This window comes from Eschscholzia californica, unplaced genomic scaffold, assembly GCF_041429995.1.
Source record: "Eschscholzia californica isolate CP2 unplaced genomic scaffold, dmEscCali1.0.p SCAF_5, whole genome shotgun sequence".
NCBI lineage: Eukaryota > Viridiplantae > Streptophyta > Magnoliopsida > Ranunculales > Papaveraceae > Eschscholzia > Eschscholzia californica.
The window spans coordinates 11,305,443-11,374,850 of record NW_028238472.1 but is presented as its reverse complement, the minus strand read 5'-3'; the positions used below and the strand labels follow the sequence as shown (position 1 = coordinate 11,374,850).

The following is a 69,408-nucleotide window of genomic DNA, read 5'->3' as shown; positions in this document are numbered from 1 at the left end:
GCCGGCTCCTCCTTCCTCTTGCTCTCTTTTTCCCTCTTTCTTCAAGCTCTTCTTTTAGTGATGAAGAACCCTAGCCCCTTGCCTCTTTTTCTCTCTCTCTTTCTTGGTTGTTCCATGATCAAGATCCATGAAGAAGAAGATGAATAGTGTCTTGGCCCTCTCTTTTGACTCAAACCCTAGCTTAGTCAACCTTGACTTTGACTCAAACTTGAGTCCATTGGGTGCCTCCAAAATCTCTTCCTTCTTTCATCTTCTTTGGGCTTGGGTTTTAGACTTCACTTGGAATCAAGAGGGTGCCTTCTAGAATTATAACCAAAGGAGGGTGCCTTCATAGAATCCTTGTTTTAAGACCGAACCTCGACTTCTTTCTTTCACAACTTCCCCGTCTGAACTCGGAATTGACTTCCGTTTTCACCGTTGGGCTCGTCTTTGACTCCTCTTCTCATATGATTTGCTTGAAGTCTTTTTCTCTCATTTTCGGCACATGAAATGATAGTGATAATTCGCCCCCTTTATTCCGAATTCCATGTTTAGCTCCAAATATGGTACCTAAACAAGAAAAACACATAAAATATTATTGATAACACTCGAAAATGACTAATTAGTCTAAGTTAGGCTCTCCAAATGTGACATTTTCGTGTCACATCACCAAGATTAGGAAACCCTAAGTCTATATAATGAGGGCTTAGAAGTTGTTTCAGTCATTCATTCAATCAATAAAATTCAGTATTTTAGTATTCTTGTCATCAATTTCGGTTCAATAGTCTTTAGACGGAGTTCTAAGGCTTTTATCAGTTTTTCCGCTGCGTCACTTATTGTGGTTTAATTCAACATGTACTTCTCACTCTGTATGTGTATTAATTCAGAGACGTTAGAATAAATCTACTGCATCTTACAAACAATGAAAACCTAATTTATTAAGTAGAGCGGACGAGCAGGCATGGAAGAGAGACAGATGAAAATGGGGCTGATTTAATTTTGTTGGAGTCTAGGTTAATGGAATTCAAACGTATTTGTACCTACCAACCTACCACCTTACAACTACACATCATTGAATTACTTTATTTTTGTTTTTTTGTGTATTTTGATTAATTAGCTAATTTTAAAGAAAAAGTTTCAAAATTTATTTATTTAGTCAATTAAATTAATCTTCTAATTATTTGGATTAAACCAAATCTTTAAGGTGTCGGTGGCGATCTACCATCATAGATTATATTTAATGTAAACAACAACACATCAAATTACGAACAAATAAAACAAGTATTATAAAATAAATAACTAAGAAAGTTTTTTTTTTTTTGTTGAAAATAACTAAGAAAGTTGGATAGCAAAATAAAATATGAAAGAGAATCAAAGGTCATTAACTTGGCTTATCTTTAATGGAAGTATGGACCACTACATTTCAAGTTTAAAATATGTGGATATGTTGTGAAATAATAATTTGGAAAAATATGGTCGTTCTATATCATTGTTCAACCGCTTATATGCGTCTTTTTCGAATCTAACTAACCAGCTAAAGAATTTTTTTACATAGATTTCAAGAGTTATTACATTCATACATCTTGAATTCTACGTCTAACATGAATCGATAAAACTATCATCTTCAAAGACACCTTGGGCTTTAAAAGAATATAAAGAGTCTTGAGGGCATCGTATGGAGACTAGAGCCAATTTATTCCTATTTATTATGTACAGTCATAAATATAATATAATATCTAGAGACATCATGAAATAAGTCTTATTTTTTTTTTGATGAAGAATGAAATAAGTCTTATAACTGTTATCTTCAAAGACATTTTGGACCAAAAAGACACGTAGAGAGAGACCTTTAAGGGCATCATATAGGGCTTAAACCCTTTATTCATGTGTTAAATTATTTTATCCTTCTTAACTCAAGTTCAATAATTCGTGAATTTCTAGTTCTATTAAAAATCGAATCTGAGACTTTTGAATTTCGTAGTGGATGCCCACCCTCAACACCTAGAAGTGGTGGAATATATTCTTACTTCCAATATTTATTTTTGCTCACCTTGTGCAGTGTATGGTAGAACTCCAACAAGTCTTTTTTTTTTTGTTGCAGAGAACTCCTACAAGTTAGTGCAATATAGTACACAAAATTGATTAGTTAGGAAGAAGATGGATTATTGGTTTGAACAAGCCTACTAATTGGATGTCTTTCATTTCAACAAAAAAAAAATTGGATGTCTTTCACTACTCATAAGAGAAATCGAGGTTAAAATCTTATTATTTCAAAAAAGAAATTCTCTTTATCCATTATATTTTTAATGTGTTCTTACGATTCTCTCATTTTCTTGGCTAATTGATTAATAATAATATTGATAGTAAGTACAGTAAGGGAAAAAGGGGAGAAATTTGGAGAAATGGGTCGAAGAGTGATCAATTCTACATTAAAAAGTTTGTTTAAGAGGTGAATTTTTCCATCACGTGTGTGAATTGATCATCTGCCCCTTTCGACACTAATGTGGGATGTGAGAATAGTCCCACATGGGTGCTATCTAGCCACCAAGAATATAATGTCTAGGTCCCCTCTACTCATTGTCAATTGGTTTTGAGTTGGATGACGAGAACTTAACATAGTATCAAAGCTAGGGTCACACGTGATAGGCTTAAAAACCCCACACGCTCCACGTCACCAGGAAAAAAACATGTTAGGCTAACCACGCCACACGTGAGTGAGCGTGTGAGAATAGCTACGCGTGGGAGAAGGGCTATCTAGCAACCAAGAATATAATGTCTATGTCCTCTCCACTGTCAATTGGTTTTGAGTTGGATGACTAGAAACTTAACATAGTATCAGAGCTAGGGTCACACGTGATAGTCTTAAAAGCCACACGTGTTCCCTGTCACCCGAAAAAAAAAAACACGTGTTAGGCTAACCACGCCACACGTGAGGGGACGTGTGAGAATAATCTCACATAGGAGAAAGGCTATCTAGCAACCAAGAATATAATGTCTAGGTCTTTTTCGCTCATTGCCAATTGATTTTGAGTTGGATGACCACAGACTTAACATGGGTTACCGTAGATTTATTAATTTACAAAAACTCACCTTTGACATTTCAACCCAAAGTGGGATATACATGATCAATAGCAATTAGAAACATCTAATCAACAATGGAATCTAAAAGATCGAGAAAAACTTGATTAGAGTAAATTAATAAAATTTAGGGAGAGAAAACGCTAATGAAGTACATTGTGTTTGTTCTTGGAAAACAGAGCATCCCAAATCTCTGTAAAAACTTCAATAATAACTCTATGATGATAAGATAAATTCAAAGATAGAAAACACTTCAAAAGATTTTCAAGATCTTTGGCTTCAAATATTTCTTTCTCTATTATCATTTCCACCATTGACACCCTAAAATCATTATAAGGATCATTTGATTTTTTCACTACTGCTAAACTCTCACCAATACCCATTTCAGTACTTTTTCTTAATGATCTTCTCCGGCGAGATTCAACTCTTTTACGGAAAGAATTTTTATTTTTCCGGCGAGATTCAGAGGAATCAGAAGAGAAGCTTTTAGATGAGAAAAATGTCTCTGTTTCATCTTCTATTTCATCTTCTTCATCACTAGTAAACCACCCATTGTTATCAGATGAAGAACTAAAACTCAATTTCTTCTTGTTCTTCTTGTTTGATCGGTTAATAACTTTCTGGGTTTTTTTCTGTCTCTCTCCAGATTCAAAATCTTCAAAGTTAGAGAATATTAAGGGCCATGCACACCATGCACGTTGGACCATGAAGGGCCATGCACGACGGACCCATGAAGACCCGAGACAGCACACAGCCGAGACCCACATCTCCTCCATTCCACTTTCCCGCCAAGAAGATCATGAAGATCTTTATTTGAATTTAACCAATTTGTTAGGATTGTATATATCTCTTTCTCCATGTATATCTCTTTAGTTGTTTGTTGATAAACCCTAATATGTAACCTATATATACCCCATTACACTTAATGGAAAATACAACAACAGAGAACAAGTTCTCTCATATAGTCTCTTAGCTTTTATTTACATTCATAGTTTTAGTTTCATTAGCTAAGTTATCTAGGTCTCAATATCAGTAAGAGTTCATACTCTTCACATGGTATAAGAGCCTTGTTTATCATTTAGTTCTTTGTTTTTCAAATTTTTTTTCGATTAAGCATCCTTCTCGGTTTTCTCTTTTCTGTTTTGGTTAATATCTCTCTCGGTTTTACTACATGGCCGAACCAATTGAAGCTTCATCCGAGTACACCCCATCTTCTCCACCACTCAACTCTCCATTATTCGATGTCCATCATTCGGACTCACCCACGACCGTCCTCATCACTCCTCTTTTATCGGGGGACAACTACTCTTCTTGGTCGAGAGCCATGAAAATGGCCCTCCGAGCCAAGAACAAGCTCGGTTTTGTTGATGGTTCGATCTCGAAACCAACCAACCCGGCTGATCTTCATTCGTGGGAGAGGTGCAATGACCTCGTTGGCAGTTGGATCCTTAACTCGGTTGCACCCGATATCCGACCTTCGATCCTATATGATGACAATGCGGCTGACATTTGGCGTAACCTACACGATAGGTACTTCCAAACGAATGCTCCTAAGGTCTATCAATTGAAAAGAGCTATATCAACTCTCAAGCAAGATGGTTTAGATGTGTCTTCTTATTTCACCAATCTTAAGTCTCTCCAAGACGAGCTTCAATCGCTCATGGCCGTTGATCCTTGCATTTGTGGACACGGAAAATTGCTTCTTGATCGCACCAATCAGGAACGTGCTATGGAGTTCCTTCAAGGTCTCCATGATCGCTTCTCGGCAATCCGAAGTCAAATCCTTTTAATGGATCCGTTTCCTTCGATTTTGCGCATTCACTCTCTTGTTAAACAAGAAGAGGTGCAACAAAGCATCATGGCTACTACAAATGTTGGAACCGAGGCTGCCGCTCTAGCTGTTCGACAATCTGACCATTCTCGGTCAGACTACTATCGGCCAGACCACTCTCGGTCAGACATGGCTGACCGTCCACGTCCAAAAAGGCAGCGCCCTTATTGTGATCATTGTAAGGTCCTTGGTCACGTAAAGGCCACTTGCTATCAGTTACATGGGTACCCACCAAATCATGGCTCTCAAGCCCGTTCACGTCCAAGAACAGCCCCCCTTGCCGCTTCTCTATCGGCACCCACAGAGGATGTGGGGGTGCCTCCAGCAGCCACATCGCTGACCCAGCAGCAATACCAGGGCCTTATCAACCTCCTGGACCAACAAGAAAAGAATTCTGCAGGCACCTCTGTCCCAATAGCTAACACCATGGATCCCTCGTCTCATTTAACAGGTATACGGTCAAACTCACCACCATGGGTCATTGATTCGGGAGCGGCAAAACACATATGCTGCTCCCTCTCTCGTTTTTCAACATTTACCGTCGCTCCGCCAAATTATTTCGTTAAATTACCCGATGGATCTCGTATTCGGGTTCGACATATTGGTTCCGTATTCTTTAACACTAATTTTTCACTTCATGATGTATTACATATTCCTGATTTTAGGATTAACTTAATATCAATTTCCGTCATTACTAAATCTCTTGCTTGTTTAGTAACTTTTAGTTCTCATTCTTGTGTCTTTCAGGACCCCATCACGAACAAGACGATTGGACTTGGTGATCTTCACGATGGCCTCTACTTCTATCGCACGGACCCGAGCATTTGTTTTTCTGTTTCTTCTAGTCTTAGGTCGAATAAAGATGTATTTAGTTTATGGCATTGGCGCTTAGGCCATCCGTCCATCTCTCGTTTTAAATATTTTACATCTATTGTTCCTTGTTTAAAGTTTATTTCAATTAATAAAACACCGTGCGATGTGTGTCCTTTATCCAAACAAACGAGATTACCGTTTTCATCTAGTTCTTCTGTTTCATCTAAACCCTTTCAACTTATCCACGCCGACCTGTGGGGACCCTTTTCCATACCATCTCACTCCGGATGTCGCTACTTTCTCACTTTAGTAGACGACTACTCACGTTGTACATGGATATTCTTACTATCTAACAAATCAGATACCAAAACTTTTATAATGAATTTTTCTAAATTTGTAACCACTCAATTTCACACACAAATTTCTCAAATAAACTCCGGAGATGGTACTATTCCGGTACCACAAATTCAAACTTTTCGTTCCGATAATGGAACGGAATTTTTAAATCATGAACTTCAACTTTGGTTTCAATCCCAAGGCATCGTTCACCAAACAAGTTGCCCATACACTCCTCAACAAAACGGAATTGTTGAGAGGAAACATCGGCACATACTAGAAGTGGCTCGTTCTCTTCGGATTCAAGCACGTTTACCCATTTCTTTTTGGGGAGAATGTGTCCTCACTGCAGTTTATTTAATTAATAAACTGCCAACACCTCTTTTACGTGGTCTTTCTCCCCACCAAAAATTATTAGGTTCACAACCGGACCTCTCCCATTTACGGGTGTTCGGTTGCATTTGTTACGTCCGTCGACCACCATCACACATCAAGACTAAACTTGATTCACGAGCCTCGATGGGAATTTTTGTTGGTTACCCTCCCAATCAAAAGGGTTATCGTATTTATGACATTTCTTCTCGAAAGATCATCGTCTCTCGTGATGTTTCTTTTCATGAGAATCGATTTATCACAAATTCATCCACCATTACTCCACATGAGTCTCGTTGTCATCCATTCGTCTCCATTCCGGACAATGGTTCTTTTGATTTTCGTCCAACATTAAAAGAATCATCTTCTGATTTCTCTGCAGGCACCCCAGCCGAACCAGCTTCTGGATCTTCTGTAGGCACTCCAGCCGAACCACATCTCGGTTCTTCTGCAGGCACCTCAGCCGAGCACACAGCCGAGATATCTCCTCATCTTTCTGTGGGCGCTCACGTTAGTCCAACAGGCTCTCCATCTCTCCCGCCGAACTCAGTCACGAGTTCTATCGGCACCCCTTCCGCAAATAAATCTGTGAGCACTCCTTCTTCAATGAGCCTGGAAAATATAACGCCACACACTCGACCTCAACGCATTACACGACCACCAGCTCACTTCAAAGACTTCATTTGTAATAATACCAATATTTCATCTCCCTCCGTTCCCTATCCTCTTACAAACTATTTCTCCATCAATGCTTTTTCACCACCTCATCGTATTTTTTTAAACTCTATTTTATCTACATCTGAACCTACTTCGTACTCTCAGGCAGTCAAATCTCCACATTGGCGAGATGCTATGTCAAAAGAACTTCTAGCTCTAGAATCCAATAATACTTGGACGATTGTTGATCTACCACCTGGTAAACATCCCATTGGTTGCAAATGGGTGTTCAAAACAAAATTTCGATCTGATGGATCCATTGAGCGTTACAAAGCACGTCTAGTTGCAAAAGGATATACTCAGATCGAGGGCCTTGATTTTCATGACACTTTTGCACCAGTTGCAAAACTAGTCACAGTCAGAGTTCTTTTATCTCTCGCTGCCATCAAAGGATGGTCTCTCCACCAGTTGGACGTCAATAATGCTTTTCTTCAAGGTGATCTTGACGAAGAAGTTTTTATGAAACTTCCCCCTGGTTTTTCTGCAAAAGGGGAACCTAAAGTTTGTCGACTTCAAAAATCATTATATGGTCTCAAACAGGCCTCGCGCCAATGGTTTTCTAAATTCTCATCTGTCCTTCTTCATAAAGGTTTCAAACAGTCCCTCTCTGACTACTCCCTGTTTACACATCATTCTCCTTCAGCTTCCCTCTATGTCCTTGTCTATGTGGACGACATTATCATTACAGGAACTAATGATGATGACATATCCAAACTCAAGCTATTTCTTGATCAAACCTTTTCCCTTAAGGATCTAGGACGTCTCCAATACTTTCTTGGTATTGAAGTATCACGTTCCTCAAAGGGTATTTTTTTATGCCAAAGAAAGTATGCCCTAGACATCATTATGGACTCTGGTCTATCTGCCTGTCGTCCTTCTTCTTTTCCGATGGAACAGAAACTTCGCCTCAGTCCGACAGATGGAACACCACTACCTGATCCGACAATATATCGTCGTTTGATTGGTCGCCTACTCTATCTTACTGTTACCCGTCCTGACATAAGTTTTGCGGTCAACAATCTCAGTCAGTTCCTCCAAACTCCCACTTCTGTCCATTTAGACGCTGCTCATCGCATTCTCAGGTATCTCAAAGGATCCATTGGTCATGGCATTTTCCTTTCTGCAAATAGCTCTCTTCATATCTCAGGTTATTGCGACTCTGATTGGGCAGGTTGTCCCACCACCAGACGATCCACAACCGGTTATTTCACCATGCTTGGTTCCAGTCCTCTTTCTTGGAAATCAAAGAAACAGCACACTATTGCCAAATCTTCTGCTGAAGCAGAATATCGTGCCTTGGCAAACCTAACATGTGAACTTCAATGGTTGAAATATCTCCTTCGTGATCTAGGAATCAATCACTCATCTCCAATGTCAGTTTATTGTGACAATCAGGCTGCGCTACATATTGCCGACAATCCCGTTTTTCATGAAAGAACGAAACACATCGAGATCGATTGCCATTTTATTCGAGAAAAGATTAAGACGAAGGTTATCGCTCCCCGTTTCGTGTCAACTACCAACCAACTTGCAGATATCTTCACCAAACCTCTTGGTGCAGACACTTTTAAGACAACTCTTGGCAAGTTGGGCATCATCTCGATTTCTGCTCCAACTTGAGGGGGAGTATTAAGGGCCATGCACACCATGCACGTTGGACCATGAAGGGCCATGCACGACGGACCCATGAAGACCCGAGACAGCACACAGCCGAGACCCACATCTCCTCCATTCCACTTTCCCGCCAAGAAGATCATGAAGATCTTTATTTGAATTTAACCAATTTGTTAGGATTGTATATATCTCTTTCTCCATGTATATCTCTTTAGTTGTTTGTTGATAAACCCTAATATGTAACCTATATATACCCCATTACACTTAATGGAAAATACAACAACAGAGAACAAGTTCTCTCATATAGTCTCTTAGCTTTTATTTACATTCATAGTTTTAGTTTCATTAGCTAAGTTATCTAGGTCTCAATATCAGTAAGAGTTCATACTCTTCACAGAGAAGAAATTCGAATGTGAACTTGGTGATGCAGGTGGACAAGTTCCTCCCTCTGTTTCACCATTTTCTGCAAATTTCTTCCTTTCTAATACTTCAAAATCACTGTTTTTTTCAATCTCGGTTGATTCTGGTAAGTTGGGTCGGCAAATAGATGGAAAAGGTCGAATCTTTGGGGATAAATGATCAAACTTTTGGAAATTTTGATGGTTTGGTGGTACGAAAATTGGGTTTTGTAAAACATAAGTTACATTTTTTGGTCGACATGATCCAAATGATGAACGAAACATTCGAGAGATTTTTAGCTTAAGTTTAGACTCCATGATAGAGTTAGAGATTTAAAGGAGAGAGAAGAAGAGATTTGAAGTGCTATAGCAGTGTGTGAGATATAAATACTAAAAAAAAATTCAAAAGGACTGACATTTTATTTTATGAAGGTCTTTTACGACTTTTTCCACGTCCTGATCTGTATAATTAGAAAGGGAATTTAGCGATACCCCTTCACAACTGATGTCTAGTTCGCGATGCCCTTTTTTAATTTCTTTTTCTTTTTTGAAACCAAGCGAAACTATATTTCATTTATAAGTGATTCAATCACAAGTTACATGGATGATAATTTTTGTTTCTTTGAGAACTGCATGAGAGTTACATACGATAAATTCATTTAACTTTCGAATGTAAAGTGCCTCATGAAGGGAAAGAAATTGACCAGACACAGACTCAAATGAAAGACCTTAAAGGTCGACAAAAGATCCTGAAGATCGAGAATGAAAAGACCCTAAAGGTCGACAAAAATATAGAATTAATACTAAAATTGCTCCAACTGAGAGAACCATCGCCGCCGATGAGTGTAAATCGCATGGCCAACCACCACCATCACTGCCGAACAAGTCTTTGAGTCCTTCTGTTTAGGATTGTTACTTGATAGATCCAAAGATTCAAGAAGCTTCAAACAGCCAAATGTTGTTGTTTCAACTCCTGTTGAACCCTAGAAATCTCAAATCTCTCTTCATTTCTTCTTCTTTCACTCCATCAATTTGTTACTAAATCTTTCGAATCCTTTAACAAATTGAAAGAATCGATGTGTGGTGAGTCCAGAAACTCAATCTCAGATGGAAAACAACCTTAGAAACTATTTATTGACGGAGAACAAACTACAAAAGAAACATAAAAGGGTTCCGGCGAAGGGAGGACCCTTCGCCAGAAGAAAGAGACGTAGATCTGAGTACGGTTGAAGAGAGAGAGAGAGACGGTTATTTTTTTACAGAGAGGAAAGATGAAAGTAAAATGTTCTGACTCCTAAACTAGATCCCCTTTTTTAATTTGATACAAGGGAAACCCCTTTTTTGCACTTGAAAGTACGAAAAATAACCTACACTTATTATATTTTTATTTTCTCTCTCATTTCACTACAGCTGACATAACACTCTAACTTCAGTCTTCCTATGAATTTTTCTAATTGATTTTTATGTTCACTACTGACATAATACTCTAATTTTGGTATTTCCTAAATTTTCTATCTAATTTGTAAGTTAAATTAATACTCCGTAATTTGTCTTCTAACTTTTAAGTTTTCGTTCAATCCATGATTATGATTTATTGATTTTAAAATTTTCGATAAATGTTGTTGATAAAGTAGAAAATGATGGATAAGATAAAAAAAAAATAGGTATGAAAAATGAAGATTCATCGGCAAAACATAACGTCGAAGAGGTATGAGAGATTGAAGAAAAAAGATGAAAAAAAAAATCATAAAGATAAGGATATTTTCGTACTTTATACGGAAAAAAAAATTCACTAATATCCAATTAAAAATGGGGTCATCGCTGGTTGGACATTAGTGGTGAAGGGGTATCGCTAAATTCTCCTAATTAAAAAAATATAAGTCCTTAAAGCATGAGAGTGAAAAAGTTCATCCAATTTTAATACTTAATCCCTTACTTTGGAAGTACCCTTATAAAATTTTCTCAACAAAAAAAAAGTACCCATATAAAAAAAAGTGGATCAATATCATGCACTTTTTTTTTAAGGTATCAATATATGCACTTATTAATATGCAAGTAGTCCACCACCTTTTGTGCAGTGTTTGAACACTCCCCTCTTAATTCTATGAGTTTTTTGGATCGAGCTTCGGTGCAAGCAGTTTATCACCAAGATTTAGAATATGTAATTTAGACAATAAATAAAATAGATCTAGAGATAGATGGGCTTTCAGGCCCCCTAGATTAGGCCTTAAGGGTCTTTATATGGGCTTAAAGGCCCAAGATGTCTTCATATGGCGATTATAGTGCTCATCCAAATTCATAATGTATTACATACTTATGTTTCATGATGCATCAATGCCATCCATTTCATGTTCATGGTTTATCCTATGTAATTTAGGCAATAAATACAATATATCTAGGAATCGATGGACTTTCAAACTCCCTAGAATAAGCTTTAAGGGTCTTTATACGGCCTTTAAGGCCCAATATGCCTTAATATGGCGATTACAGTGTTCATCCAAATTCATTATGTATTACATATTTTTGTTATGATATATCAATGTCATCAAAATGTTGGTTCTTGGAGTCCAATCTAAAAAAAAAAGTAGTATATGATACTAATTAATAATAGTGTTTTTTTGTTAATTCCATTTTGGCCCCTAATTTGTGATCAACTGATCGTTTTGGCCCCATAAGTGTCTAGCATTTCGTTTTGGCTCCCAGTGGTGTTCGGCAGTTCGTTTTGGCCTCATATTCTTCTCAAGTATACCTATTTTTCTCTTGTAGCATTTATGTAATTGTTTTATTGCATTGTTGAACTTTTTTTGCTGAATCTCTTGTTTTCATTTTATCTCTCTATTTCGTCAATCTCTCTCTCTCTCTCCGAATTCTTTTTTCCTGACATTCTCTCTATTTATCTTCCCTGTTTACCACCACCATAATCTCTATTTCCTCTCATTCATCTCTTAATTCTTCTTCCAAATAAATCCCATATTAAAACAACAAACAAGTTATGTAGAATTTTCTATAAGAAATGATCTTGGATTAACAAAACAAACACGACCTAATTTGTTCACAGATAAACAAATAAATTGGGGTGGAACTTCATGATTATCATCATATAATCAAAAACCCAATCAGAGAATAAGAAATTGAAGTTTGGAGAGGTGCTTGTTTCTATTCCAACAGATTTTGCATCAAGAGTTGGATTATGTTGATTTATAACTTTAACGGTTATCTTGCACCTTCTTACAGAAAGTTAATGATTTATAAACCTATAAAAAATTAATTTGAACTTGCTTACAAATTTTTATACTATATTGATTTATAACCCTAATAATAAGTTGTTGCAGAAGTACCAGAAGTCGAACCAGATTGGTTCGGTTTATTTGAATAAAGCCATATTTCACATTTCACGGGATGCCAAGGTTTCGCCTCTCGGTAAATCGAGAACACCCAAACTCAGTGCCAACACTTTATCACTTCCACCACAATTACCAAGATCTATGCGTTCAACTCTTGCTGCAAATAGTTACTAGGATTATAACCTTCAAAAGTTGAAAACCCTAAGTGGTGGTGATATGGTGGTGGTGGTGGTGGCAATCTGTGTTGCCTTTGAGTTTAAACAGGTATGCATGCTTAACATCTGAATCGGCACGACATGGTGATGGTAGTGGTGGTGGTAGAGAGAGAGAGAGAAAGAGGGAAGGGAAAGAGAATGTTTGAGGAAGATAAAGGAAGAAGGTGAGAGAGGGAGAATGAGTGATAAAAAGAAAGAAATAATTTTTGTAAAGTAAAAAATAATAAAAGAATTACAAAAATTCCACAAGGGAAAACTGGGCATCTGATAAAAAATAGGGGCCAAAAAAAACTGTCGGATACAGTTGGAAACCAAAACGAACTGCTGGACACTTATGGTGCCAAAACTGCGAGTTGGTCACAAATTGGGGCCAAAACAGAATTAACCATTTTTATTTAATATGGATACGATCTACATTAGTCATTACATGACATTAATACATCATCAAGGTGTGATAAGCACGATAACAACCTAAGTTAAATGAGGAATGAAGGGGACCTAAAGCCCAATAACATACTAAAGAGTCCTAAAGCTTATTTATACCTGTAATAACCAAAATTCAATAACCATGGATTCCACTTCCTCTAGAATCGAACCTGTGATCTCCAGAATTTTCGAGTTTATATCAACACTATCAACCACTTGGGCAAACAAGTGTCGACACTAACAATAGTGTCGACAAAAGATTTGAGGTTATAATTTTATTTAGATACCAAAAGTAAAGAAGAACAAAGAAAAAACATTCCATTATCATCTTAGCAACATTTAGTAAGTTCAACAAAAATAAAGTAACATTTAGAGTCTTCCATTTAAAGAAGAACCCACCAAATTGGTGATTCCAACTTATTCAAGCTCTCAATCGGGTATAGGAAGAGCACTATTTAGTAAAGGCAGTGTGTTAGAAAGGTCAATTTACGTATTTGTTCTTCCTTTACCAAATTAGTTTAAGGAGGGCGTTATAAGGATCATTTAATAAATAGTGCCAAAATAGAAGGACTTTAATAAAAATTAATAATAAATCTAATATTTTATTCACTTGTAGTTTCTCTCACATAAACAACCAAAACCCTAATATCGTCATTGCTATCAACATCACCATTAGTATTAAAAAACTTGCAAAGTTTACCATCACTATAGTCTTAGTTTCGAGCTTTTAATGGTGCCTCAAGATCTCATGGATGAGGAACCAACGTTAATGAAGGAAGCAACCTACATCAAGAAAGAAGATTCCTTTGACTTAAACGTAGACATCGATTTAAACGAAACCATCGACTTAAACAAGGACATCGACTTAAACGAAGTTATCGACTTAAACAAAGACATTTATAATAAAGATAATATGTCTCATGTAAAGAAATATCATTTTCTTGTCTTCCTCTATGGTTGAACAAATGTTTTAGGGTTTTAGGTCGTTCTTTTTCGTAAAGAATTTTTGGTTGGATCGACGGAAGAGACAACAAATTTCGGTAGGGTCGGCTGAAAAAGACAACAAATTTCGGTCGTAACGGCTGAAAAAGATGACAAATTTCGATTGGGTCGATGGAATAATATAATAAATTTCGGCCGGTCCCGCTGAAAATAGTAATAAATTTCGGCTGACATGGCTGAAATTAGTCTGTTTTTTCAACCGCTCTGGCCGAATTTTTTTAAAGTTTTCAGTTGGTATTCATGAATTTTTATTTATGCTAAGCAAAATTTCTTTTATGTAAATGGCGATTATATATTTTTCGAGTTACATCCTTGTTTGTATTCTTCATTGCAATATTGATACTTGAAATCTTCAAAAGTTACTTTAATTAGTGTTAAAACCCTAAAAATCTATGGAGAAATCAAACAATAACAAGAATTATAAACTCTCTATGGAGATAGGTGTTGTGTTAGTCATCTAGGGTTTAGGTTTCTATCTCTATATCTCTCTGTTGGATAGAATCAAACAGATTTAGGGCTTTTCTCCTTTTCAGGATGTTCATCTCTCTTCTCTCTCTCTTTGATTTGATCGAAGGTTTTAGGTCGAACAGGATTCTCTCTTCTCTCTCAAAGGTTTTTAGTCGAATAGAAGGATACTCTCTTCTCTCTCTTTTGGTCCAAAATAGTTTGATGGGAGGGACCAAAGTATAAATTTGAGATATTTTAAGTAAAATGTTTATCCCTCCCTATTCTAAAAAGAGTGATCTCCCTATCTAATGCACTGCCTTTGCTAAAAAATGTTCTTCCTATACCAAAACCTTATTCTTTTCCTTTCGCTTTCTTTTGTTTCTTTGGATACTAGTAGGATTTTCTTTTATTGGTTCGATTCAAACTTGATTACCTATTTGTGACCAACTCACTGTTTTAGTCCCCATAAGTGTTTGACAGCTTGATTGGTTCTCAAGAGCAAAAAAAATTTTAATTTTGGAAGTACCGTTGGGAGCCAAAATGGAATTAAATCTCAAAAAAAATTAAAGATAGTAAAGCCACCTCATCTCTCTTTCTCTCCTCTATTTCATCACTTTTTTCCTCCACTTCATCTCTCTCGCCACCTCATCACCTTCTTTGACATAGGTCGTCGGCCAAATTTTCCAGCGACCTTCAAACTACAAAAAAAAAAAAAATCCCTTCATCGGAGAGTTTAGAGGTAGAGAGTGCCGTATAAGAAGAAGAAATAAAGAAGAGAGGGAAGAAGAAGAAGAAAAAGAAAAAGAAAAGGAGAAAAAAAGAAGAAAAAAATTTAATAGTTTGAAGGTCACTGAAGACGACCTTCGTCGTAGAAGGGTATGTGGTGGCGAGAGAGATAAGTGAAGGACTAAAGGGAGAAATGAGGTGGCTTTAATGTTTTTGAGATTTAATTTCGTTTTGGCCCAATAGGGCCCTTCCGGAAAAACTTGAAATTTTTTTGACCGTCGAAAACCAAATCGAACTGTCGGACACTTATAAAAATCAAAATGTGAGTTGGTCACAAATTGGGGTCCAAAATAGAATTAACCCTTCTATTATTTTTGAGTTTTGTTTTAGTGAAATAACAATGCCATAATCTTTGTATGAGATGTGGTTGTTGCCCAATCAAGACATAATCCTTATACTTTCAACAACAAAAAAAAAAGACATAATCCATATATACTAGTATACTACTATATCTTTTCTGTCTCATGTTAGTCTAACTTTAAACTCAAAAAAATTAATGTATATATAAGACATCTTTTAAAAGCCAGAAGGACAAAAAATTTCAACCGATATTTGATTTAGGATAAAATTGAATAATTACTTTCCAATTATTGTCACGATGATGGAAAAGATGACGGTTGTAAAGATCTACTAAATGTTATTAGATGTCTAATCTATCTTTTACTTACACAAACCTTATTATTTTGTACTTGAATGTTATAATGTTATAAATGATTTATAGAGATTACCTCGGGACGAATTTTATTCAAATTACATTAAAATAACAATAACTATAACTACATCAGGACCAATTTTCTTCATTTACATTTAATCAACAATAAATTAGAGATTTATCTAAAAGTTATGGTTCTAATCAAAGACAGACTTCACAATCCAAAAAATTTAGATGGAAAGACAAAGATAGGAAAGAGAACAAAAGCAAAATTTCACCTTGCCCATGTATTTTAGTGACTCATTAGTCATTTCTCTTAAATAAATCATGTCATCATGCATTTGTCTCCTTCTATTGAGTTTGTTGAACCACTCACTTACTTAAAAGACAAATAGCAATCAGATAAGCATTAAACATCATAACCAAACTTTGTCTCTCTTAATTTGATTTTTATACACAATTGATTCCCAATTCACTAAAAACAAAATAAAAATAAAATTCTTTTATAACATAAAATTTAGAACTTCAAAAACTGACTCTTATGCTCTCAGAGATGACAACCTGATTTGTTTAATAGAGCATCAAGAAATCTACAAGCTTCCAACCAATAACAAACACAAAATTGACCTAAAGTTCCCACTTTCCACCAAAAAAACAATTCAAATGGTATTTAGGTTCATCTTTACAAAGATTAGTCTTGACCCACTTACTATTGTACATATATACATACATGAGAAATACTTCTTTCTCTTAGAATCTTAATCAGAATTTTACTCAGAAACTGATGCTACATCCTGACTCCATGATTTCGTCAACTGTCTCCGAATATATCATTGGTTAAATAGAAACTTGAAAATCTGGATTGTTCTATCAAAAGTTAAAAGACTCTAATTCAAACTCTAAGTGATTGTAGTATTTTTCCTATAATACATATTATAGGACTCCTAAGCATACACATCATCTTTGGCCTCTTTGGCCTATGCCTTTATTCTCACTCCTTTTTGTTTTATCCTCAAAAAGTTCACCAATATCCTCCAAATTCTTACCCTTGGTTTCAGGTAAAAACACATAGAAGAAAATTGCACCAATTGCTGTTATACCCGAAAGAACAAAAAACGTCCCACCGAAAGTTATCCGTTCCGATACGGAAAGGAAACTCATGGACACTGCACCACTAACCAACCGGTTCACTGATACGGCTATACTTGACCCTTGGGCACGTAAATGGGTCGGAAATATCTCGGACGAGTAAACCCAAGTTACAGGCCCAAGCCCAATAGAGAAGAATGAAACATCAGCGCAAACAGCTACAACACATAAAGCAATTGCCCAAATGGGTTTGTGACTTGACTTTGTTAAATACATAGAGCCCAAGCCCAACCCAGCTAATGAAACTGTCATACCTATTGTTCCTAACATCAACAAAGGCCTCCTCCCGAACCTATCCAAAAATGCAGCTGAAATAAGAACAAAACTAGTTTTTGCAATACCCATAATAATTGTAACACCAACCAAATGCTTCTTTTTATGAATTCCAGCTTCTTTAAATACTTGAGGAGTATAATAAACGACAGCATCGTTACCCGAAGCTTGCATGAAAAAATTTATACCTATAGCTGCAATGAGAATCCGTCGAACTTGGCTAGTTGGTTTCCATAATAATTCTTTCCAAACACCTTCACCTTTCCATTCATTAGAACCTGAACCTGAATTCCGAGAACCAGATCTTTGTATCTCTGCTAGTCTTAAATCAGCTTCTTCTTCACCATTTGAAGTTCTTTTTAGAACTATTTTTGCTTCATCGATTCGACCTTTCATAACTAACCAACGAGGCGATTCTGGCATAGCTAAAACCCCAGCTCCAATGGCAAATGCTGGAATTGCAGCAGCTCCAAGCATAACCCTCCAATTTATGGTGGGGTTTAGACCTGCCAGAGCATAATTTGATATATAACCAAGTAGGATTCCTACATTAATGAAGACTTCCGGAAGAGAAGTGAGGAATCCTCGGGTTGAAGACGGAGAGATTTCAGCAGCATAAACGGGTGAGATCATTAGAGAATAACCAACACCAACTCCTGCAATGAATCTTCCAGCTAACAAGAAATAGTATGAAGGAGCTGCACCCATAAGTATGGATCCAATCAAGAATGTCATAGCTGCAAGAACAATTGTATATCGCCGACCGATCATATCAGATGTTTTACCAGACAATAAAGACCCGATTAGAGAACATACGTTGAGTGATCCTATCAAGATTTCGACTTGAACGGATGTGAGTTTGAAGTCCTCCCTAATGTATAGAACTGCACCACTCATCACTCCGATATCTTCGGAAAAGAACAAAACATACAAGAACTTGTAAATACATTTCATGTGGAATGGTTTTGCTCATTTGATTCGTTTTAAGACCGATAAAAGATTAAAAGGGGGAAAGAATTGAAGCTGATTAACTTACCATAACCCAAAAGAATAGAATTTGTTGAAGCCAAAAGGGCTATTGCTAACACATACTTATTCATTGTACTTCTTCTAAGAATAGCACCAGATTCTTCTCGTTGTTCTTCGGTTTCAGCTTCTATTATATCTCCTCCATTGCTTGCCATGTCTTCAAACTCGATACTCAAACGTATTTTTTGTACCTTATAACAAAGAAATCAAAAGTAAGGACTCAATAAACAGAAGTTGTCACTCGGAGGATCTAAACAAGAACATCTCTGTGAATATGGTGAGTGTTTTTCTGTGTTTGTTAATAAGAACCATGGCTGGCTAGTGAACATAACAGTAAGCAACTCTTACATACCTTGCATAAATGCACTTCAATGTAGTAAAAGTTCTTACATAAATTGTGATAGTACTACGGTTCATTCACAGATTCGTCCATTCAAGATATGGTCTTCTTGATCTTCCTCACGCTTCTTAATATCGAAGATGTCATTACGGGCAGTATTTGTTTATAGATGGTCGTACTTATTGGAAAAAAGAAAAAGGCTAAATAAGACAAACTGAAGCCAAACGGGTGTCCCCGTAGCTCGCCCATCTCAGATTGTGGCAAGTCAGGGGTTGTGGCTGGTCGAAGATTGCCAGGTCATGACGGGTCGGCACAACCCATTGTGAAACACTAACATCGCCCACAAGCATTACCGAAGATAACGATTATTTAAAGGGTATTTTAGATCAAGAGAAAGATATTGGCTATATATCACATAGAGCCATATACCAAACACAAACAAGACAACCTCTCCAAGTTTCGGTTATAAGGGTGCCTATAGTCACTTTAAGGGCGCCTATAGACTTTTGCAAATTAAGATGGTTATATAAATTTGGACCAAAATACATTATGGGCTTGGGATTCAACAATAACCTAGCACCATCTGGAGCTCACGTATGCACAACCTAGGGATCATCAATGAAGAGATATAAGCTAAATTTTCTTCCAGATCAGGAAGAGCATCAAAACCAGATCCAATCATTTTTTCAGTTTCTGATAATGCTAGAAGAATCAGCATTTCATAGCCTTGATGATCAAAAACCCAAATTCTAAAATCAAAATCTAGAAGAGAGAGAGAGAGAGTAGAGAGATAGAAGAAGAAGTATACCAGTTGTTTGATGAAATGAGAGTTGTTCTCACAGATTGGGAAAAAGAGAAAAGAGAGTTTTTTTTTTCTGTGGTTGATTCGGAAATGAAACTGATGGTTTTGTTTGTTTTGGTTTGGTTTGGTTTTGATATAGAGAGATGTCTTTTAATTAGGAAAAGCTTTTATACCTTACTACTCTAACTTTACTGTACAACGTGGCAACTATATTATCCATAACTATGAGAGAGACAAATTTTTTTTTTGATGAGAGATGAGAGAGACAATTAGAAGATATATCTATTTTAAGAAGATCTCCGCAAAAGTATGATAAGTTATAAATTCTATCTACTCTTAACAAGTCAAAATTGTTGTTGGATGAAATGTACGGAATTGATATCTTATCCGAATTTTATCTGAAAATGTTTCAAACCGAAATGCTAGGATATTGAATTATTAGAGCTCCCAAATTTAAAAATTTGAGAACCCAACCTCAACCCTATTTCACGAACAAGGGAGCTCCCGGGCTGGCTCCCCGCCTCTTAATAGTCGTTGAGCCCCAATAGTCATCCCATGTTCGAAACATATTCACCCCACTTCAATACATTTTTTCTAAAAGAAATCTCGTTCATCACAATTTGATCAAATTTTTTATGCAATGACTTCCCCAAACAATGATACTATGATAGTAGTAGGTTTCTGATTATGTTAAATATGATTCCTCAATTTGATCTAGCCAATGATGAGGTTGAAGAAACGTTTGTTGATTTTTCTTAAACGCTGATTCCCATCGTCACCACCAAGTGTTATAGTCATCTTGATGATATTGTGCTCATAAACGGTTATTTACACGTCGCGAAGGATACCATTATAGGAAATTATCAAAAAATTGTGGTACTTTTTGGAGCGAAGTTGTCGAGCAATTCAATGAACATACAAGTCAAACTCGGGTCGCGAAGGATCTTAAATGTCATTGGAGTGAGATAAATAAACCATGCTCGAAATTTTGTGGTTATTTGACCATGTTATAAAGAAACCAAAAGGTAGAGAAAACGATGATGATCGGGTAACTAGTAAAGAATTTAATTTTTATAAACTTGTGTCTTTAATTATTATTTTTCGAAATCATGATTAAATTTAATATTTGCTTTTGCACTTGAAGACTGCATACGAATGGTTTAAACAAGGTCGATGTTTCCTCATCCTCTATCTTCCCCTCTGACCTCCACCATCAACTCCGACGACCTCCGCCACAAACTCTGGTTTCTCCTCTTTCTTTACTTTTCTCTCTCTCTCTCTCTCTCTCTCTCTCTCTCTCTCTCTCTCTCTCTCTTCTCGCTTTCTAAGTTCTCACGAAGATGAGAGAGCCCCTTCTTTCTTTTCGCTTTAAATTCTCACGAAGAGGAGGGCCCCTTCGCTGGAGCTTGGAGAGAGGTAGAGAGAAAAACAAGGAGAGAAGAAAAAGAGAGAAAAACAAGGAGAGAGAAACAGAGATAAGTAGTGGTCGTCGACCGAGAGCCGGTCGGCAACCCTCTACCACGAACGTGGAAAAGGTGTGTTTGGTTCAATTTTTTTTGTGTTTTCCACCTTATACCCGAGAAACTTTTCTGGTTTCTTCAAAACATATCTTAAACAAAATAATTCGAGCGATGTTATAAAATTTCGAAAGACCATCACAAATAAATGTCAGACTTATCATAATCTTCATCAAACAAAAGAAAACCTTGTATTGACAAGAATGAATGATAGCGTATTGTAAGTACCCAACAAAAACCACTTGGGAGAAAAGCAAACAAAGAATTAAAGAATAAAGGCAAAAGTAGAAAAACTCCACCTGAGTATTGGGAGAACAAAGTAGAGGAGGACCGCGAGAGAAAGAACTAATTCAAAAACGGTATCAATACAAAGAGAAAATTAGAACCCCGCGGAGACAATATGGGCTAGACTTGATAAGCAAAACCACCAAGGAAATGATAGACAAGATATGTTTGAAAAGTTGATGGATGATTTCTTTTGAAGTTTATTAATAGTCCTAATTATCTACTCATTTCATCGAATTTAAATTGCAACTTTAGATGAGCCAATAATTTTATATATTTCGAAAACAAATTGAATTTGGGTTGAAATCCCCTCGTTTTAGAGTCTCCCTTGAAAATTCTTTTGTTGAAAAAGTCTCTTCATATTGAAAACCTGAAAGTGTCCTACAAATTTAAGGAATAGGAGCTTCGGTTGAATTTTTTTGAATTTTGCTCTTAACTAATACGGTGGATTATTAAGCTCCATAAAGGGTTGTCTGTCCCCCTCCTTAAGGCACCCTCAAGGCACGTGATCAATAATATTTCTAATAAATTGATTGAGGATGGATTTCACAATTGGTGCCTTAAGGAGGGTGCCTTAAGGAGTGGGTTGTTTCATGCAGGACGAACATTCAGTGTTTGTAGCAGCTGCAGCTTATCATATTAAGGGTCAGAATGCGGAAGAATGTGAATGTTGGGCAATCATTAAGGCGTTGCAGTGGGCCAAATTCAATAACATCCCTTGCATTCGAATTGAGAGAGATAATCTCAACATTATTCGGAGAATACGTCAGGAAGAATCGACGATCTATTGGCAATCAGAAAACCTTATACAGATCATTTACCAGCTGGCGAATGAATTAGTAAAAGTGGTATTCTCATTTATCCCGAGGGAGAGTAACACCAGGGCAGATCAGTTAGCTAAATGGAGACGAACGCATATAGGAGACTGGATGTGACTATCGGAACAGGCATATCGGGAGGCTTTTCTTTCTTTCAGTTCTTAATATTTTCTTGTTTTCTCAACAACAAAAAAAAAAAAGATTAGCTTCAGACCTTCAATAACACCGACCCACATGAATGAACCTTATATTATAGCTCGACTACAATAGCATAAGTAAATTGTAATCCCAATTTTTTTGTGTACCTAAACAATGAAAAGATACCGATTTTTCGATGAAAATATCCTCCTTTCAAATGAAGACTCGTTTAGAAACAATACCATGCTTCAAGATATATTTCTTGGGCATATATCTACTTTTACTTGTGCAGAATCCAGGCAGCGTATATTTAGAATAAAAGGGTCTCACAACATAACTTTGATCAAGGAATTGGTTATAGGTCGTTTGATTGGACCAAGTAGTAATAGCCATGTCGAGTCTGGAGATGTGTCCCTATGTCGCAACACAGTTAACAGTCATTCACACCATCTCTTGGAACTTGGAAGTCCTCCATAAATTTCTAAGTCGCGAATGGCATAATGAAACCAACACAAATACGCTTTTATAGTATCATTCCTAGTTTCTAACCAACATTTCATCTTGGTACAAGCCTATTAGGGAACCATACGAAGTAAGATGTTCCTCAGTGAGCCAACAGTTCAAAACCTAAGGGCTAAGGCTCTATAAGCACAAAAATAAAGCCTACCAACAACTTCTTGAACTAAAAGAAACCAGCATGCAATTTTCAAAGAACCCCAAACACTCAAGATCAATCTAGTATCCACATTTTTTACCTAACTAGTTTGCTCGATACTCGATGAACATACGAACCAACGCAGACACGATACCTAAAGCACATTGAGACAGAACAAGGCTCAAACAGACCACATATGACCATATAGTGTCTAATTGTTCTTTGAAAACTAGTTAGTGATCTAGATTATGTAACATCTAAAGTTATCTAACAACACATAATAAATACTTCAACTCATTGATACCATCATCAAGAATCCAATACTTCAAGTAAAGCAAAACAAATTGAAGTGTTCATCAAATAATCCATCTCGATTCTCAAAATAACAACTAATGCAAAACTTGTTAAACAAATTCATGATAACAAAAGACTAAAGCAAACTACTTGATAAAAAGTATTACTTTTTCGATATCTCCTTCAACTTCTCTTAAGTAGATGCAGATGCTCCAACTTTCCTTGGTGCAGCTTGAGTACCTAAATCAAAACGAAACATAAAACCCTAATCAAGAAATGCTCAAATCATGAATTAAACCCTACCCCTAAACACTTTACCCGATCAAGAATATGAAAATAATGAAATAAACCCTAACCCTAGAAAGTGTTTTTGTTTAAGAAAGCAAAACATTTATTTACCTTCTCTGAACCCACTCTTGAATCTGCGAGGAACATTGCGGAGGTACTGCATCCTACCAGTTCCGGTTGTCTTTCGCCTTAAAGCTTTCACACTCCAGTTATCTGTTATCCAATCGCAAGAGAAAGAATGAAAAGTTCAGAGAGAGAAATTGAATTTGAGATTGAAATCAATGAAAATGAATCAGATTGATGATGAAGATTTACATTTCCTGAGGCGAGCAGCGGGATAACCACAGGCGGCGCATCTGCTTTTCTGAAGATGGTAACTTCGACGACCACACCTCACACAGAGGGTATGGGTCTTGTTTCTTCTCTTACCGAAACTTCCTGTTCCTTTTCCCTGTTCATTCAAATCAAAGCTTTCTTCTGTTAGTAAGTTTTTCAACGAAGAAAAACTGTTAACATGACGACGGAAGGTTGATTACAGATCTAAAAGAGTAGAGACTGAGAGAGACAGAGGAGTTACCATTGCTGCAGTTGGAGATTTTCAAAACCCTAGCTTGGAAGCTTTCCCCTAAGAGTTCAGAGGAAGTGAAAATGTTGATATTTATGTAGGCTATTTAGGTTTTAGGGTTGGGCTAATCTTGAGGGGGTCCTCAAATTTGTTAAAGGCACGCACCAGCTTTATTGAAGTCAAACCAATCAAAATTAGATCATTCTACCCCATATGTGTACACACATTTTTGTCCCTCACCCCACCATTATCCCAGCTGAATCCCAGTCGGTTAAACGGGAGTTAGAGAAAGATAGTGTTGTACTTTCTCTCTTTAAAATTTGTCATCTCACATATCCTAACAGGAATTCTGTCGCGATAGTGATCAGGCAGACTACCACTCGTGTGTTTTTAGAGAAAGATAGAGTTTACATTATTTACATAGTCAAAATTAATATCCAAGTGCCAAAATAATTTACACAATTTCGAAGATTAAGCTAATCCCGAATAATCGACTGATTTCTGAAACAATGTGAGATACTCAGTCAACTGTAATACCAGAAAAGAGTTCTCAAAACCAGAGATCGATAACAATAACTAATAAGAAAATGAGGAGAGCTAGAGTTGGTTAAGCGGGCGAGTGATTAGCAAGTGGGCCCAAAGTTCAGAAATTCCATGGGCGGCGGTTATCTCTAAAAGCAAGTCCAAGCTCAGCCGGCTGAGGCCGACAATTTATTTTCGGTCTCAATCGGCGTCTCCAATCTCAGTAGGCCCTTAATTAAGGGTCGGTTGAACTCTCCAACAGACCGTTGGGGACATCCTCAACGGTCATGTTAGGGGTTGAACCCACTCATCTCCTCATTCCACTCTCATTCAACCTCAATCTCTTTCAATTTTTTCGCTCCAATCTCTTCCTATTTTTGTCTAAAATTCTCATTCAATCTTATTAATTTCGATCTTTTTCAATGGATCTCATAAATGATAACCAAATTTTTAGCCAAAGTTTTATGGAAATGTTATTTCCTAGTTACCCGTCGGCTCAATTAGGGAATGACGAAACTTTTGATTATTATTCACACGTTCCGTCGACGGTAGAGGAAACTTTTGATGATTCTTATGAGCAAGAAGTTCAAAAAAGCCGAAAGAACAACTATGACCGGGTAATTTTTCTTACTTTTAATCCCTTTATTTCTATCTATTGATTTCATAATATAAACTTAAAATAAATTTTGATTATTTCAGTTATAAAGAGAACTTGAAATGTATAAAAAAATCACAAAGGAAAAGGCTTTAGATTCCAACATGTTTACAAAATTTTGATGACACAACAAGTGGATGTCAGACATGCCAGGAGAGTCAACAACCGGAAAAGAGATTCTACTACCAATCCATCAGAGGAAAGACCAAGTGGTCGTAAGTAAGCCAAGAGTCGGGGGAAAACTCCACACACTCTACTGCTAAAAACAAAGAAGTCAGTAGTTCTTCAAAAGCTCCGAAAGAGGATTATTGGGAAAAGAGAGTCGAAAAATCCCAACAGCTACGAAGAACAATGGAAGAAGCTCTATGGGTTCAACAAGAAGCTCTACGCATTCAACAAGAAGCTCCACGGAATCAACAAGAAAACATACGAGCAGAGAGAGAATACAAGATCCAAAAAATGCAATTTACTAGAGATCAATATGGTGTTAACTTAATGATGATTGATGTCATGACTCTCGACGAAGATGGTGCACGAATGCTTAAGGCAGCGCGAGAAGCTTTTTTATCCAGTCAACCACGAGACTCAAGAAACCCCTTCTAGCTATCTTTTATTATTCTATTATTGTTTAGTCGTATTTAAGTATATTTAAATTTTTAATCAATTATTAGTCATAACCAATGTTGTTTAATCGAACTTATTAAGTAAAGTGGAAAATTTCAAATTCAAATTTTAAGACCTCAAGAGAGGCTGAGGTTAGAGTTGAATTTTTTGGGTTAAGCTGAAGTTGAAAATTTTAGGTGAGTAAATGGTTTTTAAGGACCTAAGACAGACTAAGGTTGAAGTTGTTTTAAGGACCTTGCCCCTTTAACAGTTCTTCTTAACGCTCATATTACTCAAGCATCATTTCCAAACGAACTTCCAGATAAAGAAATTATTTATAGAGAAAGAGATATGAAATGAGAGTTGCGAGAGATATGGTTCCAGAAAGATTATTCATCTTCTTCTACTTTGTTCTTTGCTAGTATCTCGGAATCAGGGTTTTACAACGAAATCGTTTCCTACATTAAAATGGCTACTGTTGGTGGGATAACGATACCCATTTTCGAGTGAAGAATATAACAATAACAACAATCACAACGACGAGAAACATGAAAAAGAAAATCACTTGTAAATCAAACTCAAGCCCTAGTTCCGATGTACCAACATATTCCCCCACCTGGAACTTACGTCGTTCAAATTAAAAATCAAATTTGCAGAATCTTACCACGGGAAAATGCTCGTCGTTTCGAAAACTATAATTGCAAGAAAAATTGCCCTAATCATTGCTATAATTGTCTCTCTTGGATCTTCATCTTCCTCACAACTTTCAGTTTCCTACTTTCCTTTACCGCCTGTGCATTCTACTTCATTTTTCGACCAAAATATCTCAAATTCACCGTCGTTAAAGTCTCAATTCAAGGATTAAACAACCTCATCAGTGATCTGTCGGAATTTGATATCGCGATCGAAATTCAAAACCCTTAAATATCAAAGTTAGTTGTCTGGGTGCTTATAGAGAACTCAGGTCCATGATATTTGACCCAAGTAAAAAAACGTCTGCTTATAACATTTCGGACAAGTGCTTTAGCATCCGCCTTATCTTATTTCTTGCTTTCTCTATTGATCTTTTACAATATTTCCAGCAGTATTCGTATTTGCTTTCTCTGTCTAGAAGCTAGAAAAGGAAAGATGCCGAAGACATAGTCGAGTGAACTAAGAAAACAACAAAAATTAGGAAAAAGCAATAAAATATATATATGGGTATGTTAATAAAAAAAGATTTACTTCTAAACCGAAAGGAAAAAAGATCTAATAATCCCACAGTATGAGTGTATACAAGTCTTTGTATTTTCTTGTATTTGTTAAGGGTATTTCTGCCCTTCTTATTCTGTATCTTTGTCTATATAATAGAAGTGTTGCCCTATATTTTAGGGCATCTTGACCATTTCATTAACATGGTATCAAGAGCCACCTAGGGTTACTCAAATTCCTCTTGTTTTCTGTGTTTTCTCCTCTTCTACCTGTCTTGTCTTGTCTTGCCTTCTTCTCTGTTTTTCATCTCTGTTTTTCTTCTCTTAAATGGCTGAATCAACTCAACACCTTTCTTCTCCTACTGTCGGTTCTACTCAAAATGTTCCCTCCTCTCTTTAATTTCCCACCCTCTCTAACATTTCCAACCTCATTTCTATCAAACTTGATAGAAACAACTACCTTCTATGGCGCCGCCAAATGCTTCCCATCTTGCGCAGTCAAGATCTCTTCAAGTTTGTTAATGGTTCATGTCCTCCTCCACCTGAGTTTTTGCCTTCCTCTCAGTCTTCCACTCCAGTGATCAACCCTGACTATGTTTTTTGGTATCGCATTGATCAAATGCTGCTTTCTTGGATCAATGCTACATTAACTGAACCCATTCTCTCTCAAGTTCTTGGCCTCTCCAACTCCCAATCTGTGTGGGAAGCTCTGGAGAGAAGTTTCTCTTCAGTAAACTCGGCTAGACTGATGAATCTTAAACTCCAGCTTCAAACCTGCAAAAAAGGTTCATCAAGTATCTCAGATTACCTTCTTTGTATCAAAAATTTGTCTGATTCTCTCTCTTCAGCTAGTCATGCTGTGTCTGATCAAGAACTTGTTCTTGTTGTTCTCTCTGGTCTAGGCCCTGAGTTTGAGTCATTTGTGACTTCGATTACTACTCGTTTAACACCTCCTTCTTATGATGAACTCTACTCTCTGCTTCTTACTCAAGAGTTTCGTCATGAACTTCTGAATACTCCTCCACCTCAACCTACTATTCTGTTTACAAACTCTTCTCCATCTCCTCGACCTCATCAGAATAATTCTCGTTACACAAGAGGAAGAGGTAGTAACAGAGGAGGAGGTCGAGGATCTTACCGTGGTTATGGTGGTCGATCAGCTAATCATCGTGGTGGTTATGGTGGGTTTTCCTCTGTTCTTGGACCCCCACCACAAAGACAAATTGTTATTTGTCAATATTGTGGACGAACTGGTCATACTGTTCGTCAATGTTTCAATCTGACTCGCTCATCTGAGATGGCTCAATCTTTTGCTGCTCTTGGACTCGATAATATCTACTCTGTCCTAACTGATATATGGACTCTGGAGCTAATAGCCACATCACTTCTGATGTTTCTTCGATTGCTTTTCGATCTGATATTGCAACTCCTGAACATGTCATGGTTGGGAATGGTCACACTTCCACAGTAGCTGGTTCAGGTAATATATATCTTCCTCATCATAAATTCATTCTTAAAAATGTTCTTCTTGTGCCTGATTTTAAAAAGAACCTTATCTCCATTTCTCGTCTTCTTCAAGACCATAATCGTTTCATTGTGTTCCATCGTTCTGGTTTTGTGTAAAGGAAATCCCAACAGGGAGGACCCTGCTCGCCGGAACGATATCTGATGGTCTCTTTCGTCTCTTCAATGTTCCTGCCAAGGCAACTTCTCAAGCTTTAGTAACCAAAGTGACGGCTCAAGGATCTCGTACCAGTCCTCAAATCTGGCACAAGAGACTTGCTCATCCACATCTTAGAAATTTTAATTTTATTATCTCCAAGTTTAGCTTACCTTTAACAAAATCTGTAATCAAATCGAATCTTTGTGAAGATTGTGTTAATGCTAAACATCATTCTCTCCCTTTTGCCTCTATTATTCATCATACTTCTTCTCCTCTTGAAATGCTTCATGCTGATTTATGGAGACCAGCTCCAGTAATGTCGTCTACTGGAAATCGATATGTGTTGTTGATTATTGATGATTATACTCGGTATACTTGGATATTTTTCCTAAAACAAAAATCAGAAGTAACAAACATATTCAAAAACTTTAAAACATTAGTAGAAAATCAATTTTCAACAAAAATCAAAATGTTTCAGTCAGATGGAGGGGGTGAGTTTGTCAACAATCAGCTTTCTCAGTTGTTTGCTGCCTCTGGCATAATTCATCGTCGTTCCTGTCTCCATACTCCACAACAGAATGGAGTTGCAGAGCGAAAAATTCGTCATTTAGTGGAAACGGCTCTGACTCTGCTTTATCAATCTTCTGTTCCCACCACTCTCTGGCCTGATGCCTTTAGCACAGCCATCTACACCATTAACCGTCTTCCCACTACTGTCCTTCAAGGACAATCTCCTTTTCAGAAATTGTACTCTCAGATTCCTCAATACAATGATCTCAGAACATTTGGGTGTCGATGTTATCCTTTACTTGTACCCTACAACACTTCCAAGCTTCAACCTAAATCCAGACCTTGCATTTTCTTGGGCTATAGCCCTGATCATAAGGGCTATAGATGTTTAGACGAAAACTCGACCAGAGTCTTCATCTCTCGTCACGTTCTATTTGATGAAGACGTCTTCCCCTTTCAAAAATCTCGAGTCTCTCCTTCTTCTTCAACCTCAACTGGATCAGAGGGTGTTTTTCTCTCTTGGACAGTGTTTCCAAATAATCCCTTCTCTCTAGGTCCGAATAGAACGAACCCTATTTCCCCAAATTCAGGTCAATCAACTTCCACATCTCACCGTCCATCTATTTCGTCTTCATATCCAACGGATGGACGCTCTGGGTCCATATCTCCACCAGCTGTCACGCCTCGTAACAGTCTGGTTACACCTGTCTCTTCTGTTCCCACGCAAGAACCAGCTGGTGCTACTGATCCTTCCACCTCTCTTCCCTCTTCCCAGCTGGTTCCCTTACCCACTGCGTCAGTATTACCCACCACGGTAACACAAAAGGAGGTAACCTCACGTCACCCAATGGTAACTCGTACACGTGACGGCACAAGGAAGCCGAAAGTTTTATTCACCTCTTCACACGTGTTACCCTCATCCATTATCTCCTCCATTGATAACCCTAATCTTTCTGAACCAACAACATACAAACAAGCATCGAAACACCCTCACTGCAATAAGGCCATGGAAGACGAAATTCGAGCTCTTTCCCAAAATCGAACATGGTCTCTTGTTCCTTCGTCCCCTAATTTGAACTTAATCGACTGTAAATGGATATATAAAGTGAAACAACGTTCTGATGGTAGTATAGAACGCTATAAAGCTCGATTAGTTGCTCGTGGATTCAATCAACAGAAAGACATTGACTACACAGAGACTTTCAGTCTAGTCGTTAGACCAGCAACGATTCGAACAGTTCTTTCCCTTGCTGTCATGAAGAATTGGCCGGTTCGACAATTGGATGTCAAGAACGCCTTTCTCAATGGGGATTTAACAGCGGAAGTCTTTATGAAGCAACCACCTGGATTTACGAATCCAGGTTTTCCGAATCATGTCTGCAAGCTTCACAAGGCTATCTATGGGTTAAAGCAAGCCCCTAGGGCCTGGCATCACAAATTCACATCGTCTCTTGTTAATTTGGGATTTCGTCAATCAATTGCTGATCCATCTATGTATTTCAGACGAAACTCTGTTGGGTTTCTGGTGGTTTTAATTTATGTAGACGATATTCTTATTACTGGTTCGGTTCCTTCTGATATTCACAAGTTAATCTCCTATTTACATCATCAATTTTCGATTACTTATTTGGGGGAGCTGACCTATTTCTTGGGTATGGAGGTCTGTCGAGATAAGAATTCCATGAAGATTACTCAGAGAAAGTATATTGGTGATCTTCTTCAACGATTTGGTTTACTAAATTCCAAACCATCCCCTACTCTGGTGAAATCAGGTACCAAAATGTCCATTAATGATGGAGAGCCTCTGTCCGACCCCCAATTATTTCGAAGTCTCGTTGGTGCCCTTCAATATCTTAATCTTACAAGACCTGACATCACATACGCTGTAAATCAAGTTTCGAAGTTCATGAAGAATCCTACTTCTACTCACTTCACGACTGCCAAGAGAATTCTTCGATTTTTGAAAGGAACCATCACCGACGGCATTACTCTCCGGCAAGCTTCATCTCTCACCATAAATGCCTACTCGGATGCTGATTGGGCTGGTTCTATCGACGACCGAAGATCCACCTCAGGTCTTTGTGTGTATTTGGGACCCAACTTGCTTATCTGGTCATCTAAAACTCAATCAACGGTATCCCGATCCTCCACCGAGGCAGAATTCAGGGCAGTGGCGCACACGTCAGCAGAAGTAACTTGGTTGCACAACTTACTAATAGAATTGGGTTTTTCCTTAGAGGCACCTCCTCTCATTTATTGTGATAACATAAGTGCTACATACCTAGCTGTTAATCCAGTCCTCCATTCTCGCACAAAGCACGCAACAATTGACTTCTTCTTTGTTCGTGAACAAGTTAACAATGGCCGACTTCGAGTTCATTACTTACCTGAGGAGGACAACATTGCTGACTTACTTACAAAAGGATTGCCTGTACCACGATTTCATCTTCTTAGAGACAAGCTTTCACTTACTTTCGGCCGTTCAGCTTGAGGGGGGATATGAGTGTATACAAGTCTTTGTATTTTCTTGTATTTGTTAAGGGTATTTCTGCCCTTCTTATTTTGTATCTTTGTCTATATAATAGAAGTGTTGCCCTATCTTTTAGGGCATCTTGACCATTTCATTAACACACAGAACTGTAAAAAAAACCTCACTCCCACCATATATAAACTTTTAGGGAGTGATAATTAATTTTGTAATAATCTCACATCGCGTAGAAGAGAGTTTGGGAGTCTTAAGTTAAAGTGCATGCTCAAGCTTAGCAAGTGTAACCTTTTGGGCCAGTAGTGAAATCTTCGTGAAAAACAAAATCGTAAAGTGCATGCTCAAGCTTAGCAAGTGTAGCCTTTTGGGTCAATAGTAAATTCTTCGTCAAAAACAAATCTCATACTCGTAGACCCGTGTGGGGGTCTCAAAAGTTGGGTCAATGTAGATAACAGATAAGACTTTCAGCTTCACATATGGTATTAGAAGCGAGTACGCCTTTTCCCCCAGAGCATGGGATGATGATAGTCTAAGAGATAGTCTAACATCGCTTGGAAGAGAATCCACAATCTCCATTACCATACAATGTCTATTCTTCAAAGAATATTCAAAACTAACGAAACTAGAAAGACATTTATGATACGCAATTTCAGGCAACTTGGGGCAAACCAACAAACAAGATTTGAGTAGCAAGTTTGGGTAACTTGGGACAAACCAACTAGCCAAAGTCTTATATAAGATATATGTAACATTCTGCAAACATCTTAGCATTTACAAGGCAATCCTGTCAAAGCAAAACTCCCTTTACTTGATTAAAAAAAAACACTTAGGTGCTGTTTGTTTTTTAATTTTTTCAGATCTGAAACAGATGTTTGTTTTACAATTGAAGAAAATCTGAAAATCAATCTGAATTCGGCCATGATCTGAATTCGGCTGAAAAATACCCCACAAATTTCAGACTTCAAAACAAGTCTGAAATGAGGGTTCAACTTCTGAAAAGTGTCAAATGACGTTTATACCCCTTAGATTTAGAAAATCTTTCTTATTAAAATATTTCACACAACACCATCCAAAACAAGAACACCACCACTGCCACCACAAAATCACCAGCAAACCACCACCATTATTACCGGAGAACCACCACCACCATTACTGGCGAACCACGACCACCACAAATGATAAAAAACAACAATCTTTTTAACTTCTTTGCCAAAAAAAATTCAACCTTGATTCATAAATAAACCCTAGATTCAAGAGAAAAGATCCAGAAATTAATGAATAAAGAAAAACTAAACCCTAAAATAAATGATTACAGGGAAACCCAATCACAGATCCGGCTAGGATTTAATACTAAACCCTAAAAATCTTCAAGTAGATGTGCTTCGCATCTGTTGTAAACTCGAAATATTAATGGAAGTTTGAAGCTTATTAATCTCATCTAGCTTTGAAATGTTTAGCTTTAAACAAGTAAATCATTGTAAAAATGGAGAAGATACAGTAATCGGTGGAGGGTAAGAGAGGAAGCGAATCTGACGAGAACTTCCGCCGGATCTATGAACCCCAAAATCTTAAAGGTGTCAACCCTTGTCGGATCTTCGAGAGATAGCTTCTGCACTTCTTTGAGAGAGATACCATCTGATCTTCTTCTTCTTCTTCAAGAGACACCACTGATCTTTTAGAGAGAGAGAGAGAGAGAGAGAGAGAGAGATAGAGAGAGAATTCGTTGGGGATGGAGAGAGAAACGGCAGCCATGAAAAGAGAAAGAGTGAAATAGTTATTAGGGTTTTCTTTGGTTTAAAAAGAATACTGAATAAGGATTGTTTGGTTAAAAAGTTTATTAAGGGGTATAACAGTCAAAATTGCAATTCAGATTCAATGATTCAGATATACAAAACAAACATCTGACTGGTAAACTAATTCAGCTGATTCAGATTCAGCTAATTCAGTTCAGCCAGTTCAGATTCAACTAATTCAGATTCAGACCCTTATAAAAAAACAAACATGTCAAGGTACACTTTACAGTCATTAACTACTAAACCCTGGCTTCCAAAAGTTGGTACAAAATAACAAATTACCAATACACCATCACTTGGAAGTCCTCCATAAATTGCTCAGCCTACATATAATCATCCCAACCATGAATGGCATAATAAACCAAACAGAACTACGCTTATCACACTCCACAAGTGCTGCGACAAGGTAAGATGGTCCCTTAATAAGCTAGTTCAAACCTAAGGGCCAAGGCTATGAACCCAAAACCAAAGCCTACCAACTTCTTGAACTGCAAGAAACCAGCTTAAAATTACCAACGAACCCCAAAAATTCAAGATCAATCTAGTTCCTGCAGGGAACACACGGAACCAAAAGCAGACCCTAGAACCCAAATACCTAAGCAGACTGAAACAAAACAAGGCTCAAACAGAAGACATGGCAATAAAGTATCTAATTGTTCTTCGGGAACTAGTCCGCACACTAGCTATGAACCATCTAAAGTGATCTAACAACAATAATAAATACTTAAACTCATTGATATCGTTATCAATAATCCAATACTTCATGTAAAGCAAAAGAAATTAAAGTATTCATCAAATAATCCATCTCGATTCTCAAAGTAACAACACAACTAATGCAAAACTTGTTAAACAAATCATCAAGCATTCTTTTCCAAGATATTGATGATAACAAAAGACTAAAGCAAACTACTTAATAAAAAGTATTACTTTTTTGATATCTCCTTCAACTTCTCTTAAGTAGATGCAGATGCTCCAACTTTCCTTGGTGCAGCTTGAGTACCTAAATCAAATCAAAACAAAAGATCCAAATCAAGAAATGTTCAAATCATGAATTAAATTTTATTGTAAATGTTATTGAGTATGAGCGTATATGATTTGTATTTATCTTCATAGCTAAGGGGATAAGTGTACATTGTATTATCTTCGCTTGATCATAAATATATTTGTACCCTACTTTTTAGGTATCTTGAGTTGAAACCTTTACATGGTAGTATCAAGAGCAAATCCCTAAAAATATTTTTCGTGGTTAGTTGCCTCGTTATTCTTTCTCAAAGGCCAATTCTACAGCAAACCCTTCTTCTCCATTCCTTGTTTCTTCCCTCCCAAACCCAACTTCCTCTGTTTCTCCCCATCCTCATTCTATAGACTTGTACAAATTTTTCAATGGCTCCTATCCCCATTACCTAACCCTGACTATGTCTACTAGTATAGTATTAACCAGATGCTTCTGAGGTATCACATTTTACATTAAACCCTAACCCTAAAAATGTTTTATAGATTAAAAAACAGAAAACACCCAATCATGAAATAAACCTGAACCCTAGAAAGTTTTTTACTTAAACCAAGAACCAAAAGATTTACCTTCTCTGAAGCCACTCTTGAATCTGCGAGGAACATTACGGAGGTACTGCATCCTACCAGTTCCGGTTGTCTTTCGCCTCAAAGCTTTCACACTCCAGTTATCTGTTATCCAATTTAAGAAAAAGAATGACAAGTTCAGAGAGAGAAAGTGAATTTGAGATTGAAATCAATGAAAATGAATCAGATTGATGATGAAGATTTACATTTCCTGAGGCGAGCAGCGGGATAACCACAGGCGGCACATCTGCTTTTCTGAAGATGGTAACTCCGACGACCACACCTCACACAGAGGGTATGGGTCTTGTTTCTTCTCTTACCGAAACTTCCTGTTCCTTTTCCCTGTTCATCAAAATCAAAGTTTTCTTCTGTTAGTAGGTTTCTCAACGAAGAAAGAATATGAAGATGGTGATCGAAGGTTTCTTAACAGATCTAAAAGAGTAGAGAGAGAGAGAGAGGAGATACCATTGTTGCAGTTGGAGATTCAAAACCCTAGCTAGGAAGCTTTGCGCTAAGAGTTTAGAGGAAGTGGAAAATGTTGATATTTATGTAGGTATTTAGGTTTTAGGGTTGGGCTAATCTTGAAGGGGCCTCAATTTTGTTAAAAGCACCCACCGGTTTTACCAAAGTCAAACGACTCAAAATTAGATAATCTAACCCCATCCGTGTACAGACCTATCCTGCATGTCATTCCGGCACGGGACGTGCCTGCGTGTAAGGCCCATGGCTCAGAATTCTGCCCTGGCTTGCACGGCACGCAGAATGTTCGTGCCAAAACGGCACAAGCGTCTGAAACTCTGACCCCATCATTTCCTAAGTTGAGTTATTTCTTCCTTCAGTTTTTGTGGGGCTTTCTGGGTTTCATTGATGTATGTTGTTGTTGTAGGTGTTGTGTTGAGGTTTCTAGTAGCGTTCCTCATGAGAATTACTGGTTAGGGGATTGGAATCGCCAAGATGGAAGATTATAAAACCCTTTGTAACGAGGGATATCTGATATATACGATCTGTTGTAAATAATTACATTATATAGTCTCTATAAACATTGTGCCAAACAAATTTTAAAACGAAGAAGATAATTCTAATCTCTCAGCTCCCCAGTCTCTTCCACCAAAGATATAGCTACTATGAATACAAGACGAACCTGATAAATGAAGTATGGTTATGGCAGACAAAACAGTTGTCCTTCCACATAAAAAGACTAGCCCCATAAAAGAATAATTTGATCTATAAATATTTTGAAAAGAAAGTAGCTTCGAGCTTCAGCAAATTAAAAAGGGTGTCCCAAAAATTAAATAAAAAGAACGATTCAAAAGGGTGAGATTTCATATCTAACTTTTTTTATAGAAGAGGAAAATATAACATGGAAATGACCGAAGAACTTGCTGTTTGATTGGATGAGTTCCATGTTAGCTGTTACATGTCAACCATTGAAACACCACAATTCAAGAGTCAGAGAGACCCTCAATATCTTCTATATATAATCCATAAGTAGTACAGTTGTTTTTGCATGGTTTCTTGGGTTAAATGAGTTTACAGTATTTACATAGTCAAAATACATATCCAAATGCCAAAAAATTTACACAATTTCGAAGATTAAACTAATCCTGAATGTTCAGAAAATCGACTGATTTCTGAAACAATGTGAGATGCCCAATCAACTGCAGTACCAAAAAAGAGTTCCCAAAACCAGAGATCTATAGCAAGAACTGACGAGAAAATGAGGAGAGCTAGAGTCTGGTACCTGTTTAATGGCCACCCTGATATTTTGGCTAATGTTTTCAGAAATGGAAGAGACTGGTTATTGAGTTCTTGATTCTTTATAGACCAAGCTGTTATCCATCGGACTTGCGATGGAACCATATAGAACTCTTCTCTTAATCGTCTGCCCAAATCTGGCATGTGTCCACCCCCGTATAGTACAGCAATCTTGTTAGAACCTTCGTCAATAGCTTTTTGTATTGCCTCCGTTGCGACTCTATTTCGTTCGCCAATAATGACAGAACTCTCTTCTACATCCGCTGTTACCTGTGTGAATCTTCACCGGAGAAAAATAAAGCTTAAGTTTTGAGGAAAATAGAAGTTCTACATTTTCGTAAAGATTTAGATTATCTGATAAAGATGAAGGAAATTATTTTGTCTGAGCCTATTCGGCCTAACTCTTTGAAAACCAGCTTGGAGAGAAAGGATAGTGCTATATCTCTCCATACAGGGCTAAGGTTCCGAAGTTCAACCCATCCCTAAAACACTAGCTCCTCCATGTTAATGGCAATTAGACCCGACTCTCACTGAAAAAGAATTGCAAGGAAAGAACTGCCCAAAGACTTACCTACTGATACAGATGGACGGCTGCAACCGCTGAAGGCGTAAGAGAGACGCCAAAGGACTAAGGACCAAATAATTTCTGATTTGGCATGTCCTAGATGAAGGGCCCACTTGGGAGCTTGAATAATGTGGGCCTAATCCAAATTGGTTCCACTTTCTAAATATTAAGTAGGGTGACCACTTTAATGTCCTTTATAATATTCTTAAGTGTCCTAGCAGTTCAGGCGTTGAAAAGTCTAGAAGAAAAGGTATTATGGGATGTCAAAGTTTATGCCATAAAAGTGTTGTATTCCTGCTATTAGAGGAGAGACGGAGTAATTTCAGCAGTTATTCAAGCTATCTATATTTGACTGATGCAAATATACCCCTAGGCGTGATGCCTAAGGACTCGATAAAAGATTCTTGACATTACTAGTGTAATACTAGTAATTCTCTATCTTGTGACACAATTATTTTCTTCTTGAATTCCCTTTCTCCTTTCTTGTCCTACATCACCTCAATTCCCTTTCTCCTTTCTTGTCCTGCATCACCTACTTCACAAATTTTAAAGCCTAGGGATGTATGATAATGCCTAAAAAAATTACGAAAGAACAGAATAGAAATAGAAGACCCCTAATATACAAATAAATTGAACTTTTAAAATGTAACCCAACCTTATCTGTTTTCTAGTTTATACTCTGAAATTCAACATGGTAGTCTTTTTCACGTTTTCTTTTCTTTTGCAGGATATGGTACTCTTACTCATATAAGAAAACAAAGGGGAAAGGGAATTGAAGAAGAAAATAACTTGATTATAAGATAAACAACCATTAGAATTACACTAGTAACTCTTGTTTAGTACCTTGTTGTTAATGTGATGTAGAAACGCAGCGGAATTAAAGAAGACGAATAAACTAAACAAGAACGATAAAATAAAGATGAAATAACTCGAAAATACTGAACTTTATTAAAACTTCAAAGGGGGTTTTCTCTTCAATCTGAGAATAATAGACAAACTAGATATCCTTTTATAGGATTCTGGACTTTCCTAGATAGACTTGAATTAGACTTTCTAAATACTGAAATACTGCAACTGCCTAAATAACTTAGACTCAAATATGAACCTTTCCAATTATTGGAAATATTAAAATAGCATAATTCCTAAACCTAAATTAATTAATAATCATACTAAAATAAGGACTTCCTAATTCTACTCTCTCTGGCCGGTTGGTCCATGACCGGGTCCGGTCATGGAAATAGTCTCCACGCCGGGTGCCCCTGCATCAGCTTCCCCTTCTCCCACGAGGTTCGTCCCGAACCGTTTCGATGAAGAAAACAATGGGATGCACCCGCAGACGATAACTTTCGCTATACCGATCCGTAATTCCCATTTTTCACGAAAGTAGCCGAAAATTCGAAGAAGACAATGATGGACTAACGAATCCAGTATAATTTGGGCCCCTAGATACGACGAGATTCGTAAAATCAACTGTAGTGAAGAAACATCCAACAAATTGTGACAACGACCGTCATCTTTTAGTGGAATGAAGATGATTCCGAACACCATATATTCCTCCATGAAAATTCGAACTTTCAAATTCAACTTCAATTCCATACAAAAATCAATAATATTCAAGACGATTCCCCACATATTTGAAGTGTTCAAATTAATTTGGGTTGCGAATTCGTTTGGCTTATACCCAACCACAGTTAAAATAACATGGTTAAAGTGATCCTTTGGATGAACCCTAGAAACATACCCTATTTGTAGTGTCCCAAACTTTGATATGTACTCTACAAAGGGTTCCGGGTAAGGTGGGTAATTGTGTTTCTTCATTAAACGTAAAAGCTTCAATGATTCTTCAAGTTTCCCGCTTTTCAGTAAATTATCAATCATAGTTTTAGCTTGCCAAGGTCTTAATTTACCAGTATCGACCATCTCAACGAACAAAGTATATGCTTTCCTTACGCTCTTCTTGTTACACAAACCATTTGTTAAGAGATCGGAATCGGCTTCACCGTTCTTCTCTAACATCCTAGTGAAACAAGTTAATGCCTTTTCGACTTCAGCAGCTACAATATGTCCTTGAATTAAGATGGTCCAAGTCTTAATATCTGGAGGACATCCTTGCTCTTCCATGTCGTCTAATATCTCACAGGCTTCCTCCAATCTCCCAGCTTTACAGAGTCCAAAAACCACTTGACTATAAGTGATATTATCTGGCTCATAACCTGCATTTTTCATTGTCACTAGAATCTTTTCAGCTTCGTCAAATCGCCCAACACTAGTCAAAGATCTGTGAATCCCATCATATTCAGATTTACTGAGAGAATAACCAGCTGACTCATACTTCTTCACAACTCTAAAAACCAAGTTTAGATCTGGGTTAGGAGACAAGGAGATGTGTCGTAAAAGTACACTGCAATTTTGGGTCGAAGGCTTGTAAGGACCATCCATCATAAACTCATAAAGCTCCACTGATTCTTTCATCATCTTTCTCTTTTGAAATTGTCTTGACAACTTTATATATGTGTCGAGATCCATCTCATAACCTACACTTTTCATCTCCTTCACCATGTCCCAAAACTTATCAATCGCTTCTTGCTGCCCAAGAACCTTAAGAACTGCATTATAAGTGACACAATCATGTTCAAAATTCTTATGACTTTAAGCCCAATGGAAGAACTCCAAAGCCTTCAAAGGGTAACCTCTTAGTTCCCTTAAGATCTTTTCAACAAGATTTTGAGATAACGAAAGATTCAAATCCACTAATTTCTTCTTAACCTCATCATTCCAATCAGAATTCGTAACGACCTCAATCACGGATTTAACAACGGCATTTATAGAGTTCGCTTTAACCATCTTAGAGAAAAATTCAGTTAAAACAGCAGCATCACTAGTCAAATTCGCTTTACGAAAATTACCCAAAATAGTTCTATAAGTTTCCTCATCCATCTCACAACCCTCATCAACCATCTTTTTAACCAATACCCAAAAATCCATCATGGAATCCTTATGCTCCAAAACCCTAACCATCAAGTTATAAAGAGTAGAACTGGACTTAAACCCATGTTTATCAGATACCCAATTAAAGAAATTTAATGCCTTTTCAGGGTTTGATTCAATTTTCTTCAAAACATAAATAACAGTTTCATAACTTAAGGTAGGATGTGGTGGTGAATCTGGTAGAGTTTTGGAAGCGGTGTTTAGTGGTTGTGTAGAATATGGTTGTATAAGAGGTGGTGAATTCGGTGCTGGTGTATCATAAGAGTTCGGAGGGTGTGGTGGTGGTGGTGAGTATGCTTGCGAATAACAATAAGATGGAGGTGATGGTGTAAAATATACTGGTGGTGGTGACGGTTGGTATTGAGAAGTTGACGGTTGTTGTGTATGATAGTTCGATTGAAGTGTTTCTGGAAAAACAATAGACAGTTGTGGTGGTGATGAATTTGCTATTATAGGTGTTGAACACAGTGGTGAATAAGTTGGAGGTGTATAATTAGAGTATAGTGGTGGTGGTGGTGGTTCGGAGGATGGTGTCGGATAATAATAGGATGGAAGTTGTGATGAGTTTTCTCGTAAGGGTTCTCCCGGATTCCAATGATAATCGTACGAATCTCTACTCGCATACAAACATGATGTGCATAAGCATTGATTCATTATCCCTTGATTAGTATAATCCGATGAATTATAATTCTTTTCAGGGATATAATAAGATGGATATTGATTGTACTGATCTGGAAAAAAAATTCCAGAATCGTTAGCCCAAAATTTTGGTGGCTCTGAATACCACATGATGTAAAAACGCAGCGGAATTAAAGAAGACGAATAAACTAAACAAGAACGATAAAATAAAGATGAAATAACTCGAAAATACTGAACTTTATTAAAACTTCAAAGGGGGTTTTCTCTTCAATCTGAGAATAATAGACAAACTAGATATCCTTTTATAGGATTCTGGACTTTCCTAGATAGACTTGAATTAGACTTTCTAAATACTTAAATACTGCAACTGCCTAAATAACTTAGACTCAAATATGAACCTTTCCAATTATTGGAAATATTAAAATAACATAATTCCTAAACCTAAATTAATTAATAATCATACTAAAATAAGGACTTCCTAATTCTACTCTCTCTGGCCGGTTGGTCCATGACCGGGTCCGGTCATGGAAATAGTCTCCACGCCGGGTGCCCCTGCATCATAATGTTTTTACAGATTGAGGCCTACATTTTACGCCTTCTCCTTGTAAATGGTAATTGCTTTTGACTCAAAAAAAAGAATTACACTAGTAAAAGCTACGAAAATCTCCTAAAGCCATTAGGCATCACACCTATGGGTATATTTGCATCACACAAATATAGATAGCTTGAATAGTTGTTAAAAAAAACCGTCTCTTGAAATAGTAGGAACACGACCTATCTATAGTCATAACTAGCGCTTGGCATATTCACATTTACTTTTATCCCTTTGAACTGTTAGGACTCTAAAAGACAGTAAACACATCAAAGACATTTAAGACACTTGACTCCTAATTAATAGTCAATACTTAGTACCTAGTGAATTTCCAGAAAGACCCAAGTGGATCAGGCCCACATTATTCAAGGCCCTAAGTAGGCCATTCATCTAAAATACGTCAAATCAGAATCTGGGCCTTGAAATATTTCTTTTGACGTCTCTCATATGCTTTTAACAGATGTTTCCATTCATCTCTATAATTTACTGGTGTCCATGTTAGATAAATATTTTGCAGTGACGCGTTTTGGCGGGAAGATTTGGTTCCAGTAGTGATTATATGGTTATGTTACTATTTAAGTAGGAATTTCCTCTGGGGAAGAGAAATCATCAGTCAAGAAAGAGTGGAGAGTACTTACTCAGAGGTTAACCGCTTAGCCAGGAAAACCTTCATAGCAGCACCAAAATCAAGTCTAGATAATGCTTCTAGCTCTGGATATTCAGATGCTTGATTCCCCACATCAGAGCAGAATCCTCCAATAATAAGAAGTCCGACAAGTGGCATAGGTAATACACGGGAAGCCCATAGAAGTTTAGATCTCACTGGATCAAGACCTTCTGGTACAGACACTTGTTGGACCAAGGCTTTTGTAGATTTCAGAGTCATATCTCGAGCAAACGTAAAGAAGCTCTCACCTCGTTCAAGCTGAAAAGATATGTAGTTCATTAGCAACCAATTTAGTGGTTAGTCACTGATAACTAGTGTCCTCCTTCAATTTTGAGAGAGAAAACTATTCTTAAAATGTTACACCATTCCAAAGTTCAGTAACCAGAGAAACTTACTTCGGATTCAATTCTACAACTAAACAAGGGAAACAGTATGACATCCTGAAAATGTATTGATGATAGTAGAGATGATTAAACAATTTAGGTTGCCTAGTGTCCATCATGAACTAATAAGGTAAAAATCTTCAGATTGAACTGAGAGTAACAAGTAAAAGGAAAAGCAGGAAGGATGGTCTAATAGAACTTTCCATGAACTTAATATGGTTAACTAGAATGACCTAAGAATCAAGGAATCAAGGAATCGGGGATATTCACATGTTAAAAAATATTAATTCTGAAACTGAAGTATTGAAAAGTGAAACCAACCATACCTGGAGCAATTTGAACGTCTCAAAGTCAAGGTCCGCATGATACCAGTTTCTACCATCATAGTTAAGACGGTCTAGTTGGAAATCAAGGGTGAGAATTCGAGCCATCTGACGTTGAATGCATCCAATAATATTAAAACCTCGTGAACGTACAGCTCGCCTTTTAGCAGCAGATACATTTCTTCGATTCTCTAAAGACTCTCTACTGGCTACCATTTCATAAAGTACACAATCATAGGATTCAAGTTCCTTTTGAAGATTATCAAAGTATCTACATGTCGAATACATCACATCAGTACGGATATTACCATGATCCCATAAAAAGGCAAAACAACTCCAATCAAAAAACAAAATTATATTTCGGCCGCTTTGACATAAACCAAGTTTTTAAACAGACATCCTTTGAGCCTAAAATCTGCCTTGAAAAGCCATTGCTTAAAAAACACTTTCTTAACATTTTAACAAAGAACTTTCAAGTGAAAAACTATAAGAAAAAAAAAATTATACTATCAGTCGAAAAAGCAACCCTAGCCGACCCTAGACCTAATTGTGGAACGATGACCAGTATATCATGCTGTTATATACAAATTAAGCATTACACTATAACATAACCTAATTTTCCAATTAGTTTCAATTTCATCTACATAATTCTATCCTACCCAAAGACCAAAAAAAAAAAAAAAAAAACCTAAATTGAAGTAATAAGTAAGAATGCATACTCTTTATCTGCAATATGAATTGTCGACACCAAATCCACCTGCACAAAATTGAAACCCCCAAATATTATCACAAAAACTTCTAAATCAGATTAAATCTATCAATATCAAACAAATTTCAGTCTTTGATTTAATAATTGATTGTTTGTACCTGAAGAAAAGGTCGAAGTAAAGACCAAGGAAACTTCTTTCTATAACTAACAACAGCAGTTTGTAATTCTCCATTACTATTATCATTTCCTTTTCTATATCTCATGAAATCTGCTATTGAACTATTACCAAGAAACTTCTCTGATACTTCATCATCTTCAACGACAATTGATTCCTTCAACGAATTTTGAACTTTTAAGTTAAATCTATCCTTTATATGTTTATAATTTTGTAAATTAGAAGGTTTAAAGGATCTAATCCTTGTACTAATAGGAGTGGGTATAGAAGTAGAAGATGAAGAATCATTGTTGGAATTGGCGGGAAATGAAGATGCTGAGGATAAGATGGATACAGAACCACAAACCATGACTGTTGATCTTAGAGATAGAGAGAGAGAGAGGTTGGTTCGGAACCCTAAACAGGGTAACCGGCGAATGAAGAGAGAGAGAGAGAGAGGGAGAATTCAGGTGAGTTTTCGGTGAGGTGTGGCTGATATTACAGATTTACGCACACAAATACACAGAGTTTCTGGTACGCATACTTATTGACGACCTTATTTTCATTTTCTCTTTTGTTTTCTCAAACAAGATATTTTGGAGCACGGGGAGTAGGGGTAGGAATAGGTCCGATCGGATTGTCCCGAGACTTAATTTCATAGGCCGGTCTAGATCGGGAACCAAAATTTTTGTCTATCCAATTAGTCGGCCCAGTCCTATTGTTAGCTTGTGATCGGTTGATCCGTCAGGCCTTTTCGATATCTGACATGATGGATTTTGGACCGGCTACAAATTTTTCTTTTTCTTTTCTTTTGAGATAAACCAGAATTTCATTCATAAAAGGAATACAATCCAACAAATTACATGATTTGATAGTTTTGACTCCTTTGAGTACAACATGGATTGACTAAAGTAAATAACAATACTTACTAAAGTAAAGACAACGTGAAGGGAAAGGAGTACAAGATTGCAAGAATAAAATAAAAAGACCCTAAAAGTCGCAAATTAAAGATCTTAAAGATCACTAAGGAGATCCTGAAAGTCGTGAATATTATTATACTTATTCTGTATTATATATGAAGTATAAACGGGTAGAGGCTGTTTCTTGAATAAATGGTGTCCTCTTGATTAAATAAGTTTGTCCTCTTTGTGTGTGACATTATGATATCCAAACTCAAATATTGAGTCTTCAACAAAAAAAAAACTCAAATATTGAGTATATCACCTGCCAATGTTGATTTCGTCTGCAAACCAACTCCTTTGACATATCTCGGCTTATCTCGCATGTCTGAACACCTTGTCGGAGATGTAAAGTGAAGGATATTAAGGATCTGATGATGATGAGTGATAGTAGAAACTACCTTAGTCCAAATCTCAAATTAAGGTTTGTCATGAAGAGAAAATTCTTAGAGTTAAAGACGTAAGAGGAATGAGGGAAATAATGTCACAGTAAACCCTAATGGTTAAAATTGATGACACATCCTATAAATGAGATTCTTGAAATAAGCAACTCCAATCTTCAATCTATCTTCAATGGACGACAAATCTTTGTTCCAATACGTGTAGCAGACTGGTCAAAGATCGTTGATATAATCATAGAAGACATTAACGATGAATCTGGTGATGAATCTTAGAGAAACAATGAATTCGTCATCCTTCCTTTCCTCTCTTATATACTCCAAATACCATAAAAAGATGGACGAACTGATGGAAACACTAAAGCGGGTAACGTCCCCTTCCAAAGTAAAGGGGATTCAGGCGGAGGAACCCCTCCCTCCGTGGAAGGAGACGAAGAAGCTTGTCGTTTGTCTGCAAAAATGGTTCCTAGAGACTGGCTACAAACTTAATAATAAATATATGAATAATAAATATATCTGAAAATACTTGACCAATTAAATTCTTTTAAATAAATGTAAGGCAGTTATTGATTACAAGACACCACTCTGATACAAAGATTACAAATCATACAACATCAAAAATGTCGGAGAGTCTAACTATTATACATATTCATCACTAGATGGTTCGTGTGTAACAAAGGACCTCAACAAGTTTATGATCAAAAGTTGAAGAAACAACTTTCGTCGATGACCTTCTCGTTATTGCTAGCTTCGTGTCCGTCCAGAGAGAAGATGAAGTTACGGTCTTACAAGTTGAGATTGATAGTCAAATTAGTTACAGATGAAATAATCCTCTAAATGATTAAGGGGAAGTTTTATAGGGGTCCTCGTTCTTGTTAAAAGGGCCCTCCTTGTGAATTCGGTGAGCCCACCAAATTCACAAGAGACTATTTGGTGCAAACCTACCAGAATTCACTCCAGTAGGCAATCTTTGTGAATTCGATGAACTCGCACCGAATTCACAAAAGGGGCCCTTTTAACAAGAATGGGGGCCCTATAAAACTTTTCAAGATTAAGGGAAAAGTTACCGAGATGAAAGCAAAGAGAGAGGTTAATGCAGAGCCCAATGCGAGAAAAAGAAGTAATTAAGAGTGGCAGTGTTCATGTTAATGATGAAACCTCTGGAAGAGGCTTAACCACTCAGGTTAAAGAAGACGGTTACACGGTCAAGGCCCCTCTAAGGGTCGTCTGATGGGTCAAGTGTGCCTGTAACGGGTACCTATGGTCCACCTCGGACTTAGGCAGACCCAAGCTGTTACTAGGCCTTCGGGCCGTTTACCCACTCCTATTTTGAACCAATTAGAACAAGTACTATGTTTTTTAGTTCACTTCAGAAGTTAGAGAAACAATGCCAACAGATCAATATATTATTCATATTTGGTCCAAAGGTATACAGAATCAAATGGACACTCCAAAAAATTACACTTATACTTTCTATCTCTATGAAGAATACATTGTCTGTTTACAACCTCAAGAATTTTAAACCAGTACAGATCAAAAGAAAACAATCAGCATGAATAAATAATGGGTACTTCTAAACTATGTAGGTGATTGATACCTGATATTTTGTTAGTATCGGTCGACTGGCAGTAGACAATATATCTGAGTGCATATCGGCTATATATCACACTATCAACTAGATAGCTTGTAAGTAAGCAGAAAGACGGAAAATACAAGAACGGCACGATACAACATTCTGACCTTCGAATGAGGAGACAGAGAAAGAGATGAGACGGCATATCTCAGCTTCGAATTCTTTAACCTTAGGTGATGATCTTCAGTGATACCCCCCATAAAAGACTTCAAGATTATATAGATTTCTCCTATTCTTACTGTGAAAGTGATTTAAGACCTGCTTCTAAATCTTCCATGGTGATAGTAATAAGATCATCTCCATCTGAACATTCAAAGTCGAGTCGAAGATCTAAATACTCTCTAGCATTAACAAGCATTGGATCCACTATACCTCCATTCATTTCTTTCCTTTGTTTTTCACTAGTTTCTCTCTCGATCAGCTTCGAAATCGAATCAACATTACATGATGAATGTAATTTGAACCCATATAATAAACTATCTTCCCCTTGATTGTTCATCTTGAGATGGACAATTTTGGCAAGTTCTTCAGAGTTGAAATCTTCAAAGAAGAAAAACTTGGTTACTCTCCTGCAAAAACCTTCATTCGAGGATATTACCCGTTTCATTGGTTCACTATATCCAGCAAATATTACCACAACTTTCCCAGTGTCCATAAACGACATGATCTCTTCTAAAGCTTCTAACCCATAATCCTTATCATCTGACTTCTGCATTGGTATCAATCGATAAGCTTCATCAACAAAAAGAATTCCTCCCTCTGCTTCTTTTATCTGCCAAAATTTAGAAGAAAATGGGTCGTTGAGGGGAAGATTATCTATCCGTTCAAAGTTATCACATCGATAACTCAAAAATTTGAAGAGTTTTTTTTTTCTTTAATATTGAGTATTGACTACAATGGTCATTACAAAGGCATCGATACATCGATATGATGTAATAAGCACGCTAACTGCCGAATTATTTCTCTCTCTTGATGAATTAGAAGAAATACCCGTCAACATCAAATTTTGGCCGGATTTCGGACTGGAATTTTGGGCAGTCTACCACAGTTATTTTTTTTTCTTTCCCTCAAAAAGAAAGTGGGATTTCAAAAGTGAAAAACATAAAGACATTGACATACCTTTCTCCTGGTCTTTGGGCCGGTATGGCCAACAAATTCCCCTACTAAATCTGTTCTCTGAACTTCGGTTACCTTGTCCGTAGGTATAATTCCAACCATATGAAGTAGTTTCCCGAGGATTCGAGCTACCATGGTTTTTCCTGTTGACATAGACAATTCTTACAATCAATATAATCTGGAAATTCTTTTAAACCATCTAAAGAACAATATAAAGTACAACCTGAAACACAGCAAATCAGAACATCAAAGCAACCCCAAGTTTGTAAAACCTATGCAATTTTGCATATAAGTAAACATGGGATGACATTGATCAACGAGCATTGCATTTATAACACAACGGACAATTCTATTTGACGCTGGGTCCACATTGAACTTGAATAGTACCCTCTTGAATGTAAAGTTTTTCGTTTTTAAGAAGACATATATCCAATTCAAGTCTATTTGACGTATTTTTCTTCGGGAAACAGAGCTAATAAACAAATATTGAGAAACAATTACCAGTTCCCGGATTGCCAAGAAATGCCATGTGAGGAGATTTACGGGCAGCAACTTTAAGACCCAGAGCCCTCCGTTTCTCATCCAAGAGCATTCCCTTAGCCCATTTCCGTAATTGTAGCTTGAGTTCATGCAACCCCACAAGTTCCGATAGTGCATTTTCAAGTTCATCCATTTTAGCCTTAGTCTCAGTGCAAGCTTGAAAAGCTTTTCGTTTCCTCTGCTCCTCGAGATAGGAATTCAAAAGTAAACGCAATTTCTCACTTGAAGGACCTTGTGAGAGATGATTTAAAGGAGTCATGTCATCCTATAAGACAACAGTTGCGATCAGATTTGAAGGGAATGTTCTATAATCTTCTAAGTCAATTTTTTTTGAAACTGTAATCAGCTGAGCAATAAGATAATAAGGTAGTGATTTTTAACCGTCTAAGTCAGAATAAGATTCCTATTTACCTATATTTTGAAAGACAAACACTACCTAAACGACCGAAATTAAGCTTACATTATCCTTCACACTGCAATCAGCATTATACTCTAGTAGTGTCTTCACTGCTAAACAATCCTCTGCTCTAAGTGAGTACCAGACTGCAAGATGTAATGGGGTCATCCCATTCTGCAGGCAAGAAGAACAGAAGAGTTCAAGAACCACCACTTCCAAACCCTAACCCTCCATTTTTTCTCATTACTAAAATAATGAAATCTTAATGGGAAAAACTCACATTGGCTTTAGACTCCACTAAAGCACCATGATCAAGAAGCACTCGTGCTGCTTCACTGCACCCATTCTTTGCTGCCATGTGCAATGGTGTTTCTCCATACTGAAGAGGAAAAACGAAGGAGAAAACGATATCTAGAAGTCAATTTGAATCATGAAGGTGTGTTATTATATATTTGATCACGGAAATTGAATTTACCCACCATATTTTTTGCTTCTAACTCAACCTTCTCCGTTCCTCGCCAATTAAGAAGATATTTAACTATTTCTACATTGTTGTAAGCAGAAGCAACATGGAGAGGAGTATGTGCCATCTGCATTTGATTCGTATATAGTTGATCAATGAAATGGAAGGAAAAAAACAACTCATCGGTAAACAATTCAGATACTTGACACAATGAACTCAGAAGTAAAACCCACATTTCACTTGCTCTATGTGAATTAGATGATAAGTTGGCCAAACGGGATCGAGTTTAAGCCCCCGAATTGACCCAGCTTGCCCATTAAAGAAGCATGAGAGAACCGCATAAACTTCTAGTCTAAGTGATTTATTGGAAATAAGATGAACATGTGCATTTTCCCTGTACTAAAGTTAATCTATGTAAATACCTAGACATCGACCTCAAAACTAACTCGCAATGAGTGGAGAGGTCATAGATATTGCTTATTCGCTCGGGACTTCCCTTTGTTCATGTGGGACTATTCTTTTATAAGCATATTTTTAGCATAAATTTTGAAGTTTGCCAAGAACCCAAATTGATAAAAAAAAAACTTCAAAATCAAACAAGTTTGGGTTCTCAAGCTTAAGAAATCAAGAAAGAGTTGCATAAAAAAACCCACACACAATCAATATTATAAATTGAAGGGAACCCAAGAACTTAATTTGACAAAACAACAAATTCAACCAAATTCATCAAAACTATATGACCCAATATAGATACTGAACCGAATTGAAACCTCAAATCTCAGATCTCGTACTAGCAAGCCGAAGTAAAACCCACTAAAGAGGAATTCCAAAGGGGTGACTTTGATGATCAAAATTCAACAAGAAAATATACCCATTAGAGAGAGAGAGATCTTACAACAGCATTCCTCTCGTTAAGGAGGGATGGGTTTTCTTGCAATTTCTTCTGAACACCTTGGAGATCTCCTGACTGTGCACATCCATGAATGGTGGTGGTGGCTTTGGAAGATCTAGACCGTTGATCTTGAGAAACCGGCATCTCTCTTTCTCTATCTCTCTTCTCCCTCGTAAAGATATGAAATGAGTCAGGAAACACAGACGCGGAGTCGAAGAGAAGAGAGAGAAAGTGCGTTCCCTTCTTTCTTTCTAGGTTCTTTCTTTTGGCAAACGGGAGGTTTTCGGGAGGAGTTGCGGTCGAGATAAGAGAGCCACCTCTAATCCAAATTATTGATGTTAATTAATCCTATCCTATAAGGGAAATTTTAAAAGGCCCCCCCGTTTTTGTTAAAAGGCCTCCCCGCTAAAAGCGCCCCTCATTATAACCCATTTGGTTATAGGGCCCTCTCTACAAAAGAGCACCTCCTTCATCAATATTTGACCTAACGGCAAAGTTAACGCCGTTAGGTCAAACTTAACCCAAGACCGGTCATGTTGACCACGCCACATCATCATCTTCTCCGGCAGGGTCGCCGGCCGGCCAAACTTCCGGCCGGCGACCTTCAAAATTTTTTTTTTTTTTTTATTCTCTCTCTTCTCTCTCTCTCTCTACAAAATTTTTTTTTTTTTTTTTAAACTCTCTCTCTCTCTACAGATCTAGAGAGAGAGAGAGAGCAGATCTATGGATCTGCGAACAGACCTTGAAAGGGTCTGTTCGCAGATCCAAAGGGTCTGCGAACAGACCCTTTCAAGGTCTGTTCGCAGACCCATAAGAGGTCTGCGAACAGACCTTGAAAGGGTCTGTTCGCAGATCCATAGATCCGCTCTCTCTCTCTCTCTAGATCTGTAGAGAGAGAGAGAGTTTAAAAAAAAAAAAAAAAATTTTGTAGAGAGAGAGAGAATAAAAAAAAAAAAAAAAAATTTGAAGGTCGCCGGCCGGAAGTTTGGCCGGCCGGCGACCTCACCGGAGAAGATGATGATGTGGCGTGGTCCAATGTGGGTGAAATACACCTTTAAAGGGGGTTTTTTTCACCCATTCAAAGAGGGGGGCCCTTTAACCAAGCTAAGTCAAAGGCTTTTTACTAAGTCAACGAAACTATGGGGAGGCCTTTTAACAAAAACGGGGAGGCCTTTTAAAATCTCCCATCCTATAATGTGAGAATAGTTAAAACTTCAATGATTGATGCAACCATGTGGGGAGTTAGGAACATGGATATTGTTTTGGGCTTGAGAACAAATTTACTTTATTTTGTTAGGCACATGTTATCAACCAAAGTTAGCAAAAACTCTTACAAGAAAAGAAAAAAAAAGAATTAGCCAAAGCTTTTTATTTGGAAAAATAGTTTGAAAAAACAAAATATAAATAATTATTAACCGAGTGGTATGATAGCGAGTTATATCTACTAATATTGTACGTTTGAATTTGTTGTAACTTTCATCGACTCTGCTTTTATCCGGGCTTTTCATTCTGTTTTATAGAGTCTTTTTCAAGGAGAGCTAATGCTTGTTGGATATTTTGGTTTGACACTGCTTCACACCCAAAGAGAAACGAACTACATCTGAGCTAAGCTTGGAGATGGGAGTCTTCTTTGGCTCATTTCGTACCAGAGAAGCCCATGTATGAACAAGAATCGATTTTACTTCCCCATCTAGCTACCTACGTGAACCACTTCTTCGTATAGGTTTTGTCATATTATATCATCTCATAAATATGAGTCGGAGATATATGGATATATCAATTTCAGGTTTATGCGTACCTCTCGCCGAGTGGGAAGTAATGAGGCTAGTCCTCCCAGGATGAAGAAGTAATGGGAGAAAATCTATTAATGAGTACAATAAAACATTTACACATTATGTTTGATTGATCTTTTTCTTTCAAAAAAAAAAATTTGTGAAAATATTAAATGAATTACACTCCCGAAAAATAAAATTAATTTTTAAATAACCTTAAATTCTGACAGACAAATCCATTTGACTCCATTGTTCAGACTAATAAACTTTGTGGCTGCTCAACCAAGACTTCCTTTGGTGGAAGTGTGAAGCAATGTTCTTAAGAAGTATAAATTATATTTTGGAATGAGAAAATTCCAATTAGGATAAAGACCACTTAAAATTTTCCTTAATAAGATAGTACTAATAATGGCATAATGAAAACAAAACAACAATCTAGTAACCAAACATCCCAGTAACTTAATTAGGCTGGTGTATACGTCGAACATTTTCGTTTCTTAGACGGAAAAGTGACATTTCCGACAAAATGACAGAATGACATGGACAATATTTACACGTGGCAATTCTACGTACACAATAAGATCAGGTTTTCTTTAACGTGTGGATATCACACTACTCTTTCCCCTTGATATTTTCCTTTCTCAAAAAAGAAACTTTAACCTACAACTCAGATACCAAAATAAAATTGCTTCTCTTACGTGGCAGTACATCATTGGTTGTTATCTTATCGCTTCACATTTATATGAACTGAATAAAGACACCGTTAGTCAGTAGATGTTTATTCCAATAGGACTCTGTTGTATAGAATCATCAAGGTTCGTTAACTACAAATGAAGAGGAACGGATTGTTTCTCTCTCTAAAATTTTTAGCTTCTCTTTCTCTCTCTAAAAATATCTCGATAGAGTTCCGCCATGGATACAGTAACGAAGCTCTGTCTCTCACCGGAGAGATTTTACTGTTTAAACTTCAAAGATACCTATAGAACTGAGCAAAAGCCTAAATTCCGACCTTTGTTTGGTCGGAATTTGATGAAATTTGAAGGTAATCGTAGATTATATCTGAAATCTTGTAGGTCGTTTAGATCTGAAGAAAGTGAAAGTTTAGAGAGAGAAAATGAAATTGTGAAGAAGAGTAAAGAAGGAAGTGTATTGAAAGAGGAGATTAAGTTGAAATCAAAGAGGAAAAATGTTCTTTACTCTTTAAAATCAGCTATTCTTAAGCTATCTGGTGGAGAATCGCGAGAATTAGAGTATCGGAGCGCAGTAGCTAAGGCAGAAGAGATTTTCTTCTCGGTGAGGCTAAATTATGATTATTTGTTTCATTTTAGCTAAGGTAGTTTTTGTTTTCCCTCGAGCCAGATCTGACATCTGACTCGATATCTGAATTGTCTCGAGTCAGATATCATATTGTTTATTCTTTGTCTTACTTGTGATGTCTGACTTGCCTGAATGACTGATTTTGGGTTATTTGAGTTAGACTAGTCAGGTACAGAAAAAAAACACTTTTAAGTTCTTCATTTGGTTTAATTTGTCAGTGTGCTACTCAAGTTGGAAGATACCTTGTAACCATGATGAGCACTGGAGTGATACTTGCAGTTGGGTTTCAATTATCAGGTTTGGAATCACTAGCTTCTTTCTATGCGTTTCTTGTTTCATCCAATGTTATATTGTTGTGGGTAGGTCAAATTTTGGATATTAAATTTGCAAATGTATTCATGAAGGTGGGGATAGTCAGATGAATACTTTGATTTGGTATAGTTGGCTTGGGGGTATTATCATTGGAACGATGATAGGTGCGAATATGGTTTTGGAAGAAATGCATAGAGCTGGTCCACGAAATGTTGTTATTACTGGAAGGTAGTATTATGAGTTAGAATTATCAACTATCAATTCAAATTTGATCTCTTTCTGTTCATTTGATACTTCTTCATTTACATACATGCCATAAATCCATAATTATCATGGTCTTGAGAGTTGAGTCTTGAATACATAGTACAAATTGTGTATATGTGATACAAATTGGTGGGACGTCAGGCCACTGTCTACCCCGACTTATATATATCTGCTCGTGCTAGGAATTAGAAATCAATTTGGATACGTTTACTTATTCAAGGCTAGAATCCATTGCGTTATTTAGACTTTATTGATATATTCGTTTTTAACATACTAGTGTTTCGAGAAGAGTTCTAGTTTGAGAGGTATTTAATTTTTTTTGAACTAATAGAAGCTTCTGCTTACGTGTTTCATCGTGTCATAAATTAATATTTATTGACGAAGCATTATAATTGCCGTATGTGGGGTATTTTCTTATAGGATAAGACTTTCAGAATATCCATAAAATCGGGTACTTAAATTCAACTTTCTTTGTTAGGAGGATCAAGGGTATGTGATTGCTTTATTGCTCTTAGTGACGTGAATGAACCTGCTTATTATGCCCATATCTAATTTCATTCTCACCTGCACATCAATCAGATGTCATTCGCGTTCTCTAGAGCATAACTTAGTACGGGTTATTGCTTCAATTTATTAATCATGTACTTTTCTTATACAGTACAAGAGGACTTGGCAAAGCGCTTGCTCGAGAATTTCTTCTTTCTGGAGATCGCGTAGTTGTTGCTTCCCGCAGGTGGTGCTTAAACCTTTGATTTATCTAATCATGTCATTGTGTTGTTATGGTTGCACAAGAAATTTTCTTATTCCTTGGATTTTCTCTAATGCCTTGCAAATTTAAATTGGACTTTTGAACATGAAACAGCCTTGAGTCTGTACAAACAACTGTCAGCGAGCTTGAAGAGAACTTAAAGGGAGGAATGCTCAGTGCAAGTGCCAAATCTAGGGAAAAATTGGCACAAGCAAAGGTTGTTGGTATAGCATGTGATGTTTGCAAACCCAATGATGTGGAGAAGTTGGCAAACTTTGCTATTGGCGAACTTGGTTCTATAGATATTTGGGTGAGTCATCTAGCTTAAATTTACGACTTCCATTTAGAGTTAAAAGTATAATACTTATCCTGATATTCTTAGTTTCCTTTACAAAGATCTCTACTAATATTTAGAAATATCCTCGACAGATAAACAATGCTGGCACAAATAAAGGTTTTAGACCCTTACTGCAGTTTACGGATGAAGATATTGAGCAGGTATGTGTGTATTTCGATGAATGTTCTTTGTGCTGTAGTTAATATGCCTATTAACTACAGCATTACTTCAAAATGTAATTGTTTTTTCACCTGATAACTATAGCATTACGTGTGCATTTCTGTGATGCTCTTATGAGTTCTCCAACTGATACACTTCTACCATTAGATTGTCTCCACAAATTTGGTGGGATCTCTACTCTGCACAAGAGAAGCCATGCGTGTGATGAGATTGCAAGGGAAAGCTGGTCATATTTTTAACATGGATGGAGCCGGTTCGGGTGGCTCTAGTACACCTTTGACAGCTGTGTAAGTTTCATGTTGCTTAGTAATCTTGAATTCGTCCATCAATCTTTGAATAGATTTCAGAATCTGAAATAACGTCCTCAGTTATTTGATTTCCTAGTTGATTTGTACTGATTCTTCTCATAATATTACGCCCTATAGCTATGGTTCGACAAAGTGTGGTCTAAGGCAACTTCAAGCATCTCTTCAAGAGGAGTGCAAGCGGTCAATTGTTGGTGTACATACAGCATCTCCTGGAATGGTCCTAACGGAGTTACTTCTAAGGTACTAAAAATGCATTTAATGCTCAGCAATGTTTTAGTTTTCCTTCTACACGATAACTCTTTCTGTTTTCCGAAAGAAATGTCACCCTAACTAAGGTGAGGGTCTATGACTTAATTGATATTGAAATCCATGTGCTGTATACGAATCATTTGTTGGGCACTTTTTTTTTTAGTTTTCTAGTTTAAACATCTTAGGTCAATTTAATTGTTATGAGTATACTGATATTATCAACTTGCAGTGGCTCGTCGCTTAAAAACAAACAGATGTTTAACATAATATGCGAGCTTCCGGAGACAGTGGCTAGAACATTAGTTCCACGCATGCGGGTTGTTAAGGGAACTGGAAAATCCGTCAATTACTTAACTCCACCTAGAATATTACTTGCTTTGGTTAGTGCTTGGGTTAGAAGAGGTCGATGGTTTGATGATAAGGTAAACTTAATTAACATGGTAGAAAACTGATTTTATGCTTTCATCCAAGGTCTAAACGTAACTTTAACAAATCTAAATACAGGGAAGAGCATTATATGCAGCAGAGGCAGATCGAATTCGTAATTGGGCTGAAAGTCGTGCTCGGTTCTCTTTCACTGATGCAATGGAGATGTATACAGAGAACACTTGGGTTTCAGTCTTTTCACTTTCTGTTGTTTGTGCTTTCATAATCCTTTCCACCACTGGCTCTACTTATCCTGGGACCTAACCCTTCTTCTCTCCATTCCAATCACCGGAACTCTCACCGGAAATTTCTAAAACTCACCGGAATCTCATATCTAAAGATGCTTAAGTCTTGCAAAAAATGGAAGATAATTCAGCAGTTACAACAAATAGAAAAAGGGAATATGACTTATCACCCTTAATTGATCTTTCTTCTTTTTTAACAATTTCTACCGATCTAGGAGTCTTCTTCTCGTGTTGTATTCATGTATCATAAAAGGCCATCTCATTTATTATTGAAAAACAAATACCCATTTGACCTAAGTTCTTGATGTGGGTACTTGTAACTTTGTGGTTCTGTAAAGAAGAAGCAATTATATATCAACTGATCATTCTTCAGTTGACAATTCTAATGAAATTTTATTTCGAATATTTCTTTTGCTTATTGTAGCTGATGTCTGATACATTTATTATAATCAACTACTAAATAAAATGGTGAAGCTCAAGTCAGTCCAGTGGTAAATTTACTTTCTCCATTGGAGAGACCAGACTACTGAAAAAAACTCTGTTCCAATGTATGGAGTGGGTCTCGAGCGAAATTTTAACCGGGGCCTTTTTTATCGCAATAGAACAGTAAAAAGAATCATACACTACAAATAATTATTCAAAATAAATATGATGTATTTATTGTGTGTAATAAATCTAAACAAGAATCACAATTTCATTATATGAATTGTAATAGTATTCGTACAACAAACTAAACATATGATTACAGAGTGTCTACATTAACAATAAACATTAATTATTTTTGCTTAAAAATCAATTGAAAAACAGAAAAAAAATTACTAATTCGATGGAGGAAAAAAATCAAACCTATAAAACAAAAAGGGGATTGAAAGAGAAAAAAGATAAGAGGGATAGGGAAGAAAAATTGAAACGTCAAATGTTTAGTTTTGTTATTTTATGTTTGGTTTCGTATTGGCATCTAACTCTTCCAAAAGAAAACTCTGCAATGGACTCATGAGATAACAAGGATAGGTCACCCAGAGTCACAGTTGAACCAACTAACCTACTAACTACTTTGAAGCCATTGGGAGGAGCCTACAAAATAAAATATGGGACTTCGAAACATTAGAGCAAGTCCAACTTCAGCCTGTCTTAGGTCCTAAAATCTACTTTTTCACCCAAAATTTTCAGCCACAGTTTAGCCCAAAAAAATCAGCTCCAACCTGAGCCCCTTTAGGGGCCTTAAATTTGAATTTGAATTTGAATTTTGAATTTTCCTCTTTTCTACCCACCCAACAACCATATTAAATTTCTCTACAACCTCTCTTTCTCTATAAATACAACTCTCTTTCTCTACAAACTCACATCAAACTCTATCTTCTTCTTTCTCTACAAACTTGGTATGCTTCATCTTCCATATTATTTTTTTCTATACCCTTTATCTTTCTCTACAATGAAAAACAAATTTATGTTATTGGACATGATGCTTCAAGAAGATGAATAGGTTTGAGAAAAGGAGAGTCAGATATATCTTGACTCCTAGCACTTGGTGAATCACAAGGATTTCCTAGAATGCTGGGGAGTATTGATTGTATACATTGGGAATGGAGTAAATATACTGCGGCATGGCAGGGAACCTACACCGGCTATGTCAAAGCCCAACTATCATCCTAGAAGTAGTTGCATCGTCAGACCTCCATATATGGCATGTATTTTTTGGGATGTCTGATCATGCAATGACATTAATGTTCTTGAGCGTTCACCGGTTTTTTATAAAATGTTAATGGGTAAGAGTTCCTCGGTTAATTGCGTAATTAATGACATACAATATGATACGGGTTATTATCTTGTTGATGAGATATACCCTCCACGGAGTACCTTAGTCAAAACTATTTCTAATCCATGTGGCACGAAAGAAGCATACTTTGCAAAAGACAAGAGTCGGTTCGGAAAGATGTTAAACGAGCTTTTGGTGTACTGCAAGCTCGATGGGGAATTATTCGGGGACCGTCACGTTGGTGGGATGTAAAGACAATGAGTGATACATGAAGGCGTGTATCATAATGCATAACATGATTATTGAAGACGACGGACCAAATGCTACAATCAATGTCGAGGGATGTGAAATGGGTCTGATACATCACAGAGAATCTTTACCGGACGAATTGCTTGGATGTATTGGTCGAGTTAGAAGCCAAGAAATCCATATCCGGTTGAAGGTAGATCTTGTTGAACACTTGTGGAATACAAGATCTAACGATGAAACATAAATTTCAAAATCGTAGAGGTCACAGGTTCAATTCTCAGGGCCTGGGTTCCAGGTTCATTTCCCAGAGTTGTTGGAACCTATAGTTTTAAGAGTCTAATTATTGGTTTTACTTTGGCAGATATCGTGTTTATTTTATCTTGATGATGCATCAATGACATGTAATGACTAACGTAAATCATAGTCAATATCTAAAAAAATTACCTCATGTATTATCTCTATTTGCTATTTTGGTAAAATGGAAGTGGTTATGGTTCACAATGAGGCTTGTCATCACGAAAACGATGGGTCTCAACTCGCTTCTAAACAACGTTTGAATTATTAACCGGTCACAATAACACCTACGCCACAAAGGCACACCATGTCTAGAATTGTGACACTACACTCCTCCATGAAACCTCAATTGCAATTGTTGTTACAAAATACACACTAATAATAACTTTGGCAAGGTACGTCTTAGAATGTGAACCGTCACAACGGCCACGAACGTTGAAGTTACCGAAATCACGTCCCACTAGAACACTCGATCAAGATTCCAAACAAGCTGCTCATTTACGGCAAAAAATTTGTTATAGTTATTTGTTTCTCGTGATGTCTAAGAAAAGTCTTACAACATCAACTCATACATAAGATGATAGGATCTGAAATTCTCATCAACGAACTTTCGAAAATTAAGGTGAGTTGTGATCTGCTCTGTATGAGGCGAGGTCTGGTTTGTTGTCTGGTCATGATCTCTGACACGATCTGTGTTTATAATCGTGTCAGACCAATGTATCGCCCCTTTGTAGGAGGCTAGACTAGTTTGTCACTTGGTCACGATATGACACGATTTGTCGATTTGTTATATAGTTGTGTCCAGACGCCTCCCTGTAGGAGGCTAACCCTTGTTTAACGTCTAGTCGTTATACGACACGATCCGTTTTATAGTTGGTGTCGTCAAGACGGGTGTGTCCCCTATCAGGTCCGCTGACCTTGATAATATCACCACAAAGGTTTGTTAGTTTCCTGCATAGACGGATTCGGACACGGGTTCGGACGAGTCTGGGCACAGATATTTCCCGCGCTTATTTGGTTCAGGAAAAAGGGCACGACATCGTCAAAATCCATTTCTGTTTTGAAACGACTTTTTATACAGAGAGAAAGTTGTTTAGAGAGAGAAAGTTGTTATTAAAGAAGTGCGAGAGATTAGAGAGAGAGAGACACCACCAAATCTCATGGCGCGCCAATCTCATCTTCTTCCTTCCATTCTCCTATCTTAGAGAGAGAAAATACAGTTTCCATGAGCAGCAGCAGTAACAAGAACAAGAAGGTTTCCGACACGTCTAGTTCGTCTCTTCCTCCTGGCCGTGGTCGTGGTCGTTCTACTGGTAAACTCAAAATCCTCATCACTACCGAAACCCTAATCAACTTCTACCTTAGTATTTTAGTTAGGAGAATTGTATCAAACTGTTTATACTCTTCTTTAATTTGTGACGTGAAGCTCTCAATCCTCTCACTGATCATGAAGGCCTTGCTAATGCTCTCAAGGTGTGATTTCTTTCTCTCTCTCTCTCTCTACTTCAATTAATTCATTTTGATGAATGATGATTGTAATTTTGTTTATTTTTGGATTTTGTACAGAATCTTCAAGCCCTAGGACGACATCGTCCTGATGGCACGAACCACATACTTTCGCCTACTGCCAGAAATCATGTGGAGATTCTTCAAGGCTTTCCGGTTTGCTCTTTGAATTGCTTATTTTTATGCCCTAATTTGTTTTTCTTGAGTGGTAAAGTAGGATTTAGTCAGTGGTTATAGTTATATGATTAAGCTTGGAACTATCTGCTGATTATAGTAAAGTTTGTATTTCCCAAATCAGATCTGAAATCTGGCTCAAGGTCTGAGTTGCCTTGAGTCAATTTCAGAATGTTGCTTTGGCCTGAATCATGTTGATGTTCTTAAAGACTTCCTGGTTTGCTCTTTGAATTGCTTCCTTTTATGCCCTAATTTCATTTTTGTTGAGTGGTAGCTTAGGGTTTAGTCAGTAGTTATAGTTATATGATTAAGCTTCCAACTATCTGTTGATTGTAGTAGAGTTTGTATTTTCCAAGTCAAAGCTGAAATTGCATCGAGTCAATTTTAGAATGTTGCTTTTATCTGAATCATGACATCTGATTTATCTGAATTAATGATTTGGGTTGATTCTGGGTCAATTTGACTCAGACGATTCAGAATCTGACTAGCCAGATGAGTCAGACTCAGACAACGAGAGAAAAAGAAAGAAAATTAGTGTGCTTCCATAATAGCTATAGGTTACTTGTTTAAAGTGGACCAGACTACCGGGGGAAGTCCTCATTCCAGTACTCATTATACAGGTCAGTAGCTCATCGTCGGGCTCAAAACAGTCTTAGGTCCCACTCGGCCCAACCATGTCCCTGTCCAGTTGTTTGTCTGGTCGGGCCAGACCAGATTGCTCAGTTCCTGGCCCGCCTCGGACAGACGCTAGAGCAGTGCTATAAGTTACTAAAAATAGTATACACTGATGGTGCATCTGCTAGAGATTAAGTTTCCGTGTTCAATTATTCAACTCTACCATCCAATGACTAATATTGTTTAGATATCCTCTATACAAGACTTTAACTTTCAATACTATTCTTTACATTTTGCTTTTCCTACTATTACCTTTTTTTAATTGTTTTTGTAAGAGAAAGTTTCCAATTTGAATTGTGGCGGCTATGGCTTGAGGCGGTTTCAATTTCAATGGATGCATATAGGCAGTTTCAATTTGGCAATTGGCTTATGGCGGTTTTGAGTTTCCAAATTTCCTAAAGTTAAGGTCGGCTTATAATATTATAAATAGGGGTTTGAGTGCCACCACTAAACAACCAACAACAACACAAAACAACTCAAGAGCAATTACTCATAGAGTGAGAGCTAGAGAGTGTGAGCAAGTGAGAGAAATTTTGTTCATAGTTTTGAGCGGTGTTAAATTTCTCGGTCGTTGAAGATTTAGTATAGAAGGTTATTGTCTATACGGTATCATCTTGGGACGAACTTGCGGGTTGTGTGAGTCGTCTTCATCTATCCTTCAATAAAGATTTCTTGTTCGCCCGAGGACGTAGGCTTTAGGCCGAACCTCGTTAATTCTGTTTTCATATTTAGTTTTGGCTTAGCTTTTCGATTAATTTTTGTAGTCGGATCAATTTCTAGGATAGGTTCGATAGCTTCCGCGACTTTTAGTTATAACAGTTTTCTTATGCACTTATACATTTTGGATTTGTACAGGATAATCTTCGAAGCCTAGCAAGAGAACCTCTTGATGTCCTCGTCATGGAGACTCTTCCACTTAATGTGAGAAAGCGTGTTGAGGTTCTTAAACAAATTCAGGTCTGCCCTTCAAATTGCTTATGCTTATATTTTCTCTTTTCAGTGGTGGGTTTACGGTTTAATTAGTATTGCATGTTACACATCCTAAAGTCTAAGCTTTCAAGTTGTTGGGTTATTCTTTAAGCTTGTGCATCTCAATTATTACATGCTTTTTGATCAATAGTTGGGAAAAAATGGTAACAAAACTAGTTTGATTAGGAGAGGTTCAGCTGTAAAGTTAACTAAGAATTACGTGGAATTACGTGGCCTGGTGATGCATCTGCTACATATTTCGGTATTTCTTGTTCAGTTATTCAATGCTACAGTCAATCTGTTACGACTTCTATTTGTTTATACATTCTCTAAAATGAAATTTAACTTGCGAATCCTATTTTTGGCGTAAGACTGTGCTTCTAGTCTTTCCCATGAAATGCGCAAAATTATTTAACAAACTCGAAGGAGTTATTAGTTGGTTTTATAGCGAGGTGAACCATGTGTGTATCGTTATGTTTTTCTCAATATGCAGAGGCGACATGATGAATTGGAAGCAAGGTTTGTTGAGGAGAGAGCCGCACTAGAAGCCAAATACCAAAAGCACTTAGAGCCACTCTACACAAAGGTAAAGTTTTCAACCTAACACAACAATTTTTGGTGAATGACTGCACTCCTGTAGAAGACAATTCCTTGTTCTGTATTGTTTCTCTCTCGTTGACACTGAGTCGTGGGAACAAGTTGGGGTAATCTGATTGTACGGGGCTTTACACTAGCCAAGCAAGGTCCAAGCCTGTGAAGGGCCGCACATGGATTCAGACAAGTTTGCCATGTCGGCCATAAACAGGGCCGAGCCCATCCAGGCTAACGGGCTGGGCATAGTGGCCCAGCCTCGCCCATCGTGTTCTAGTGACTATGACTCTATGTATGGGTTCTCCACAGTCTTCATACTTTCATAGGTAACTTGCGTAGCTTAGACCTCTCAGCTCAGGGTTCACAATGCTAATGATGTGGTTGATATTGTCTTTGTAATCCAATTGTGATTAGTTTGGCTGCTGATTTCTCACAAAAGATGTCTAATTATTTTCAGTTGTGTAATATGCTTTGTTTTTAGAGGAACAGAATCGTGAATGGTATTGTTGAAGTAGCTTCGAGTGAATCTGTGTTAGATGAAGAAGAAGATAAAGCCACAGAAGGTACCAAGGAAAAGAATGTTTAAAGCTTATATAGTTTCATTTAACTATTAGGAACATTTTCATGTATTTTTAGTTTTTTCTAAACTCAAGCGGACTTGTCAGAATGGTAGGCTGAGTTTGGAATATTTCGTTCTTGTCTGAATAACTGACTTGAGCTAATATTAGGTAACATTTGCAGTAAGCTTTAAGAGTCCATTCTCTGAAATATGCTCAAATGGCTATTGTACCCCAGAAAAAAACAAGTCAGATTCCGGCTTGGTAGATTTAGACAGAATAACAGCATATCTTAATTCAGTATTTTGAGATCTATATCTTATTTTGTCCCGTACAGAAAAAGGAGTCCCTAACTTTTGGCTTACTGCAATGAAGAACAATGAAATACTGCTAAAAGAGGTATCAAAATCGTAGTTAAAGTATGACACTTTTCCTCTTTCTCTTGCTTATACTAAATTTTCTTTGTTTTACTCGACTTTCGGGGCATTTAGATATCAGAGCATGATGAAGATGCTCTCAAATATCTGAAAGATATCAAATGGTGTAGGACTGATGAACCCAAGGGTTTCAAGCTTGACTTCTTCTTCGATGCTAATCCTTATTGCAAGGATACCATCCTTACAAAAACCTATCAGATGATTGATGAAGTCGAACCTATTCTGCAGGAAGCAATTGGGTGAGTTCGTGAGATGTTCATTTCCACTGTAACTCAAATATGACATCTGACTCGAGATCTGAATTGACTAGAGTCGTATTTAAGAATATTCGTTTTTTTCTAACTCGTACGAATGACTGATTTTGGATCCATTTGAGTCAGATATAAACCTGAAATGACTATTCCACCCGTAAGTAAGACAAGTCCACCATGGACTATTCGAATTCAATCATCGAAGAAAACAGATACCATCTCACTTATTTGTGATGATTTGTATCTTTGATTCATCATAAAAAACTCACTTCGATTTGGCAATTGTAGAATGAAGATTGAATGGTACCCAGGGAAGAGCTTGACACAAAAAGTCCTGAAAACTAAGCCAAAAAAGGGACGAAGAATTATTGTTAAAACTGAAGATTGTGAAAGTTTCTTCAATTTCTTCAGTCCACCACAAGATCAAACTGTAAGTTCAGCAGCATCTTCTTCTTCTTAATTGGCAGTTAACTATCAATTCTGATGTCTAGTAACATTTTTTTTCTTTTCTTTATGATATTTGAATAGGCTAAAGACTGACTAACTAAACTGGAACAAGATTATAACATTAGGTAAGATATTTCAATCCTTCGTTCTTGTTTATCATTATAGGATTGTCTTTTATGCACATATGATAAAGAAGTCATCGTCCTATAAAACATAAACCCTAAACCCTTCACTCCAAAAACTCTGGGTCTTTATCGGATCTGCAATAGAACTGAGTTTTATTATTATGTAATAAAATGTTTTGACATATTCCAACTGTGTTGTTCCTGCATTTGAAGAACAACAATTCGAGACAAACTTATCCCTCATGCCGTATCATGGTTCATCGAAAAGGCTATCAAGGAAGATGCTGTCGAAAACATTGATGGGGATGACGGTGACAAAGGTGAGAATTGATACGATGACAATGACATATACAAGAGCAATAAGAAGGTATGCCACTTATAAATCTTCTGCTAATCTTTTTTCTTTTCTTTTTTGCATTTAGGTGTTTGTTTAGACCTAAATCCAACTCAAGATATGATTTGACTCTAGTAAGATTTCAGAACGTTTGTCTTTAACCTGACTGTTGTGTCTAACTTGTCTAGATGGACAAGTCGGGGTGATTTTAAGTCTATTCGAGTCAGACATAAGATACGTCAGAAGAACAAAGAGTCTGCTGTCTGAAATAATCTAAAATAACTATTTTGTGCTTGACTAAAACAAATCACAGTTAGACAACATATGTTCAGACAAGATAGACTCAGTAACTAAGGTGCTGTTTGTTTTTTTTTGGAAGTCTGAATCTGAACTGGCTGAATCTGAATTTGCTGAATTGAATTGGCTGAATCTGAATTTGCTGAATTAATTTACAAATTAGATGTTTGTTTTCTAAATCTGAATTATTAGGTCTGAAATAAAATTTTGACATTTATACCCCTATTTGTTATTTTGGACAAACAAAACCCTAATCTCTATTTATCCTCCCTTGTCTAGAAAACCCTAGTACCTCTCCCCCTCTTTCTCCATCTCTGTGAGAGAATGAAAACCCTAAAAGTTCCTCCCTCCTTCTACATTTCCCTACAGAAAACTCTAGGGTTTCGTCTCACCCTCCCTCTTTAAAACTCTAGGGTTTCGTCTCACCCTCCCTCTTTAAAGTTCCTCTTTAGCGAATGGCTTCGTCTCGTTCTCTCCCTCTCTTACAGTTGATCGGTAAGGGTTTTGTCTTGCTCTCTCCCTCTCTCTAACTGTAGATCGACGAAGGATTTCATCTTGCTCTCTTTCTCAGTCGCTTTCTCTCTCTAATAGTAAAAGGTGAGGGTTTCGTATCTATCTCTCAGTCGTCTTGTCTCTCGAACAGTAGTAGATCGACGAAGAATTCACTCTCTGTTTCAATAGTAGATCCGGTGAGGGTTTGATCTTCCTCATGTAGTGGCCTATTTTATGATTGTGCTAGTGATTTCTGGTGGTGGTGACAGTATGGTTGGTGTTGGTGGTGATTGTAAGGTTGTTGGTGGTGGTGCCGGTATGGTTGGTGGTGGTGGTGATTGTGCTAGTGATTTCCCGTACACAAGAATATTCAAATTTTCAAATTTTTTTGAAAATTTGAAATTTTCGAACGAAATTTCACATTCCCGCATAGCAAACCATCTCTTCCCGGTAAATAAAATAATTTCACGTACACAAGAAAATTCAAATTTTTGAATCTTTTTGAAAATTTAAAATTTTCAAACGAAATTTCAAATTCCCGGTACAAAAGCGTCTAATACAGAAGAAAATTTCCGGTAAATAAAATAATTTCCCGGTCACAAGAAAATTTCCGGTACAAAAGTGTCTAGTACAAAAGAAAATTTCCAGTAAATAAAATAATTTCCCAGTGCGTCAGACAATTTTTCAAAAAAAATTCGTTTCCCGGGAATTTTTCGGTGGCAATTACGTAAATTTCTGAACAGTACAGATTCTGATGGACGGGTTGTCATATTCTTTTTCAAAAAAAAATCGTTCCGAGAAAATTTCGATGGCAGTTTTGTAATTTTCGATGGCATGAACCGTAAATACTTTGTTTTCCAAGGGCCATTTCGTCATTTTTTTCCCAACCTGACTCTTTGGACCTGCCTTTCATTTTTTGGCTACCTAGGACGGGAAACCTATTTCCCCTCATTTTGGATGGTTAACCCAATCCCCCTTTTTTTTAATTGGACTCTCACTAATAACATCTGAATCACATTGATACATTATGAATTTAGATGAGTACTATGATCGTCAATTAAGACATTTTGGGATCTAGATGTCATATAAAGATCTTTGGGTCATGTTTAACGTGTGAAAATCGCGCGGGAATGGAATGTGATTTCTGGAAATCACAATCCTGACAACTATTTGGTTCGAGGGAATGCATGGGGTAATAGCAAATCTAGAGAGGGAGGTGGGAATGTGATACTCATTCCCAGGAATACTTTGTTTTAATATTTATGGACTAAATTATCTTTAATGGACTAAATTATCTTTAATAAAATATTAAAATGACTAGTATTAAAATTGTCCTCCACATAATATCACAACTAGAAAAATAAATATCTAGGGCTAGCCACCATCATAGCAATTTTCTCTCTCGAACGTAACTCTCTCTTCGTCTCTCTAGTTTTTTTCCTCTCTTGTTCTTTTTTTCATTCCAATCGATTTTATAATGTTTAAAACGAAAAGTTTTTGGTTGAGACATTTATTTATTTTAAATAACTTTTTAAATACTACTTAAATTGGTGTATCGCGTTACTAGTTCATATTTACATATTTGAATAGATAATACTAATTAAAATTTGTAACAAAGTTGACGTTTTATTTATGTAGTTTAAGTAAAAGGACATAGGCCTTTTACAAAATTTACATTCTGATTCCTATACGAACCAAACCCTAAGTTAGAAATCTATCAGGGGGGTCGAATTCATATTCTCGGTCAAACTGAATTCCATTCCCACGTGTCAAACATGACTTTAGTTCCATGACCTTAGTGTCAAACATGACCTAACTATTTTAATTTGAGTTTTACTTATTAGTATTTTAACCTGGCAAAATACTTGTGGAAAAGCAACATCTAACTATGAACATAAGCAAGGCGATATCATTTATAGTTTTAAATAATACCCACTGTTTAAATTTTGCCGCATAGTATCGAGATTTGCTTGTTAATCAGTGAAACGGATATAATAATAAGTGGCGGACGATTGAAACTCCTCAAGTACCTCTCCTTAACCAAAAGAAGATCCATCAAACAACCACATAGTTGATAGTCCCATCTCACGTAGTGTTTCTGTTCCAAAGATTCCAAAATTTGTGGTGTTTATCTTAACATCACATTTGTTAGGGTCCATGAGGCTTAATGAGTTTTGTTAGTTTGAACCTTGTGTCCTCACAAGTCACATCTTCCAACTTGTTGCTTTAGTTCCTTACAACAAGACCCCAAAAAACAGAGGCAAATTTACGTCCTTGGGAGAACGGTTTGTTTTTTAGAGAGAGGAAAAGGAAGATAAGTATTTCACATAGAATATAACCAAGAAAAATTGAATTTAAAACACAAGTCATAAGTCTTCAAACAAGTGAAGATAAGCCATTATAGACATGGGTGTTTCAATTCATTTATTTTCCTCTTTTTCATGCAATCTTCATGTATAAATAGGATTAACCATCTCACTGTTTCAAAACAAATACTATCTATCACACATCTCAACATTAACCATCATTGCCTTCAAATATGCTACTACTCTTTATACAGTTGTTTCTAATGCCCATTTCCAGTGTGGATTAGCCATTATTGCTATCCAACTCTTGATTTGACCCCACATGAAATATCATAATCGATATCTTTTCTTAGAAGTCTCTATCTCCAAAGATAATGCTTTCAGATTTGACATCGAGAGCGTTACATGTACAAAATCTTTAACAAAATTCTTGACTTAATGACTCATTTTCACTAAAAGACAAAGGTTGATCAAAGTTTTTCAAAGTTTGACTTTAATCCGGACCGTTGTTTTAGAATTTTGTCAAGAATCTTATCAAATATTCTGTGTACACTTAGCATTTCCCTTTTGACATTTCAATAAACAGTTTGGGTGACTTACTAATGGACTCAACCAAGTATGTCAAATACCATTGGGTGCCTTACTAATAGACTCAACCAAGTATGTCAAAGACCGTTAACACAAGAGTGACTAACATGACATTTCGTACGAACAAACTTTTGATTTTTTTTTTAGACGAGGATCCATTTCAATTTCGGTTCTTCACAAATTATTGACACATTCATGTTATAGTGTGAATATATTGTCTTAAGATTGTTGTTTTCGATGTTTCACTATAACACAATAGTTTTTCCTTGATAGACTTGGTTACTCATTCTATCAATAAGAGAACCCATAAGATCTTGTCATTAAGAATCTATTATGTTTCTTAACCAAATATTAGATTTATTTCCTCGAATCAAGCAAAATCAAAAGAATAAATAAATAAAGAAAGAAAAGAGTAAGAAGATTTACTAACTCCGAGTCAAGGATACCTCTTACCTTAAGACAATATACACCTTGTATACAGTACCAACAGTAACGGTGTTTGTCTCCCAGGATAAAACGGAGTACACTTTCGAAGTATAGAAGGTACGTCTTGTTATCGAAAGTCTGACGAACTCTTATAAGTAATATGAACTTCTTGGAAGAGAATGACCCAGTAACTTGAATTGATTATATTTTTCTAAGTGCTCTGGAATGGACTCTTAATAAGTACAAATCTAATGGAAAAAACAGAACACTTTTCGGATATGTTTTGATTAAAATTTTAGGAATTGAGTGGATACATGTTTTAGGGACGTGTCTGTTGGATTTGGGACACTATTGGTGACAGTTGGCTTAAGGGAGGCGATGGTTGAAAATTGCAATAAGATGTGTTAGATCTTGAGTGCAAAGGGCGGACTAAATGTCATC

The 69,408-nt window shown here is 36.9% G+C and overlaps 9 protein-coding genes and 1 pseudogene across 11 annotated transcripts; 3 read left to right on the top strand and 7 right to left on the bottom strand.

The window, feature by feature from the left end:
* Positions 1-3,200: 3,200 nt before the first annotated feature.
* LOC147537051 (uncharacterized) lies at positions 3,201-3,833 on the bottom strand. The gene has a single exon (XM_086642727.1). It carries the CDS (start codon positions 3,831-3,833, stop codon positions 3,201-3,203), a length of 633 nt encoding a protein of 210 aa, XP_086498853.1.
* Positions 3,834-3,993: 160 nt separating this feature from the next.
* On the top strand, positions 3,994-5,888 carry LOC147537050 (uncharacterized). Its single transcript, XM_086642459.1, has 2 exons — positions 3,994-5,339; positions 5,636-5,888. The coding sequence occupies exons 1-2, from the start codon at positions 4,229-4,231 to the stop codon at positions 5,668-5,670; spliced, it is 1,146 nt and encodes a 381-aa protein (XP_086498585.1). The 5' UTR covers positions 3,994-4,228; the 3' UTR covers positions 5,671-5,888.
* A 10,597-nt stretch (positions 5,889-16,485) lies between these two features.
* LOC147537049 (polyol transporter 5-like) lies at positions 16,486-19,740 on the bottom strand. Of its 2 annotated transcripts, none has more exons than XM_086644779.1 (3): positions 18,829-19,740; positions 18,469-18,652; positions 16,486-18,340 (listed from the first exon to the last, which is right to left on the bottom strand). In XM_086644779.1, exons 2-3 carry the CDS (start codon positions 18,614-18,616, stop codon positions 16,968-16,970), a joined length of 1,521 nt encoding a protein of 506 aa, XP_086500905.1. In that variant the 5' UTR covers positions 18,617-18,652; positions 18,829-19,740; the 3' UTR covers positions 16,486-16,967. The 2 variants fall into 2 exon arrangements, with proteins under 2 accessions (XP_086500905.1, XP_086500904.1); XM_086644778.1 differs by having other exon boundaries at positions 19,610-19,734.
* A 3,554-nt stretch (positions 19,741-23,294) lies between these two features.
* On the bottom strand, positions 23,295-24,267 carry LOC147537048 (large ribosomal subunit protein eL37z-like). Its single transcript, XM_086639545.1, has 4 exons — positions 24,176-24,267; positions 23,914-24,049; positions 23,710-23,811; positions 23,295-23,550 (listed from the first exon to the last, which is right to left on the bottom strand). The coding sequence occupies exons 1-4, from the start codon at positions 24,176-24,178 to the stop codon at positions 23,504-23,506; spliced, it is 288 nt and encodes a 95-aa protein (XP_086495671.1). The 5' UTR covers positions 24,179-24,267; the 3' UTR covers positions 23,295-23,503.
* Positions 24,268-34,323: 10,056 nt separating this feature from the next.
* LOC147537047 (large ribosomal subunit protein eL37z-like) lies at positions 34,324-37,197 on the bottom strand. The gene is made up of 5 exons (XM_086639544.1): positions 36,362-37,197; positions 35,628-36,240; positions 35,369-35,504; positions 35,166-35,267; positions 34,324-34,584 (listed from the first exon to the last, which is right to left on the bottom strand). Exons 2-5 carry the CDS (start codon positions 35,628-35,630, stop codon positions 34,538-34,540), a joined length of 288 nt encoding a protein of 95 aa, XP_086495670.1. The 5' UTR covers positions 35,631-36,240; positions 36,362-37,197; the 3' UTR covers positions 34,324-34,537.
* LOC147537045 (thermosome subunit gamma) lies at positions 36,604-44,551 on the bottom strand. Its single transcript, XM_086639543.1, has 5 exons — positions 43,942-44,551; positions 43,794-43,831; positions 43,078-43,345; positions 42,340-42,626; positions 36,604-37,197 (listed from the first exon to the last, which is right to left on the bottom strand). Exons 1-5 carry the CDS (start codon positions 44,305-44,307, stop codon positions 36,756-36,758), a joined length of 1,401 nt encoding a protein of 466 aa, XP_086495669.1. The 5' UTR covers positions 44,308-44,551; the 3' UTR covers positions 36,604-36,755.
* On the bottom strand, positions 37,971-41,124 carry LOC147537046 (pentatricopeptide repeat-containing protein At3g02490, mitochondrial-like; annotated as a pseudogene).
* Positions 44,552-46,673: 2,122 nt separating the features above from the next.
* Positions 46,674-50,657, bottom strand: LOC147537044 (protein CfxQ homolog). Of its 2 annotated transcripts, XM_086641511.1 has the most exons (7): positions 50,339-50,657; positions 49,460-49,570; positions 49,261-49,359; positions 49,044-49,154; positions 48,545-48,848; positions 48,047-48,186; positions 46,674-47,699 (listed from the first exon to the last, which is right to left on the bottom strand). In XM_086641511.1, the coding sequence occupies exons 1-7, from the start codon at positions 50,477-50,479 to the stop codon at positions 47,163-47,165; spliced, it is 1,443 nt and encodes a 480-aa protein (XP_086497637.1). In that variant the 5' UTR covers positions 50,480-50,657; the 3' UTR covers positions 46,674-47,162. The 2 variants fall into 2 exon arrangements, with proteins under 2 accessions (XP_086497637.1, XP_086497636.1); XM_086641510.1 differs by lacking the exon at positions 49,044-49,154 and having other exon boundaries at positions 50,339-50,656.
* A 2,230-nt stretch (positions 50,658-52,887) lies between these two features.
* Positions 52,888-56,898, top strand: NYC1 (NAD(P)-binding Rossmann-fold superfamily protein). Its single transcript, XM_086642013.1, has 10 exons — positions 52,888-53,400; positions 53,643-53,721; positions 53,829-53,964; positions 54,659-54,733; positions 54,863-55,058; positions 55,178-55,246; positions 55,413-55,552; positions 55,691-55,813; positions 56,052-56,244; positions 56,327-56,898. Exons 1-10 carry the CDS (start codon positions 53,020-53,022, stop codon positions 56,510-56,512), a joined length of 1,578 nt encoding a protein of 525 aa, XP_086498139.1. The 5' UTR covers positions 52,888-53,019; the 3' UTR covers positions 56,513-56,898.
* Positions 56,899-60,017: 3,119 nt separating this feature from the next.
* Positions 60,018-65,308, top strand: LOC147537042 (nucleosome assembly protein 1;2-like). The gene is made up of 11 exons (XM_086642726.1): positions 60,018-60,105; positions 60,219-60,265; positions 60,359-60,454; positions 62,003-62,104; positions 62,610-62,702; positions 63,189-63,270; positions 63,602-63,663; positions 63,756-63,940; positions 64,241-64,382; positions 64,481-64,524; positions 64,738-65,308. The coding sequence occupies exons 1-10, from the start codon at positions 60,018-60,020 to the stop codon at positions 64,490-64,492; spliced, it is 909 nt and encodes a 302-aa protein (XP_086498852.1). The 3' UTR covers positions 64,493-64,524; positions 64,738-65,308.
* The last annotated feature ends 4,100 nt before the right edge of the window (positions 65,309-69,408 follow it).

Excerpts from the sequence above, each read along its gene's own strand:
- LOC147537051 (XM_086642727.1), bottom strand. The coding sequence starts at position 3,833 with ATGGAGGAGATGTGGGTCTCGGCTGTGTGCTGTCTCGGGTCTTCATGG.
- LOC147537050 (XM_086642459.1), top strand. The coding sequence starts at position 4,229 with ATGGCCGAACCAATTGAAGCTTCATCCGAGTACACCCCATCTTCTCCA. Across the intron at positions 5,340-5,635 it reads TCCCTCGTCTCATTTAACAG|GACCCCATCACGAACAAGAC; the intron begins GTATACGGTCAA and ends TGTGTCTTTCAG.
- LOC147537049 (XM_086644779.1), bottom strand. The coding sequence starts at position 18,616 with ATGGCAAGCAATGGAGGAGATATAATAGAAGCTGAAACCGAAGAACAA. Across the intron at positions 18,341-18,468 it reads TTCTATTCTTTTGGGTTATG|ATATCGGAGTGATGAGTGGT; the intron begins GTAAGTTAATCA and ends TCTTTTCCGAAG.
- LOC147537048 (XM_086639545.1), bottom strand. Across the intron at positions 23,812-23,913 it reads CGCTGCTCGCCTCAGGAAAT|ATAACTGGAGTGTGAAAGCT; the intron begins GTAAATCTTCAT and ends ATTGGATAACAG. Across the intron at positions 23,551-23,709 it reads CAAGAGTGGGTTCAGAGAAG|GTACTCAAGCTGCACCAAGG; the intron begins GTAAATAAATGT and ends GTTTTGATTTAG.
- LOC147537047 (XM_086639544.1), bottom strand. Across the intron at positions 35,268-35,368 it reads CGCTGCTCGCCTCAGGAAAT|ATAACTGGAGTGTGAAAGCT; the intron begins GTAAATCTTCAT and ends ATTGGATAACAG. Across the intron at positions 34,585-35,165 it reads CAAGAGTGGCTTCAGAGAAG|GTACTCAAGCTGCACCAAGG; the intron begins GTAAATCTTTTG and ends GATTTGATTTAG.
- LOC147537045 (XM_086639543.1), bottom strand. The coding sequence starts at position 44,307 with ATGGTTTGTGGTTCTGTATCCATCTTATCCTCAGCATCTTCATTTCCC. Across the intron at positions 43,832-43,941 it reads TACTTCGACCTTTTCTTCAG|GTGGATTTGGTGTCGACAAT; the intron begins GTACAAACAATC and ends AATTTTGTGCAG. Across the intron at positions 43,346-43,793 it reads ATTCATATTGCAGATAAAGA|ATACTTTGATAATCTTCAAA; the intron begins GTATGCATTCTT and ends TTCGACATGTAG.
- LOC147537044 (XM_086641511.1), bottom strand. The coding sequence starts at position 50,479 with ATGCCGGTTTCTCAAGATCAACGGTCTAGATCTTCCAAAGCCACCACC. Across the intron at positions 49,571-50,338 it reads TTAACGAGAGGAATGCTGTT|ATGGCACATACTCCTCTCCA; the intron begins GTAAGATCTCTC and ends AATCAAATGCAG. Across the intron at positions 48,849-49,043 it reads ATTGCAGTGTGAAGGATAAT|GATGACATGACTCCTTTAAA; the intron begins GTAAGCTTAATT and ends GTTGTCTTATAG.
- NYC1 (XM_086642013.1), top strand. The coding sequence starts at position 53,020 with ATGGATACAGTAACGAAGCTCTGTCTCTCACCGGAGAGATTTTACTGT. Across the intron at positions 53,401-53,642 it reads CAGAAGAGATTTTCTTCTCG|TGTGCTACTCAAGTTGGAAG; the intron begins GTGAGGCTAAAT and ends TTAATTTGTCAG. Across the intron at positions 54,734-54,862 it reads GTAGTTGTTGCTTCCCGCAG|CCTTGAGTCTGTACAAACAA; the intron begins GTGGTGCTTAAA and ends AACATGAAACAG.
- LOC147537042 (XM_086642726.1), top strand. The coding sequence starts at position 60,018 with ATGAGCAGCAGCAGTAACAAGAACAAGAAGGTTTCCGACACGTCTAGT. Across the intron at positions 60,106-60,218 it reads TGGTCGTGGTCGTTCTACTG|CTCTCAATCCTCTCACTGAT; the intron begins GTAAACTCAAAA and ends TGTGACGTGAAG. Across the intron at positions 63,271-63,601 it reads AGAAGATAAAGCCACAGAAG|AAAAAGGAGTCCCTAACTTT; the intron begins GTACCAAGGAAA and ends TGTCCCGTACAG.